Source organism: Mytilus edulis, chromosome 10 (assembly GCF_963676685.1).
Source record: "Mytilus edulis chromosome 10, xbMytEdul2.2, whole genome shotgun sequence".
Classification (NCBI taxonomy): domain Eukaryota; kingdom Metazoa; phylum Mollusca; class Bivalvia; order Mytilida; family Mytilidae; genus Mytilus; species Mytilus edulis.
The window spans coordinates 84,324,763-84,396,851 of NC_092353.1; the positions used below are offsets into that span (position 1 = coordinate 84,324,763).

The following is a 72,089-nucleotide window of genomic DNA, read 5'->3' on the forward strand; positions in this document are numbered from 1 at the left end:
TTTCTCAGTAACTAGTCTATTGTTATTTATGTATTATTGTCATTTTGTTTATTTTCTTTTGTTTCATTTTCTGACATCGAACTCGGACTTCTCTTAAACTGAGTTTTACTGTGCGTATTGTTGTGCGTTTGTTTTTTCTATATTGGATAGAAATATGTTTAACCCCTCCGCAATTTTGCTCCTGTCCCAAGTCAGGAGCCTTTGGCCTTTATTAGTCTTGTGTGATTTTTAATTTTAGTTTCTTGTGATTAATTCGGAGTTTAGTGTGACGTCCATCATCACTTAATTAGTATAATTATTTGTTAAGATGATAACACAATATTGACTGCTGTACCCCTATTTTTGACATTTTTACTCTTTGAGTATGTTTGTTTTGTTCATGCATCGTTGACAATGTAATGTAATTTGATGCAACTGTCATACAAGTGTGAGGTTTAGCTAGCTATAAAACCAGGTTCAATCCACCATTTTCTACATTAGAAAATGCCTGTACCAAGTCAGGAATATGACAGTTGTTATCCATTCGTTTGATGTGTTTGGACTTTTGATTTTGCCTTTTGATTTTTGATTTTCCTTTTTGAATTTTCCTCGGAGTTCAGTATTTTTGTGTTTTTACTTTTTAAGGGGCCAGTTGAAGGACGGCTTCGAGTGCGGGAGTTTCTCGCTACATTGAAGACCGATTAGTGGCCTTTGGCTGTTGTCTGTTCTATGGTTGGATTGTTTTTACACATTCCCCATTTCCATTCTCAATTTTTAAATTACATTTTGCCATAATCATACTGGAATATTTCTACATTAAACCTAACAAATTACAATAACAATTGAGAGTTTTTCTCTTGTTTCTTAAGTTGTTAGCCGGACATAAATTTCAATTGCTAAATTTTCTATTAACAATTATTTGACTCTGAGAACCTAAAATTAAACATCATTATAACAATAGTAAAACAGGTGCTTTATTGATATCAAAAAGTGTAACAAAAACAGAAAGTCAAGAGGCGTCGATTGAGCAAGTTTGTTTTGTTTTTACATCCTTCGTAATTTAAGTCAAATGTCACAATTAGTTAATTTACAGATCAGACACCTATTCAGATATTTCAAGATCAAACATCACACATGCATCGATATACAGAATCATCATATTGATCAAACCGTTTGTATTGATGACTGTCAATCTTGAAAATCGTCAATTTAGCATTTCAATAGAATAAACTAGTCATATTAAGTCTGATGTTTTTTATGTTTGTTTTTTGCCGAAATGTGTTCAGAAAAATGCTTTAAGAAACAACAAACTATGGCGGTATGTATCAATACCGAATACATGTAATAAGTAAAATTACAAAAAATACTGATCTCAGAGAAAAATTTAAAACGGAAAGTCCTTAATTAAATGGCATAATCAAAAGGCCAAACACATCAAACGAATGGATAACAACTATCATATATCTGACTTGGTTCAGACATTTTCTTACGAAGAGCCACTTTAAAAGTGTTTAACTAAAAATGAACTTAACAATAAAGGTTTAAATTATGCAAAGACAAACAAAACGAATTAAGAGTATAAAAAACCTCAGTACCTAAAATTTTAACTTCAAGAACAGCATGTATTATTTTTGAAATAGATACTGAATATTAATCAATAATGTCTTGGTAAATCTTCAATTGCATTTTTTTAAACGAAACGTCTTTTGACATTTACTATGTCCAAGCTTTAGAAGTCAAAATACGTTAGGAACATAGGAACATACATTGCATGTGCAGGGGGAAATAATATATTGCTCCTAAAGTGAAGAAAATTTAGAATTTCAAAATTGAAGTTGTCCTATTTTTCAGAGATTCTAGTACTGAGATGACTGCTCATGTCAAAATCGAGATATAAGTAAAATAATTGGGCAGACACAGCCATGACGTTTCTTTAATTTCTAGTTTTGTAGGATATATAAATAGAACCTATTCAGAAAAGTTTGGAATGTTAGTAGAACAAAAGCCATCATCATTATATCTGAGTGTGAATGAAATAATCTGGCTTCTTCGCTTGTTTGTTTTAGAATAGTGTTTGAAGGAACCCTCACTCATACAAAATAAGACAAAAGCGATCTTTGGTACAATTTTCATCTATATTCAAATAAAAAGGTTTTTTTTACATTTGAAGATCAGAAAGGTTTAATTGTCATTCAAGAAGACTCTGGTAGTCTTTTGCAATATATATTTTGAATATCAATCTGCATATTGGACCTTCAGTGAACCAGGTGAACCATACAAATCATATCGGATTGATTTGGGATACACATACATCAATCACACTATTTATTGCTTTCTTCAAATTTAAAAATGTATAAATGAAATGAGAATTGTTTTCCGTGATAGCAATTTTCATCAGACTTAGAAACCTTCTCCTTGTAGGAAACTTAGAAGTAAAAATTCTTTACAATCATATTAGATATAGCAATGGTTATGTTTTCCCAATGAAGTGCAGTATTTAAATTTCGTAGAAAATTTAAAAAATGGTCTTTGCTGTTTGATTCGATATAAGAAGATGTGGCATGAGTGTTTATGAGAAAACTCCAACTTAGTCCTATTTATCTAAAAAAAAACACTAAGAAAAACTTATGAACCGCATCAACAAACGACAACTACTGAACATCAGATTGGAGAACGGTGCAATCAATTGCAGCAGTTTTTAACATTCTAATAGCAACAACCTTCACACTTATCTGAAACATCAAAACACACTATAGAATATCAATTGAAATGGCTTAACTCAATCAAAAGACAGTTGACACAAGTGAACAAACACTGAAGGAATAATTTGATCTATTCTACAATGTTAATACATGATAATAGAATAAAATGTGAATAGATAAAGACCACAGTATAATATCGCTGTTGGATGTTTTAAAAATCTAAAACAACAATAACATAGAAAAAAATTCCGCCATTTACAATAATACGCACAGATAAATGAAAACAATTTTGATGCTGGGTATTAAGTATAAAAACAAAAAAGAAATATTTTTAAGAAATAAACAATTCTGTTGTTCACAGCACGATGACGTAAATTTATAGTCAAAGCAAACACTTATGAAAGCTGGTATATAGACGAGAAATAACCGCGAACAAGTAAATATTAAATGACAAAAAAGCATTATAAATAGTATCGACAGGTCAAATTAACAAGAAAGTCAGTGATTGTCTGTTTTACATTTTTGCAATTATATGTCATACAGCATGATGTTTAGCTCTTAGATGTTTATGTCTTTTTTCCTCTACAATATTAGTAAAATCCGTGATTACTATTCAATTATCCGAGGAAAGCTCTCAAGACAATCAATTGTATGATGTTTAACTCTTAGATGTTTATGTCTTTGTTCCTCTACAATATTAGTAAAATCCGTGATTACTATTCAATTATCCGAGGAAAGCTCTCAAGACAATTAATTGTATGATGTTTAACTCGTATATGTTTATGTCTTTGTTCCTCTACAATATTAGTAGAATCCGTGATTACTATTCAATTATCCGAGGAAAGCTCTCAAGACAATTAATTGTATGATGTTTAACTCGTAGATGTTTATGTCTTTGTTCCTCTACAATATTAGTAAAATCCGTGATTTACTATTCAATTATCCGAGGAAATCTCTCAAGACAATTAATTGTATGATGTTTAACTCGTAGATGTTTATGTCTTTTTTCCTCTACAATATTAGTAAAATCCGTGATTACTATTCAATTATCCGAGGAAAGCTCTCAAGACAATCAATTGTATGATGTTTAACTCTTAGATGTTTATGTCTTTGTTCCTCTACAATATTAGTAAAATCCGTGATTACTATTCAATTATCCGAGGAAAGCTCTCAAGACAATTAATTGTATGATGTTTAACTCGTATATGTTTATGTCTTTGTTCCTCTACAATATTAGTAGAATCCGTGATTACTATTCAATTATCCGAGGAAAGCTCTCAAGACAATTAATTGTATGATGTTTAACTCGTAGATGTTTATGTCTTTGTTCCTCTACAATATTAGTAAAATCCGTGATTTACTATTCAATTATCCGAGGAAATCTCTCAAGACAATTAATTGTATGATGTTTAACTCGTAGATGTTTATGTCTTTGTTCCTCTACAATATTAGTAAAATCCGTGATTACTATTCAATTATCCGAGGAAAGCTCTCAAGACAATTAATTGTATGATGTTTAACTCTTAGATGTTTATGTCTTTGTTCCTCTACAATATTAGTAAAATCCGTGATTACTATTCAATTATCCGAGGAAAGCTCTCAAGACAATCAATTGTATGATGTTTAGCTCTTAGATGTTTATGTCTTTGTTCCTCTACAATATTAGTAAAATCCGTGATTACTATTCAATTATCCGAGGAAATCTCTCAAGACAATTAATTGTATGATGTTTAACTCTTAGATGTTTATGTCTTTGTTCCTCTACAATATTAGTAAAATCCGTGATTACTATTCAATTATCCGAGGAAAGCTCTCAAGACAATTAATTGTATGATGTTTAACTCTTAGATGTTTATGTCTTTGTTCCTCTACAATATTAGTAAAATCCGTGATTACTATTCAATTATCCGAGGAAAGCTCTCAAGACAATCAATTTTATGATGTTTAACTCTTAGATGTTTATGTCTTTGTTCCTCTACAATATTAGTAAAATCCGTGATTACTATTCAATTATCCGAGGAATGATCTCAAGACAATCAATTGTATGAAAAGACTGGGACAATATTCCTTAAGACACCGATTAGTCGAGCATTATTTTGGTATTTGATACTTTGTACTACCACGCGATTATAGAGTACTTGAGTAAAACATGACCAAGTATCGTCTGACCAGGTAAGAATATATTTACACTTTCAATTAGCCTCTCATTATTATAATCAAACTTTGATACTAGCGCACGTTAAGTATTAACATGATGAGAATAAGGAATGTAAATCGTTTAATAGTCATTTCAACAGATGGAAGGAGAGAACAATCAGATGGTTTTGTGATCACAAGAAGGATACATTATTTAACATGGAGATTTCTCCTTCTTCGGGTACAATCTTATCTTGTTTATTTTAAATTCCCTCATTTAAAAAAAAATCAAATGATTACTTGAATAAGTTTTTCTCAAATTGTATAATAACAAAACTTTATCAATACATTTTAAAATTGTTTGTTTTGATCCTACAACGTTGTGAACATAATGAAATTTTATGCGACGTCATACATTGAGAAATTAGCTAGCATTAACGCAGTTTACGTGCACCATTTTAGACAGCTGTTATTTATTCTTTTTATGTGTTTGAGCTGTGGATCTTGCCATTTTATAAGGAACTTTTTGTTTTGAATTTTCCTCGGAGTTCTTATTTTGTGATTTTACTTTTTAACATCAGATTTAGATGCAATAATTTTGAACTCTCCAATAAAAATAACTTTGAATATTACAAGTATCTTGCCTACACCTTTACCCCTTATCGATTCCCTTTTGTGGAGGGGGGATAGACTATAAGTTGGTACCCTCAAATAACCTTTACAGTGTTGAAATCTCAACTGAAAGGTGTTATAATTTTTTTCTTCGGTAGCAAATGTTTATATCAATAAAACTTGGTCGCGGCAGGTTTTGAGTTGTGTATGATATTTTATATAAACGGTGCTACTCAAACAGGAAAAGTTAACCGTCTCTTGGAATTCGTTTTCGTCTTTTTAATTTCATGACCATAAAACTACAAAAGCCATCACAACAGACAAAAGGTCGAACATGGAACGCTGTCAATTTATGCCGAAGTTCAAAACATAAAAAAGCTACTTGTCAAAATACTCTTTTAAAGTTTCAACTTTGGTTGAATGTTAATTAGTAGACTTTGTAATTTATTAGATTTATTACCTTTTTTAAAGGTTAAGTTGTACGGACTCACAACACAATCACTAAAAACACACAAAAAGACTAAATAAAATATCCAAACAAAGGCTGAATAACAATGTCAATTAAAAAAGGACTGAACCGTTACAGCAAACACATTGTCATACTTCATTGTTATAATTATTATTCATCAATTAAATGTGAAAGGAGTTATTTAATATATATATATGTTTTTATAATATAGCCAACTCTACTCAATCGATTCAATTACTTTCAATATATCGCTTTGTTTTCTGTCATTCATTGTATAAAGGTCTTTAGAACAGGGTTTTGTTCAGTACGTATATCATGTTAACAGAGGTAATTATCAACCAGAACATAATTTTCTCGCGTACAACTCTGCGACTAACAAACTGTGTCATTTGCATTATTTTATTGTATTCAATAAATATATATATACTAAGTACTTTGATTAAGAAACACTAGCCTATCATGATTTTCATTTTTCGATTTGTATTCAAATAAACTCAAAGTACTTTTGAATAGCATAAATCAACTACTGTTTTGTTTATGTACGCATGACAGCTTGAAAGGACACCTAGTCGATTTAATAAATCGTAAACAGTTTACCGGGGGATACTCTGGTATTTTTGAAATGAGGCCACACCATACCCTTGAGAATGTTTTTATCTTTTGTGACAATTGCGGAAAAGTCTACAAACGTCATCCCTCATATCGGGATTGAATACTAGTAACAGGCAACAGTAGTTTACTGATGTTCACATATCTTCGGACCATATGTATGTCGACATAATATTGGTAAACCAATTGAGTCAACAAATAGTCAAAATTCCTTTTTTATACAACAAGCAGGGCCCAGGATCGATTAGTTTTTCATTAAATACAAAACTATGGCACTAGCTACCCAAACTTTACTTGTTTCGGAACAGAGTTATCGGCACAATCAATCTGCACGAGTATTGAGTAGCCGAATGTCCACTGACTCATTTAAAACAAACCAATCGATTTCATTATGCCCCTTACCCCTTTCCCTCTCAGTTTTAAAATAGGTATTTACATCAGATGGGCTCTAGAAGAAAATCTATAATCGTATAATTCATACACATGTAATATCAATTAATATATTTAACCTTGATCCTGATGTAATTCCTTATATAGCTATATATCATACATAAATGAATCTTCGTAGAAATATTCCAATCAATCATAGTTACATCGAAAAATTAATACGGCAAAAAAAAAGTGATATAGTAGCGATAAAAACGTTCTGCAAACAAAGGTGATTAGACAATCTTAAATAATCCTGTTTATAGATTTTTATAATCAGTAAATCAGCGTATGTTAGGTTGTTCAATCTCAATTGATAACTTTTGTGTTTATACTCATCCCGTTTTTGATCCCTGCAATACAACATATAGTTTTATCCCTGCAAAACAACACATAGTTTTATCCCTGCAATACAACATATAGTTTTATACCTGCAATACAACACATAGTTTTATCCCTGCAATACAACACATAGTTTTATTCAATATTCATATATATATATATATCACTTACCGAAACAATGAACCTGAATGATATATGCTTTCCACAAAATCACAGGAATATGAATAAAAACAATCCCTAAAGTCTAAAGTTAATATAGATATTCAATTGTATACATGTATCTCTTTATATAAAAAACAATCTACTGCGAGTGGGTCCAAACAATGACGCTTTTGTTTAATGACAAAGACGTTAAATTAGGTTAGCTTTTTGTTAAAGTTGACAAAGAAGACTATAATAATACACTGTATGGAAATGAAATATGTGTCGAATGAGATTTATTCTATTGGCCTAGTTTTGGGGAGCGTATACAATATGTAATTAAAATTTAGCGAAACCCACTGATTTACTCATCAACTTCACACAATTACTGTCATTTTCTTTTATCTATATAAAACAATAAATTGTTCATGTTTGGTTCGCTTTGTTTCAAACATAATTATAAATTCTGTGATAAAAAAAAATCTGGTCCAGTACATGAACCATGTACTGTTTGTTAAAACAAGGACAGTAATTGTGTAAAACTGAGGAGGGATTCCCTGGACATTTCGCTTTATTTCAATAGGTTTATACTATCAAAGGTGAAGGTGGTCGGATGAAAATATGTAAACATCCGTATTATGTATGTGTCTTACCCAGGCCAGTTAGCACTGTTCAGTATTTGTTGTTGGAAGCCAAATTGTTGATTATCAAATGATGGCTAATAATTGGGGATAAGATCAGACCATTGTTTTTTTCCTCTTATATTGATGTTCATTTTTCATTGCTGACAGCTGTTGTCAACCTTCAGTTGCTTACATGTGCGTAACCTGGTCTCAGGTGGTTAGTTGTCTAATTATTATTGCGTAACCAGTTCTATCATCTTTTTTATTTGAATCCAGTAACTTTCATGTGTACAAACTATATTAGGAAATACAAAACCTAAACTACAACGTCAATAAAGATGTCACAAACAAGTCAAAACATTTACTAAATTTTATCATCGGTGTAAGGAAATAATTTGTAAATATAACTCAACCAGCAGACATGTTATATGTTCAGGTATTTCACATCCAATCTTTAATGGTAATATTCTTCACAATAATTATTCACGTCAAAAGCTAACAAACGAAAAGTGTGGCCAGCTCAGATAACATTTTTATTTCAAACTTAGCCAGAAAAATTTTGTCGTTTAATTTCTGCCTAAAATTGTTGAAACATTTATTGGTTATTAATCTTGAAAATCACAAACTTTTTTCGAATTTGATCGTATGGAATTTTCAAACTCTATAATCAAGTTTGTTAACATGGCACAGAAAAAAAGTCGAACTTTGGGAAAAAAATCATTTCCCCCTTCCAGACCTTCTACAGACTGTATTTACATTCTTTTTATGTGTAATAGTCAAAGGCATACTGTCCCAATAAAAATTGTTATAAATTTTATAAAGAAAAACAGCAATATTCAGTATGGGACGAGTACCCTTCGGGCGAATTGAGATAATTTATGATCACAACTATATATTGGTTTCTCTCCCAGACCAAAAAAATGCCCCTGTCACCAATGGCAGACGCTATCAAAATTTATTATTTTGACAGTCTGTCGCTATTTAAGTACCATCTTTGTGTTGATGTAGATTTTCATATGCATAAGCTTGTACTTTAATTGATTTTATGGTCATATCTTCTGGAATAGTCAAATTTATGTAAATTTGAAAAAACTAACAAACACAAATAGTAAGTACAAACTCTGTATCAATGACATAGCACTAAAACCAAATTATTCATTATCTAATCCATTTGTTCTAGTCGAATGTCACAAAAATTCCAAGATATTTTCAAAAATGATGCCACAAGACAGTGTATAGTCACTGGAATGTTCATGCATAGTTGATGCCTAAGTTCATAACATAAAAAGCGAAAACTAGTTGTCAAAATACTATTAAAAACTTTCATGCATCACTGCATTGGTTGAATGTCAATTAGTCGACTGACTGTCAATCTTCAACTCTACGTGATCAATGTTTGTAATTTATTAGATTAATTACTTTTTGAAAGGTCAAGTTTTACGGACTCATAAAGCAATCAGTCAACACACACAAAAAGACTAAATAAGATATCCAAACAAAGTATGAATAACAATGCCAATTAAAAATAGGACTGAACCGATACAGCAAACACATTGTTATAATTATTATTAATAAAATGAATGTGAAAGGATTTATTTGAAATCAGCCATAAGTAAATATATCTATAAGTTTTATAATATAGCCAACTCTACTCAATCGATTACATTACTTTCAATATATCGCTTTGTTTTCTGTCATTCATTGTACAATGATCTATAGATCAGAATTTTGTAAAGTAGTATGTATATCATGTTAACAGAGGTAATTATCAACCAACACATAATTTTCTCGGGTACAACTCTGCGACTAACAACCTGTGTCATTTGCAGTATTTTATTTTGTTTCAATAAATATATATATACTAAGTACCTTGATTAAGGATCACTAGCTTATCATAATTTTCATTTTTCGATTTGTATTCAAATAAACTCAAAGTACTTCATAGCATACACAACCTACTGTTTTTTCATCGTTATTGTCAAAAGTAAAATTTTGGAACGCATGTACTTATCACGTCGTATCGATCTTAAATTGCATAGTTTTCCCTCAGTAAGATGAGTCTCTAGATGTCAGCTCGAAAGGAAACCAAGTCGATTTAATAAAAAGTAAACAGTTTTACGGCGGATATCCTGGGATTTTTGAAATGAGGCCACACCATACCCTTGAGAATGTTTTTATCTTTCGTGACAATTGCGGAAAAGTCTACAAACGTCATCCCTCATATCGGGTTTGAATACTAGAAACAGGCAACAGTAGTTTACTGATGTTCACATATCTTCGGACCACATGTATGTCGGTGTAATATTGGTAAACCAATTGAGTCAATAAATAGTCAAAATTCCTTTTTTTTATACAACAAGCAGGGCCCGGGATTAATTAGTTTTTTTTTTGTTTTTTTTATTAAAAACAAAAGTATGACACTTGCTCCCCAAATTTTTTTTGTTTCAGAACAGAGTTATCGGCACAATCTGCACGAGTAATGCGTAGTCAAATGTCCAATGACTCATTTCAAACAAACCAATCGATTACAATATGATCCTTACCCTTTTCCATCTTAGTTTTAGAATAGGTATTAACATCAGATGGGCTCTAGAAGAAAATCTATAATCGTATACTTCATACATATGTAGTATGAATTAATATATTTAACCTTGATCGTAATGAAACTCCTAATATAGCTATATATCATATCAAACATAAATACATAAACCTTGTTTAAAATATTCCAATCAATCTTAGTTAAATCGAAAAATTAGTACGGACACAAAAAAAGGATATAGTATCGATAAAAACGTTCTGTAAACAAAAGTGATTAGACAAACTTAAATAATCCTGTTTATAGATTTTTATAATCAGTAAATCGGCGTATGTTAGATTGTTCAATCTCAATATATTATCTTTGTGTTTATACCCATTCCGTTATTGATCCCTGCAATACAACACATAGTTTTATCCCTGCAATACAACAGATAGTTTTATTCAATATTTATATATATATCACTTACCGAATTAATGTAACTGAAAGATATATGCTTTCATCAAACTCACAAGAATATTAATAAAAATCAATCCCTAAAGTTTAAAGTTAATATAGATATTCAATTGTTCCATTCTCAATTTTATGTATATCTTTATATAAAAAACCAATCTACTGCGAGTGACAATGACGCTTTTGTTTAATGACAAAGACTTGGGTCTTGTATTGTTTGTTAAAACAAAGACAGTACTTGTATAAAAATGAGGAGGGAATCCGTGGACATTTCGCCTAATTTCAATAGGTTTTATACTATTATATACTATTGATACTATTATAGGTAAAGGTGGTCGGATGAAAATATGTTCACATCCGTATTATGTATGTGTCTTACCCACGACAGGAGCCTACAGTTCAGTAATTGTTGTTTGAAGCCAAATTGCTGATTATCAACTTTTTTGGCTAATAATTGGGAAACAAATTCGACCATTGTTTTTTTCCTTTTATATTGATGTTCATTTTTCATTGCTGACAGCTGTTGTCGACCTCTAGTTGCTTACATGTACGTAAGGTGGTCTCAGGTGGTTAGTTGTCTCATAATTTCTGCGTTACTAGTAATATCATCTTTCTTATTTGAATCCAGTAACTGTCCTGTGTACAAACTATGTTAGGAAATACAAAACCTAAACTACAATATCGATAAAGATATCAAAAACTAGTCAAAATATTTACTAAATTTTATCATCGGTGTAAGGAAATAATTCGTAAATATAACTCTACATGCAGACATCTTATACGTTGAGGTATTTCACATCCAATCTTTAATGGTAATATTCTTTACAAAGCACAAACATTAAATCAACGGTACCAATTTTCTTGCACCAGATGCGCATTTCGACAATACATGTCTCTTCAGTGATGCTCGTGGCCAAAATATTTGAAATCCAAAGCTTATATAAAAGATGAAGAGCTATAATCCAAAAGGTCCAAAAAGTTTAGCCAAATCCGTGAAAGGAATCAGAGCTTTGCATGAGGGAGATACATTCCTTAATTTATAATAAATTCTATCATTTTGTAACAGCAAATTTTAATAACACAAAAATCCGTATTTTCATGCCAGTACCGAAGTACTGGCTACTGGGGTGGTGATACCCTCGGGGACTAATAGTCTACCAGCAGAGGCATCGACCCAGTGGTAGTAATTAAATCAACGGTACCAATTTTCTTGCACCAGATGCGCATTTCGACAATACATGTCTCTTCAGTGATGCTCGTGGCCAAAATATTTGAAATCCAAAGCTTATATAAAAGATGAAGAGCTATAATCCAAAAGGTCCAAAAAGTTTAGCCAAATCCGTGAAAGGAATCAGAGCTTTGCATGAGGGAGATACATTCCTTAATTTATAATAAATTCTATCATTTTGTAACAGCAAATTTTAATAACACAAAAATCCGTATTTTCATGCCAGTACCGAAGTACTGGCTACTGGGGTGGTGATACCCTCGGGGACTAATAGTCCACCAGCAGAGGCATCGACCCAGTGGTAGTAATTAAATCAACGGTACCAATTTTCTTGCACCAGATGCGCATTTCGACAATACATATCTCTTCAGTGATGCTCGTGGCCAAAATATTTGAAATCCAAAGCTTATATAAAAGATGAAGAGCTATAATCCAAAAGGTCCAAAAAGTTTAGCCAAATCCGTGAAAGGAATCAGAGCTTTGCATGAGGGAGATACATTCCTTAATTTATAATAAATTCTGTCTGTCATGTCAGTATTCACCTCAAAAGCTAACAATCGAAAAGTCTGGCCAGCTCAGATAACATTTTTTTTTAAACTTAGCCAGAAAAGTTTTTTGTCGTTCAATTCCTGCCAAAAATTGTTGAAACATTTTAGTTATTGGTTATTAATATTGAAAATCACAAACTTTTATCGAATTTGATCGTTTGGAATTTTCAAAATCTATAAACAAGTTTGTTTAACGGGAGGGATTGTACCTGATATTCATATGATGAAGACATAATCTTTCAATCAGTTTAATTGAGGTCTGGAGCTGGCTTGTCAGTTAACTGCTAGTAGTCTGTTGTTATTTATGTATTATTGTCATTTTATTTATTTTCTTTTGTTACATCTTTTGACATCAGACTCGGACTTCTCTTGAACTGAATTTTAATGTGCGTATTGTTATTCTTTTACTTTTCTACATTGGCTAGAGGTATAGGGGGAGGGTTGAGATCTCATAAACATGTTTAACCCCGCCGCAATTTTGCGCCTGTCCCAAGTCAGGAGCCTCTGGCCTTTGTTAGTCTTGTATGATTTTAAATTTTAGTTTCTTGTGTATAATTCGGAGTTTAGTATGACGTCCATTATCACTGTACTATTATGCATATTTTAGGGGCCAGCTGAAGGACACCTACGGGTGCGGGAATCCTCGCTACATTGAAGACCCATTGGTTGCCTTCGGCTGTTGTTTGCTCTATGGTCGGGTGGTTGTCGCTTTGACATATTCACCATTTCCTTTCTCAATTTTATTGTTAACAAGATACACAAAATGGTTTCCCCCTTCCAAACCTTCTACAGACAGTCTTTACATTCTTTTTATGTGTAATAGTCAAAGGCATACTGTCCCAATAATAATTGCTATAAATTTTATAAAGAAAAACATTAATTTTCAGTATGGGACGAGTACCTTTCGGGCGAATTGACATAATTTATTATCACAACTATATATTGGTTTCTCTCCCTAGACCACAAAATGCCCCTGTCATCAATAGCAAACGTTATCAGAATTGATTGTTTTGACAGTCTGTCACTATTTAAGTACTAACTTTGTGTTAATGTAGATTATCTATATGCATAAGCTAGTACTTGGATTGATGTTCAGGTCAAATCTTCTGTAAAAGAGGGACGAAAGATACCAAAGGGACAGTCAAACTCATAAATCTAAAACAAACTGACAACGCCATGTCTAAAAATGAAAAAGACCAAACAGAAAAACAATAGTACACATGACACAACATGGAAAATTAAAGAATAAACAACACGAACCCCAACAGAAACTAGGGGTGATCTTAGGTGCTTCGGAAGGGTAAGCAGATCCTGCTCCACATGCGGCACCCGTCGTGTTGCTTATGTGAATACAAATCCGGTAAATAGTCTAATTCGGTAGGTCAAATTCATGAAAGGGAAGGGGATTGTGGTTCCGACGTAAGGAACATATCCGATATCATTTGTGAAACGGTTATTCCATAACGGTCAACCAACTCGTGATGGCGTCCGTAAAATTTACGAAGGGATGATTTCAACTTCACCATTTGGAACTCTTGGTTTAATAGCTTCCTTGTGAGCAGTAACCATCTATCAAGAAAATTATGATAGGAAATGCAAGCACAGGAATATCGCATCAATTGGGAGATATATACCCCGTATGCAGGTGCTGCTGGAATGTTGCTACTTAGAAAGGGAAAGTTCACAATTGCAAAGCTGAAATCATCTCTTTTGTCGTAAAGTTTTGTCTTCAACCGACCCTCATTGTCAATTTCTAGTAATAGTCACTTTTATATAAATTTGAAAAAAACAAACAAACACAAACAGTAAGTACAAACTCTGTATCAATGACTTAGCACTAAAACCAAATTAATTCATTATTTAATCCATTTGTTTTAATCGGATTTCACAAAACTTCCAAGATTTTTTCCAAAATGATGCCACAAGACAGTGTATTGTCAGTGGAATGTTCATGCATAGTTTATGCCTGAGTTCATTAGATAAAAAAGAAAAAACTACTTTAAAATACTATTAAAACTTCCATGCCTCACTGCATTGGTTGAATGTCAATTGGTCGACTGACTGTCAATCGGCAGCTCTACAGGATCAATGTTTGTAATTTATTAGATTTATTACTTTTTTAAAAGGTGAAGTTTTACGGACTCATAAAGCAATCAGTCACACACGAAGACTAAATAAAATATTCAAACAAAGGCTGAATGACAATGCCATTTAAAACTAGGACTGAACCGATACAGCAAACACATTCAATTTGTTATAATCATTATTCATAAAATGAATGTGAAAGGAGTTATTTGAAATCAGCTATAAGAAAATATATATGAGTTTTATAATATAGCCAACTCTACTCAATCGATTAAATTACTTTCAATATATCGCTTTGTTTCCTGTCATTCTTTGTACAACGATATATAGAACAGGATTTTGTTCAGTACGTTTATCATGTTAACAAGGTAATTATCAACCAGAACATATATTTCTCGGGTACAACTCTGCGACCTACAACCTGCGTCATTTGCATTATTTTTTTTTGATTCAATAAATATATATATACTAAGTACTTTGATAAAGAAACACTAGCGTATCATAATTTTCATTTTTCGATTAGTATTCAAATAAACTCAAAGTACTTAATAGCATACACAACCTAATGGGTTTTTTTTTATCCTTATTGTCGAAAGTCAAATTTTGGAACGAATGCATGTACTTATCACGTCGTATACATCTTAATTTGCATAGTTTTCACTCTATGAGATGAATCCCCAGTTGTCAGCTTGAAAGGACACATAATCGATTTGATAAAAAGTAAACAGTTTAACGGGGATATCCTGGGAATTTTGAAAAAAGGCCACACCATACTTTTGAGAATGTTTTTATTTTTTGTAACAATTGCGGAAAAGTCTATAAACGTCATCCCTCATATCGGGTTCGAATACTGGAAACAGGCAACAGTAGTTTACTGATGTTCACATATCTTCGGACCACATGTATGTCGGTGTAATATTGGTAAACCAATTGAGTCAATAAATAGTCAAAATTCCTTTTTTTTATCCAACAAGCAGGGCCCGGGATTATTTTTTTTAATTTTTTTTATTAAAAACAAAAGTATGACACTTGCTCCCCACACTTTACTTGTTTCAGAACAGGGTAATCGGCACAATCTGCACGAGTAATTCGTAGTCAAATGTCCAATGACTCATTTCAAACAAACCAATCGATTACAATATGATCCTTACCCTTTTCTATCTCAGTTTTATAATAGGTATTAACATCAGATGGGCTCTAGAAGAAAATCTATAATCGTATACTTCATACACATGTAGTATGAATAAATATATGGAACCTTGGTCGTTATGAAATTTCTTATATAGCTATATATCATATCAAACATAAATATATGAATCTTGTTTTAAATATTCCAATCAATCTTAGTAACATCGAAAAATTAGTACGGACAAAAAAAAGGATATAGTATCGATAAAAACGTTCTGTAAACAAAAGTGATTAGACAATCTTAAATAATCCTGTTTTAACATTTTTATAATCAGTAAATCAGCGTATGTTAAATTGTTCAATTTCAATATATCACCTTTGTGTTTATACCCATCCCGTTATTGATCCCTGCAATACAACACATAGTTTTTATTCAATATTTTTATATATATATATATATATATATATATCACTTACCGAATTAATGTAACTGAAAGCTATATGCTTTTAACAAACTCACAGGAATATTAATAAAAATTAATCCCTAAAATTTAAAGTTAATACAGATATTCAATTGTATACATGTATCTTTTTATATAAAAAAAAAACAATCTACTGCGAGTGGGTCCAAACAATGAAGCCTTTTGTTTAATGACAAAGTCTTTAAATTAGGTGAGCTTATGGTAAAGTTGACAAAGAAGAACATAAAAATAAACTGTATGGAAATGAAATCTGTGTCGGATGAGATTTATACTATTGACCTAGGTTCGGGGAGCGTATACAATATGTAATTAAAATAAAGCGAAACCCACTGATTTCCTCATCATCTTCACACAATTACTGTCATTTTCTTTTAACTATGTAATACAACAAATTGTTCATGTTTGGTTCGCTTTGTTTCAAGCATTATTATAAATTATGTGATAACAAAAATCTTCTTCAGTACATGAACCATGTATTGTTGTTAAAACAAAGACAGTAATTGTGTAAAAATGAGGAGGGAATCCGCTGACATTTCGCTTTATTTTAATTGGTTTTATACTATTATAGGTAAAGGTGGTCGGATGGAAATATGCAAACATCCGTATTATGTATGTGTGTTACCAAAGGCAAGAGACTACAGTTCAATCATTGTTGTTGGAAGCCAAATTGTTGATTATCAAATGTTTTGGCTAATAATTGGGAAAAAGATCCTACCACTGTTTTTTTCCCTTTTATATTGATGTTCGTTTTTCAGCTGTTGTCGACCTTTAGTTGCTTACATGTACGTAACCTTGTCTCATGTGGTTCGTTGTTTCATGATTTCTGCGTTACTAGTAATAGCATCTTTCTTATTTGAATCCAGTAACTGTCCTGTGTACAAACTATGTTAGGAAATACAAAACCTAAACTGCAACATCTATAAAGATATCAAAAACTAGTCAAAATATTTACTAAATTTTATCATCGGTGTAAGGAAATAACTCGTAAATATAACTCAACCTGCAGACATCTTATACGTTTAGGTATTTCACAACCAATCTTTAATGGTAATATTCTTCACAAAGCACAACAATCTGAGTATTCACTTCAAAAGCTAACAAAACCTTTAAACTGTTGTCAGGTCATTTAACATTGCATATTTTGGCTTTAATATTGATTCACTTATAGGGTCTTTGCATCGAAATTAAACACATTTATTCTAAAACCAGTTGTTGGCATGACACGGGTCATGTTCTTCTCATATATTTTATGATGGTGTAATACTCAACCCCTAACAGGCGGGATTGTGATTGATACCCATAAGATGAAAACACAAACAGTTTAATTGAGATCTAGTGCTGGCATGTCAATAACTTCTAGTAGTCTGTTTTTATTTATGTATTATTGTCATTCTGTTTATTTTCTTTTGTTTCATATTCTGACATCGGACTCGGACTTCTTTTAAACTGAGTTTTACTGTGCATATTGTTGTGTGTTTGTTTTTCTACATTGGATACAAATATGTTTAAGCCCGCCGCAATTTTGCGCCTGTCCTAAGTCAGAAGCCTCTGGCCTTTGCTAGTCTTGTATGATTTTTAATTTTAGTTTCTTGTGTATAAGTCGGAGTTTAGTGTGACGTCCATAATCACTTAACTAGTATACATATTTGTTTAGGGGCCAGCTGAAGGACGGCTTCGAGTGCGGAAGTTTTTCGCTACATTGAAGACCGATTAGTGATCTTTGGCTGTTGTCTGCTCTATGGTCGGATTGTTGTCGCTTTGACACATTCCCCATTTCCATTTTCAATTTTATATTACATTTTGCCATAATCATACTGGAATATTTCTACATTAAACCTCACAAATTACAATAACAATGGAGAGATTTTCTCTTGTTTCTTTAGTTGTTAGCAGGACATAAATGTCAATTGGTAAAATTTTCTATTTACAATTAGTTGACTCTGAGAACCTAAACATAAAACATCATTAGAAAAAAGGGGCTTTATTGATATCAAGCAGTGTAACAAAAACAGAAAGTCAAGAGGCACTGATCAAGTTTGTGTTGCTTCCCATACATCCTTCGCAATTTAAATCAAATCTCAGTCAAATGTCACAATTAGTTAATTTACAGATCAGACACCTATTCAGATATTTCAAGATCAAACGTCACACATGCATCGAGATACAGAATAATCATATTGGTCAAACCGTTTGTATTGATGACTGTCAAACTTGGAAATCGTCAATTTAGCATTTCAATAGAATAAAATAGTCAAATTATGTCTGATATTCTTTATGCTTGTTTTTTATCGAAATGTGTTAAGAAAATGTTTTCAGAAGCAACAAACTAATGGCAGTATGTATTAATACCGAATAAAAAGTAAAATTACAAAAATACTGATCTCCGAGAAAAATTTAAAACGGAAAGTCCCTTATCAAATGGCATAATCAAAAGCTCAAACACATCAAACGAATGGATAACAACTATCATATATCTGACTTGGTTCAGACATTTTCTTATGAAGAGCCACTTTAAAACTGTTTAAATCAAAATGGACTTAACAATAAAGGTTTAAATTATGCAAAGACAAACAAAACGAATTTAGTGTATAAAAAACGTCAGTACTTAATATTTTAACTTCAAGAACCAGCATGTATTATTTTTGAAATAGATACTGAATATTAATCAACATTGTCTTGGTAAATCTTCAATTGCATTTTTTTAAACGAAACGTTCTTTGACATTTACTATGTCCAAGCCTTAGAAGTCCGAAAACGTTAGGAACATAGGAACATACATTGCATGTGCAGGGGGAAATAATATATTGCTCCTAAAGTGAAGAAATTTAGAATTTCAAAATTGAAGTTGTCCACTTTATCCGAGATTCTAGTACTGAGATGACTGCTCATGTCAATGTCGAGATATAAGTAAAATAATTGGGCAGACACAGCCATGACGTTTCTTTAATTTCTAGTTTTGTAGGATATATAAATAGAAATTATTCAGAAAAGTTTGGAATGTTAGTAGAACAAAAGCCATCATCATTATATCTGAGTGATGAATGAAATAATCTGGCTTCTTCGCTTTTTTGTTTTAGACAAGTGTTTGAAGGAACCGTCGCGCATATAAGATAAGACAAAAGCGATCTTTTGTACACTTTTCATCTATATTCGAATAAAAAGTTGTTGTTTTTGCACATTTGAAGATCAGAGAGGTTTAATTGTCATTCAAAAAGACTCTGGTAGTCTTTTGCAATATTTATTTTGAATATCAACCTGCACACTGGACCTTCAGTATGCTAGTGTTTTGTAAAAAAGAAACAAGAGTGCATACGCTGAAATTTATCGCAGGTTTCTTTTATTATTGAATTCTTTTGAAACTATAAAAGCAAAGATGTGGTATAACTGCCAATGAGTAAATTCAGCACAAAAGACCAAAATGATACTGAAATTAACAACTATAGGCGTTCAACAACAAGCAAAGCCCAAACCGTAGAGTCAGCTATTCAACGCCACGAAATAACAAATGAAAAACAATTCAAACGACAAAACAAACGGCATAATTTTATGTAAAAAATATGAATGGAAAATAAATATTTAACACATCAACAAACAAAAAATAAATAGTTAACACATCAACAAACGTAAATTTATATTTAACACATCAACAAACGACAACTACTGAATAAAAGTGTCCTGACTAGGAACAGGCCCAGACATTCAGAATGTGGCGGGTTTCAATATGTTAATGAAATCTCAACCCTCTCCTTAACCCGGGACAGTAATGTTAACGTACAATATAAGAACGAACTATAAAAATCAGTTGAAAAGGGCTGAATTCAAAAGATGGATAAATAGAAATTGAAAACAATAACAAAACACAGAGTGGGCGATTCACATCAATCATCCAATGGATTTGGTGTGAAGACGTCATTAACAGTCGGAAAAAAACCTGACCTGGTTAAATCCCAAAATACAAGTATCGACAGGTTATACATGTTGTACATCCTTGAATGTTAATAATATTTAGTTTGTTTTAATTTACTAATAACAAAAACAAACAATATTCAATGATCTTAATACTATGTTGAATTGGTAACTTTTTAGAAGAAGTTTATTAAAAAGTCGAAAATTTACAGGGATCGTCTTTAAATTTCCAGGCACCCTAAACATCTTTTTCGTAAAAATGAGGATGTGCTATCCCATTTGAAATAAGTTTTCTACAGGTATAACCAAACTTCAAAACCAAATCTTACGTTCGTTAAAATCAAAAACGTCACAACAGACACGGGCATAGCGAACTAGTTAAGAAATGTAAACATCGTAAGATTGTGCCGATGGAGTATCACCATCTAAAAAGGAAAAAAATAACAATAGGGAACAAAATATTGTTCTTTTGGTCGTTACTTTTAGTGCTTTCCGTGTAAAAGCCAAATATCTAAATCTAGAAATGGACCACTGGTTAAATTTGATTTATTTAAAGTAAATTCCTTTGTATTAATTTCGGCAGAATATTTAGAATATTTTTGAATAATTAACAAAATAATTTCATGAATTTGTCAATTAAATGCAATTTAGACAGAACAGAGTACTACCGTTACCTGCCATATTGTTTGTTTACACATTACAGGGTGGCTAACCTACCTGACATATTTGTCTTTTATGCAATGAAGAGAATTAAAGCTATCTTACATATTGTTTGTTTACCCAATAAAGAAACACCAAACTGCTCGACATAGTGTTTGTTTACACATAACCGTATGCCCAAGCTTTCTGACATACTATGGTTTGTTAACAAAAGACAGAGTGTCAAAGCTGCATGACATATTGTTTGTTTACACAGTACATACCTTAAAGATCACCTGTTACCTAACATAATGTTTATTTACACAAAATAAAGTTTAACATGTCTGTCATATGGTTTGTAAACCCACAACAGAATGACAAGCTACCTGAAATATTGTTTATTGCACACGCAAGTGTGATACAACTTCCTGACGAACTATGTGTTCACACACGTGACCAATCTTTTTTAAATATTGTTTGTTAACACAATACAGAGCGCCAAAGTGCCTTACATATTGCACAGTACAAAGTACCTCAGCTAGCTGACATATGGATTGTATAAACGCTATAGAGAGCCCACGCTACCTGTATTGTTTGTTTACACATTACAAATAGACTCCGAGTGTGGATTTTCTCGCTGTTTTGCAGAATCATTGATGTACTTCTGCTATTTAATGTACTTTTGTCGGATTGTTGTCTCTTTGACATATTCCCCATTTCCTTTATCAATTTTAAGATATAATGTTATAAAAAACACAGGTGAAAAATGGAAGAGCAAAAGTTTGATGTGTTTTAAATAATCGGTTGGTTTTCTGCATTTGACAACTTTTAAAGTATGTTTAAGTAAGTTTTATTGATCCTCCAACGTTATAGGTAGAATAAACCCAAGAACGTCTTAAACCACCAGAATTCAGAACAAAGCTTAACTGTATAAATACAGACTTTTAAGACATTTCGATAGTTGTTTAATAAATGATTATCTCGTCCGACTTTTGGTATACTAATTTTTTAGCTCACCTGGCCCGAAGGGCCAAGTGAGCTTTTCCCATCACTTGGCGTCCGTCGTCCGTCGTCGTCGTCCGTCGTCCGTCGTCGTCCGTCGTCGTCCGTCGTCGTTAACTTTTACAAAAATCTTCTCCTCTGAAACTACTGGGCCAAATTAAACCAAACTTGGCCACAATCATCATTGGGGTATCTAGTTTAAAAAATGTGTGGCGTGACCCGGCCAACCAACCAAGATGGCCGCCATGGCTAAAAATAGAACATAGGGGTAAAATGCAGTTTTTGGCTTATAACTCAAAAACCAAAGCATTTAGAGCAAATCTGACATGAAGTAAAATTGTTTATTAGGTCAAGATCTATCTGCCCTCAAATTTTCAGATGAATCCGACAACCCGTTTTTGGGTTGCTGCCCCTGAACTGGTAATTTTAGGTAATTTTTGCTGTTTTTGGCTATTATCTTGAATATTATTATAGATAGAGATAAACTGTAAACAGCAATTATGTTCAGCAAAGTAAGATTTACAAATAAGTCAACATGACCAAAATGGTCAGTTGACCCCTTAAGGAGTTATTGACCTTTATAGTCAATTTTTAATCATTTTTCCTAAATCTTAGTAATCTTTTACAAAAATCTTCTCCTCTGAAACTACATGGCCAAATTAATCCAAACTTGGCCACAATCATCTTTGGGATATCTAGTTTTAAAAATGTGTGGCGTGACCCGGTCAACCAACCAAGATGGCCGCCATGGCTAAAAATAGAACATAGGGGTAAAATGCAGTTTTTGGCTTATAACTCAAAAACCAAAGCATTTAGAGCAAATCTGACATGTGGTAAAAGTGTTTATCAGGTCAAGATCTATCTGTCCTGAAATTTTCAGATGAATCGGACAACCTGTTGTTTGGTTGCTGCCCCTGAATTGGTAATTTTAAGGAAATTTTGCTGTTTTTGGTTATTATCTTGAATATTATTATAGATAGAGATAAACTGTAAACAGCAATAATGTTCAGCAAAGTAAGATTTACAAATAAGTCAGCATGACCAAAATGGTCAGTTGATCCGTTTAGGAGTTATTGCCCTTTATAGTCAATTTTTAACCATTTTTTCGTAAACCTTAGTAATCTTTTACAAAAATCTTCTTCTCTGAAACTACTGGACCAAATTAAACTAAACTTGGCCACAGTCATCATTGGGGTAACTTGTTTAAAAAATGTGTGACGTGACCTGGCCAATCAACCAAAATGGCTGCCACGGCTAATAATAGAACATAGGGGTAAACTGCAGTTTTTGGCTTATAACTCAAAAACCAAAGCATTAAGAGAAAATCTGACAGGGTTTAATTGTTTATCAGGTAAAGATCTATCTGCCCTGATGTTTTCACATGGATCGGATAACCCGTTGTTAGGTTACTGTCCTGAATTGGTAATTTTAAGGAAATTTTGCCGTTTTTTGTTATTATCTTGAATATTATTATAGATAGAGATAAACTGTATACAGCAATAACGTTCAGCAAAATAAGATCTACAAATAAGTTTTACATGACCAAAATAGTCAATTGACCCCTTAAGGAGTTATTTTTCATAAATTTTTGTTAATTTTTAGAAAATATTTTCCACTGTAATTACTGGGCCAAGTTCATTATAGATAGAGATAATTGTAGCAACAAGAATGTTCAGTAAAGTAAGATCTACAAACACATCACTATCACCAAAACACAATTATGTCATGAATTTATCCGTGTCCATTGTTTAATATGCACAAGACCAAGGTGAGCGACACAGGCTCTTGAGAGCCTCTAGTTACGTATAAGATGCCCCAAAAGAATGTGCATAAGCAGAAATTTAATAGTTGCATGTCATTGAACTTTGATTTAAAACAGTTCAACTTTCTTTTTACTCTTTTAAAGAAAAATCGGAACAATTAATCTTTTTTGTCTTCTACTATTATTTAAAAGATGTCCAGCATCGATTAGGACAAAAATTCTAGCACCTAACCTAATCTTTTTAGAACAATTTTATTAACCATGCTTACCGTGAAACAGAACATAGTAAATACGTACTATGTATTCAATAAATATTGTCTTAAATTTAAAGGTTACTGAATAGCCTTCAATAATGAGTAAAATAAATACTGAATAGCAAGAAGTTTACTTACGTATCCCATTTTGTGTGTCAATAATAATAAAAATAATTTGACTTATCAAACTATACGTCATCTATACGAGATTTTGTAAGGTCATGCATTATCATCATACCGTAATCAAAAATCATTGTAGGCTGATACAGTGTTACTGAATGCAGATAATTCATAGATTATAACTAACATTAACTTTTATCTCTCAAAGTTTAAAATATAGTGACACAGACCAAACAAAAAAAATGTCACGTCATCTGTTCATACACTGATGAAAACGGATTTAAATAAAAATCAAATGTATGAATAGCTAAGGTCTCTTCTTAACAAACAAGCTTCATAAAGATCATAAAACTTTTTACCAATATTGTTTCTTCTTTTAACATGCCTATTCATACGTACTCGAGTAACACTCGGTAGTACCAAGTATCAAATACCAATTATACTCGACTATTTGGTTTCCTGTTAAAATGTTATTGCTTTCCTTACTTATCAAGTGCACCTCCAGAGAAATTAAATATTTATGAAAATTACGTTTCTTATGTTTGTGCTTAATTGTCTTTTAAAACCTCATCAAGAGGCAGATCTAAAGAACCAAGTTAAAGTTTTTCGTGCAGAGATTAAGAGTAACAACCATGACCTTCACAACTTACAGTATCAATTGAGAGGCTTAGGGAGGAAAAACATTTGTATCTTGTAAATGGTTTTACAATGATACAGTAAATATGAAATGTATAGTATTAAACTGTACTCTTAGGATGTACCTGTTTTTAAACAAATATTGTTTCTACTATGATGATTAAAAAACAAATATTTACAATCAAGGTGGAGAGCTAAGTTTATTTTACCCAACCAAAAGTTTTTAAAGGATAACTGTTTTAAAAAACTTTATTTTCTTTCTATTGAATTTTTTCAATGGCTTGTCCACCTTATTATGGTATTCTAATGGGCTTCTTTTGTTCAATCTTTTGTTCAATCTTTTGTCAGCTAAACTACTGTGTGTCTTTATATCATGCTTTTTCTTCTTAACATTGGGAACATTCACTCTAACATTTGCAAGAGTTAAAGAGTTAGCCAGCCTTCCATTTGAAAGAGTATGTGATTATTTTATTTTATATTAATATGTTTTAAAAGGGGGAGGGAGAGGTTGTGCATTGTGCATATTTTGTATTTGTTTATATATAGATAGTACTGTTTGTCTTTAGCCTAACAAATCAACTGATTAGGTCAAGTTTTGTTTTGTTAATTTATTTAGAATATAAATGTTCTTTAGATTGTTTCATTTTACATCTTTTTAAAATAGTTATAGATATTACTCCAATATGGATGATATGTGATACAATGCATAGGCCTTATCTCTGTTAGCAACCCAACAACCGAAAAAACCCAGAATACACCTAGAGTCCAACATTCAACTATGCATTTATATTGTTAGATAAAAATAAGAAGATGAAAGGTAAAGGAAAGAGGAGACAGATGGATGAAGATGAAACAGAAGTTTTATCTGAAATGAACGGATTTACAGACAGAGTCAATGAAAAACAATATGAACCAGAAACATTTACTGATAGAACTCATATATCTGATGTGATAAAAGAAAATGAAGTGTTAAAATCAAAGGTAGGATTTACTCTCTGAGCCTTTATGTATGATATTGTAAAGTGAAAAATAAACTGAACTTGTGTCAAAAGTGAAGGTAGTGTTGCCTGATACATCGATATCCCAATGTTGACCATCATTAATATGATTTTTAGGAAATTCGTGACTCGTGTGAAGAAATAAACATTTTGCCGCCAATTCCTCCCCCCCCCCAAACTAATAACAAAGGAAAATAATCCATTTATTAAAATTACATGTAAACTGAGCCCATGATCAACTGGAACCACAACAAGACAAAACTGTATGACTCAAAACCATGTCACAAAAAATATAATTTAAAAAAAAAAAAAAATGGAAATACTTACCTACCTACCCTATTTTTTTTTTTAAGTATGTAACCATAAACAGACATATAATTTTTTTGGCCTAATATTTGCCATTGGATAAACAGCAGTTATCAATCATACAATCAACTAAAGTCCCTAATAATCACCAATACATCTTGACGTCTTTTGATAGAAATCAGTTGGTATCTGATAGAATGACTCTTAATAAATAATACTTAAAATGATCATTTAATAAGCGTCCTATGTGACACATGGCGCTTACCGGAGTTGTAAGTTGTAACTTAAAATGCTTATTTAAAAAGCTGATTCATTGAAATATACGAATTTTTTATAGAATTAGAGAGTACAGAGTTACTTCTATGACTTCTCACTCAGTTCAAGGGAAATTACTCTTGATGTCCTCACTCTGTTCAAGGCAAAAAACACTTGCTGCCCACATTCCATTTAAAAAAATAAATCTTGCTTCCTTCATTTAGTTGAAGGAACATTACTATTACTAAGTAACAGAATGAATAGCTTCAGGTAATATATGTTTAAGTTTTATTTTATTAGGTTGATGAACTACAGCTAGAGGTAGATACACATAGGATTGAATTACAGAAATATCAGGCTCATTTTGAAGATAAGAATCGTAAAACAAGAGAAAAATATGAAGAACAGGTACTTGTACATACATTTGGTAGTTTTATTAGAATGAGTTATTATAAGTATCTATGGGATTTAGGAATTTGGTTGAGAAAATGCAGAGGGTGTGTTAATAATTACAATGAATTGTTAGGCTATCTATTTATTTTCACTATATTGAGGAACTTAAAAGGAGGCTAGTCACATGTATGCTTTAATTGTAAAATTGTTTAATAAAAATATAAAAAAAAGTAAAAACACAAAAATACTCAACTCTGAGGAAAATTCAAAAAAGAAAGTCCCAAATCAAACATCAAAATCAAAAGTTCAAACAAATCAAACAAATGGATAACATCTGTCATATTCCTAACTTAGTACAGGCATTTTCTTATGTAGAAAATGGTAAATTGAACCTGGTTTTATAGCTAGCTAAACCTCTCACTTGTATCACAGTCGCTTCAAATTCTATTATATTGTCAACGATGCTACACTGTTGAAAGATTGACTTTTAAACAATGTATGCTGAGATTTGGAATGGGTGAATAAATTTGAGTTCCTTAAGGGCATACGATACAGTTACAGGGGAGGTAATGACGTTGCTAACGTAAATTGTTATTTTCGCGACGTCAAACTGTGACATATCGGGAAAAGATGCCTTTTTCGTCTGATTTTTATCATTCAAACTGATTTAATTTGAAAACGAGTTCATGGACCCCTATTTTTCAAAACAGCAATTTGTTTCATTTTGCAGGGTGATTATGTGACCCAAATTTTATAAAACTGTTAATATAGGATTTTATTTTAATTTTGATAAACATGCAGCCAAAAATGACGTATATTCCTCAATTCATGAACATTTGATAAATATGAGTTATTTCTGAATAAAATATGCATAATTTTTCAGGGTGCTTATAAAATACAGAAATTACCGATTATTTAACAAAAAACAGTTTTTGTTTATCTTTTATAACAAAAAAGTTATGTCTTTCTTTCGAAAAAGAAGTTATGTCCACAAATCTGAATTTTGAGCAAATATACAAAATTTCGACCTCATTTTACTCAAAAAGTAGCACATGAAGGTAAATTTTTTATAACATATTTGATTTAATCAGGTAAAAAATAGACGATATGCAAATTTTCACGAACTTATAAATACATGATCAAAACTGTATCGTATGCCCTTAAGGGATTTGTTATTGTAATTTTTTGTGAAAAAGATAAATTGCATGCTGAGATAACTTGAATAGACAAAAGTTAAATCAGCATCTCATTGAAATAAAGTTATTGTGAAGGTAAATATTTATTTTGTTCTCCTTGATATAACCTTTCTGTTAGGTTAAATATTTTGTGATAAAACAAATGTAGTAGCCTTTTTGCCTTGAGTTTGAGTTTTGCCTTGATCAATATAAAGACTGTAAATCATTAGGAAGAGCAAAGACTGATTCATAATAATTTGTAAGGGTAGGGTGACAAGTTTTCCTGTTGGGAAATAGCAAGTTAAAAATCAGGTTCAGTTTGTCTGTCTGGTATACTCAGTCTCATATCGCAGTAACATGATTGATTGAATGTTGGTTGCTTTTCGCCTCATTAGCACAAAAATCATGGCGAGAGCAAATAATATATTTTTAGTTTGAATAAAATTGAAAATGGAAATAGGAAATGTGCCAAAATGACAACAACCAAACCAAAGAAAGGACATAAAGCATATTTTTAAAATCAGACAAAAGGTCCTTCAATAAACTAAAATTCTTGACTAAAGCAAATTGATTATTTACAAATAAAAATCAACAGTAAGAAAACTCGATAGAAATATCACCCTAACATAATCCTGTCCAGTAAATGCATGTTTTTGTCACATGACGTTAAACTGTCATCCAATCACCAATCAAAATTGAGCTATGTGTTTTATATATAGTTATCAATAAAAATGTCTTGAAATTTACCTTTTCATAGATTGGTGTACTAAGATCTTCACACTAGAGGGAGCTACAGAAATTTTTGGCTGACAACGCTTTACAACATTCTGCTTCTAGAATGGCAGAGTTACAATCAAAAACAGATGCTCAATAGGTAAGAGTTCATTAGATAAGAAGATGTGGTATGAATGCCTATGAGACAGCTCTCCATCCAAGTCACAATGATTTAAAAGTAATCAACTATAGGTCAAAGTAATCTTAACCTTCTTTTCTGTTTTATAATTTTATAAAAAAAAATATTCATCTTTGTGAGGTAATGGCTTGCACATTTGATGAATAAAACAGTAAATTATTAAAATAGATGATTATAAAATTCTTTTTTTCAGGTGATGATAAAACATTTAAAAGACAAGATTTTGATTGAGTTAAGTCTGCCAATTGATATTTTATCGTATGTTTTTCTTTGTTGTGATGTTATGCTATTGTTTCAGAAAAAGGGAGAAGGTTTGGATCCATTAAAACGTTTAATCCCGCTGCAAATGTTTGCACCTGTCCTAAGTCAGGAATCTGATGTACAGTAGTTGTCGTTTGTTTATGTAATATATACGTGTTTCTCGTTTCTCGTTTTGTTTATATAGATTAGACCGTTGGTTTTCCCGTTTGAATGGTTTTACACTAGTAATTTTGGGGCCCTTAATAGCTTGTTGTTCGGTGTGAGCCAAGGCTCCGTGTTGAAGGCCGTACTTTAACCTATAATGGTTTACTTTTTAAATTGTTATTTTTATGGAGAGATGTCTCATTGGCACTCACACCACATCTTCCTATATCAAGTTAAATAAATCACATTTAAATTCCGAACAGCTCTCTATACTGCAGATACAGAATGTCAGTTTAGAAAACCAAAAACAAAAAATTATTAAAAATGCCAAACACACAGCTTCTGTGGAAATGGACCAGGAAGCAATTAAATGGAAAGGAATTGTTGATTCTAAAAATAGTGAAATTCAAAGATTTAGAACAGAATTAGATTCCATATTAGATGTGTTAAAATTACTCCACAATTAAGGAGTTGTTATACCTGTCAGTGCAGCAGTGTCATAGCAGTAGTTTTATTAATTTAAAATTTGTATTAATATTCCGTCCTTTATATTTTTGAGATATTTTAGTCTGTGGTACCTTAGGGAAAAAGAAACTTTCTATAATTGGAATTCTTTATTGTTTAACTATCATAGTGGGTCAATTTCTTATGATCTGTTGTTTGAAAAGACAAACAAATTATTTTAGAATGTTCTGAATTTGCATAGATTTCTAAAATGTTTTTGTCAATTATTAGAGCAATGTCTTCAACTTTTTGTTCAGAATTATGAAAATGTTGCTGTTGTAATACCATCAATTATAAAATGTCTACACAATTTAACGATGTGGTGCATTCTGTTTGTCACATGTGTTGTTTTGTGTTCCATGAAAAATTTGTTTTATAACTGTTAACATACCTCATTTAATGTTATTGTGTAAAACAAAAATTTTGATATTGTTATCTTTCGATGTAAAATTGATCAGTTAATGCTGACTGATTCATGCTACATTTTACTGAAATCTTTATATTTTTTCCCTGGTCAGTTTTATTTTGAACATCAACTTTTTACTTAAACATATAAATTTATTTTCTAATCAGTGTAACACGCTGATCTGGAATTGTATTTGCAAGAACATAATACTGGGAGATTTCTTTGACTTGACAAGAACAAATTTAACAGTGTATATTGAATATGGGTCAGGTCTTCTTTCATACTTTTCCCTTTTTTTTACAAAATCTTATGAAGCCAAGAATCTTTTCTAATATAAGGTGTATTCAAGAGTATTGAGAGACTTTACAGTAAAAGGGCAACACAAATTAGGGATGGATCTTCTTTCAAACAGCATCCACCAAACTTTATAAGTTTTTTTGATTAGTTTCCCTCTTTATTTCCTCTAGAACCTCAGTCTAGATTTTTTCCTTATTTTAAAAAGTTATCTACTTTGTTTACCATTTGTAAGTACCAGATTTTTGAAAATACTTTTTTGTAAAGAATACTTTCGTATGATGTTGTATTTTCAAAAACGTATGTTTATGCAACTAAATTAAAAGGAGATCATTTCTTAACAAATGTCTCCTTTTCAGTACTAGAATTATTTAATTAAAGATCTTCTTGAAATGAATGCAATGTGCTCTACTTCGATAAGATTTTGTATGATGTTGTAAGACTTACAAAAGTTGTGTCAAATACTTAGTTTTGTTTTAGTTTTATTAAATAATTTATTTTATTTATCATTATCATAATTTTACATATTGTTTAAAATTATATACATAAAATGGACAAAAATTTTATAATAAATTTACAATTATATATTTGTTTTTTTATAGATTCAGGAGAAATTTGGTTTGACCTTTTGATATTTATCTTATTTACTTCAAATGTCTGTAAGGAATCTGTTTCATTACTAAATATGCCAAAACCATTTTTTTTTTCATTTCCCTGAAAAAGGTTTTAGGTCATATAGAAATGTTATAGATACTGTTTACAATACAAGCATATATTTAGTTAAGTTCTCAGCAAATGATGAGGAATTTTCTAAATATTCAAATGAAATTTATCTCATCAAACGGAACATTCATAGTGATAGATATATTCCTTTTTGTCACCTGTGTAACACGTTGCAGGGGACATGGAAATACTGGGCGTCCTTCTGTCGGTCCAGTCTTGTTAGCGCTCTCGCATGTACAATTATTGCCAGAGTTTTATGAAACTTTTATCATAGGTTTATATCAACAATGTTTTAGCGAATTTGAAAATTAATGCCGATCAATAATTTTAAGAAGAGTTATGCCCTTGGAAATATTATTCATATGTAAAATTGCCTTATGTGCTCTTTAATATGTACAGTTCTTACCTATACAGATGCCCTATGTTATGAAGTTTCCATTTGTCATATGTCCTTTGTCCTTGACCTCATTTTCATAGTTCAGTCACTGGTTTGAAAAAAACAACATTTAATGGTTTTTGTCATTTGAATTTATCACTTATGAGTAATAGGATGATATAATTTGCAGGGTTTACATGTCCGGCAGATAGGATTCATTTGACCTCGACCTTATTTCATTGATCAGTGATCAAAGTCAAAAGTTACGTGATAAAGTCTGTTTCTCAGATACTATAAGCACAAGGTCAACTATATTTTGTATATGAAATGATTGTTAGGTGTACATTTCAGAATGGAAGGTTTCATTTTACCTTGAACTTATTTTCATGGTTCATTTGTCAATGTTTTGTGTTTTGGTCTGTTTTATCAGATACAATAAATGATAGGTTAGCTGTGTCTGGTGTATTGATTTATTATAGGGTATACATGTCTCTCTGGCAGGGTTCATCTTGGCCTTGTTTTCTTAAACATGGATGATCGATAAAATGAATTCTATTTGCCATTGGTAGTAAAACCTTCATCTGGATGACTTTCTACATAATATCGATCATGATAAGTAAAGCAGTGTGTACTGTTGTTCCTCTTATTATATTTGGGGATATAGGACATCATTACAATACTGACAACAATACCTTTCTCGCCGGCCAAAATAATAAAGATGAAAGTCTACAAGGTAAATTACTCCTCTTGTTTGAAAGATATTAAAAATGATTTCATATGTTCACAAAGGAATGCAGATGTGAGCTTTCTCATCACTTGGCGTCCGTCGTCATCGTCTGTTAACTTTTACAAAAATCTTCTCCTCTGAAACTACTAGACCAAATTTAACCAAACTTGGCCACAATCAACAATAGAGTATCTAGTTTAAATAAATGAAGAATGTGTCCCCATGGACACAGATGATGCCCCTGCTTGCATACAACATTATAAAAGGACATAACTCAAGAACAATAATAGTGACGCTACCCAAATTTGTCCTTAATCTGAGTTTTGTGGTAATAAGTATTGTGTATAGGGTTCGTGCTGTTTATTCTTTGGTTTTCTATGTTGTGTTATGTCTTCTTTTCTTTTGTTTGTCTGTTTGTCTTTTTCATTTTTAGCCATGAAGTTGTCAGTTTGTTTTAGATTTGTTTTTATGAGTTTGACTGTCCCTTTGGTATCTTTCGTCTTAAGATTAAAGTGACGCCACCAAAATTCAACCTTATCTTTGTTTTGTGGTAAAAAGCATTGTGTACAAGTTTCATAACATTTGGTTGAGGCAACTTAAGTTAGAGAACGGAAACTAAAAATTTTGCATTTCTTTCCATTAATAAAGGGCATAACTCGAGAATGGCTAAAGTGACCCCCCCCCCCCCAAAAAAAAAAATAATTCAAACTTGATCTTTATTTTTTGGTAATAAGCATTGTGTATAAGTTTTATTACATTTGGTTTAGGCAAACTTAAGTTAGAGAACGGGAAATAAGAATTATGCAATTTTTCCATTTATAAAGGGGCATCACTCTAGAACGGTTAGAGTGACGCTACCAAAATTCCCTCGATCTGTGTTTTGTGGTAATAAGCATTGTGTATAAGTTTCATAACATTTGGTTGAGACAAACTCAAGTTAGGGAACGGAAACCAATTTTGGAATCTTAACCTGATGAAAATGTTTATCCCATGTCAGATTTGATTTAAAGGCTTTAGTTTCAGATATATAAGTCATAAACTGCATTTTACCCCTATGTTCTATTTTTAGCCATGTCGGGCCAGGTGAGCTAAACATGTGTCTAATGACCCCCCCTGCCAACAAACATGGTCAACAAGGCTAAAAATAGAACATAAGGGTAAACTGCAGTTTTTGGCTTATATCTCTGAAACTAAAGCAAAAGTATAAGTGTTGCATTATTTCATGCATCAATTGTAAACAGAAATATCAGGTGAGCGACACAGGCTCCTTGGAGCCTCTAGTTTAAGAAGAAAACGATACTATTTCAAGATTACATGCAGGATGTTGATGCCTGAAAAAAGACTGAATAAACCAGAGACAATCAATGTCGTTTGATTGATCGTGTGCAATAACTGCTGTGAAAGTATTTTAATTCGTGGGTATCAATGTTCGTGGTTTGAGCAATATTTACATGTTCGTGGGTTTTTAAATTCGTGAATTTTAGTTTTCTTAAATAAAAATTGAAAAATTAAAGCCTTTAGAAACGAAGGTTACAAATAGTCTGGATTGAAGGAAATTGCAAAGTAAACATTGACTCGTGTAAATCGTAGTGACAACACTAATTAACCCAAGATAAAGTGATCAACAGATTAAGGACCATCAAAGGTGTTAATTAGGCCATAAACATGTCACCTAAAGAAATCAGTATCATAAACAAATGCTATAATTGTATCTTGAATTGTCAAAAATTCTAAATCAAGCCCAGCATGAAATAATTATTTCCCATATGTACGAGAAATATGAGAATATAAAATGAACACTTTATCATACTAGCATATATGCTAATCAATACCGGAAATCTGACTTTCATCGATTGTTTTTTTATGAGAATTAAAAGTCAAAAGTTGTACAGTTTAGGTTATTTAATATTAAATTGGTATAATCCTGCATGCAGTTATAGTGCTGTGACTGCTATTAAAGTATTCTCAGATTCGAGGTTATTCAATATATTTTCTAGATCAGTCATATCAGTAGTCAAACCTTCATGGGGATCTTTCCATGTCTTGATTTGGACAATGGTTATTTTATTTCGTTGGACAATTAAATTCGTGGATAAAGTCATCCACGAAAACTACGAAAATTGATACCCCACCAATAAAAGTACTTTCACTATGTTGAATTAATGAGATGAAACATTGAACTGTTATCAAAAATTATGAGCTAACCTGAGAAAAATTGTTAAAGGCATGATTTTCATCTCAAAACTTGAGAATATTTGTGGGATTGAAAAAAAAATTTACTTATACAAGTAATTTTTTAGAAAATTTAGGGGAGATTATTCAAACATTATAATTAACTTAAAGAAGTATATTTTATTTACTTCAAATAAATAAAGATTACTTGTACAAGTAGTACTCGTGACTGATTAATTTTTAAACTACTGCTATGCATAATAATTAATATTATTGTTCCATCTTTCCAATAAATGTACAATATTTGTATGGTTTTCTCTTCTAGTAATAGCTAATGGTGTAAGTCCTCTCCATTTCCGGTAACAGTCTGCTTTATGTTTCAATAAAAAAATCAACAATTTCTGCATGGCCTTTATAACATGCTATAAATATGGAAGATTCTCTATTTTCTGTACACTTATTAATGTCTGCCTTATTATTCATTAACATCTGAAATACTTCAGTATGCCCTTTCCAACAAGCAATGTACAGAGGTGATTCTCTATCAGTATCTCTACGCTTATTAATGTCTGCCTTATTGTTTATAAACATCTGAACTACTTCAGTATGTCCTTCCTGACAAGCAATGTACAGAGGTGATACTTCTTCATCATCACACTTATTAATGTCAGCCTTATTGTTTATTAACATCTGAATTACTTCAGTATGTCCGTCCTGACAAGCAATGTACAGAGGTGATACCTCTTCATCATCACACTAATTAATGTCTGCCTTATTGTTTATCAACATCTGAACTACTTCAGTATGTCCTTCATGACAAGCAATGTACAGAGGTGATACTTCTTCATCATCACACTTATTAATGTCAGCCTTATTTTTTATTAACATCTGAACTACTTCAGTATGTCCGTCCTGACAAGCAATGTACAGAGGTGATACCTCTTCATCATCACACTTATAAATGTCTGCCTTATTGTTTATCAACATCTGAACTACTTCAGTATGTCCTTCATGACAAGCAATGTACAGAGGTGATACTCCATCAGTATCTCTATACTTATTAATGTCTACCTTATTGTTTATAAACATCTGAACTACTTCAGTATGTCCTTCCTGACTAGCAATGTACAGAGGTGATACCTCTTCATCATCACACTTATTTATGTCTGCCTTATTGTTTATAAACATCTGAACTACTTCAGTATGTCCTTCAAGACAAGCAATGTACAGAGGTGATACTTCTTCATCATCACACTTATTAAAGTCAGCCTTATTGTTTATTAACATCTGAACTACTTCAGTATGTCCGTCCTGACAAGCAATGTACAGAGGTGATACCTCTTCATCATCACACTTATTAATGTCTGCATTATTGTTTATCAACATCTGAACTACTTCAGTATGTCCTTCATGACAAGCAATGTACAGAGGTGATACTCCATCAGTATCTCTACACTTATTAATGTCTGCCTTATTGATTATAAACATCTGAACTACTTCAGTATGTCCTTCCTGACTAACAATGTACAGAGGTGATACTTCTTCATCATCACACTTATTAATGTCAGCCTTATTGTTTATTAACATCTGAACTACTTCAGTATGTCCTTAAGGCAAGAAATGAACAGAGGTGATTCTCCAGAATCTCTACACTTATTAATGTCTGCCTTATTGTTTATTAACGTCTGAACTACTTCAGTATGTCCTTTCTGACAAACAATAATCAGAGGTGATGATCCAGTTTTTCTACACTTATTAATGTCAGCCTTATTGTTTATTAACATCTGAACTTCAGTATGTCCTTTATAATAAGCAATGTACAGAGTTGATTCTTCTGTATCTCTACACTTATTAATGTCAGCCTTATTGTTTATTAACATCTGAACTACTTCAGTATGTCCTTTCTGACAAGCAATGTAAAGAGGTGATGATCCAGTATCTCTACACTTATTAATGTCTGACTTATTGTTTATTAAAATCTGACCTACTTCAGTATGTCCTTCCTGACAAGCAATGTACAGAGGTCATACTTCTTCATCATCACACTTATTAATGTCTGCCTTATTGTTTATTAACATCTGAACTACTTCAGTATGTCCTTAATAACAAGAAATGTACAGAGGTGATTCTCCATTATATCTACACTTAATAATGTCTGCCTTATTGTTTATTAACATCTGAACTACTTCAGTATGTCCTTTCTGACAAGCAATGATCAGTGGTGATGATCTAGTTTTTCTACACTTTTTAATTTCAGCCTTATTGTTTATTAACATCTGAACTACTTCAGTATGTCCTTTATAACAAGCAATGTACAGAGGTGATGATCCAGTATCTCTACACGTATTAATGTCTGCCTTATTGTTTATTAACATCTGAACTACTTCAGTATGTCCTTTCTGACAAGCAATGTACAGAGGTGATGCTCCAGTATACCTACACTTATTAATGTCTGCCTTATTGTTTATTAACATCTGAACTACTTCAGTATGTCCTTTCTGACAAGCAATGTACAGAGATGATGATCCAGTTTTTCTACACTTATTAATGTCTGCCTTATTGTTTATTAACATCTGAACTACTTCAGTATGTCCATTATGACAAGCAATGTACAGAGGTGATACTTATTCATCATCACACTTATTAATGTCAGCCTTATTGTTTATTAACATCTGAACTACTACTTCTGTATGTCCTTTCTGACAAGCAATGTACAGAGGTGATGATCCAGTATCTCTACACGTATTAATGTCTGCTTTATTGTTTATTAACATCTGAACTATTTCAGTATGTCCTTTCTGACAAGCAATGTACAGAGGTGATGATCCTGTATATCTACACTTATTAATGTCTGCCTTATTGTTTATCTACATCTGAACTACTTCAGTATGTCCTTTCTGACAAGCAATGAACAGAGGTGATGATCCAGTTTTTCTACACTTATTAATGTCTGCCTTATCATTTATTAACATCTTAACTACTTAAGTACATACATCATGACAAGCAATGTACCGATGTGATACTTATTCATCATCACACTTATTAATGTCAGCCTTATTGTTTATTAACATCTGAACTACTTCAGTATGTTCTTTCTGACAAACAATGATCAGAGGTGATACCTCTTCATCATCACACTTATTAATGTCTGCCTTATTGTTAATTAACATATGAACTACTTTAGCATGTCCATCATGACAAGCAATGATCAGAGGTGATACTTATTCATCATCACACTTATTAATGTCAGCCTTATTGTTTATTAACATCTGAACTACTTCAGTATGTTCTTTCTGACAAGCAATGTACAGAGGTGATACCTCTTCATCATCACACTTATTAATGTCAGCCTTATTGTTTATTAACATCTGAACTACTTCAGTATGTCCATCATGACAAGCAATGTACAGAGGTGATACTTATTCATCATCACACTTATTAAAGTCAGCCTTATTGTTTATTAACATCTAAACTACTTCAGTATGATCTTTCTGACAAGCAATGATCAGAGGTGATGATCCAGTATCTCTACACTTATTAATGTCTGCCTTATTGTTGATTAACATCTGAACTACTTCAGTATGTCCTTTCTGACAAGCAATGTACAGAGGTGATGATCCAGTATCTCTATACTTATTAATGTCAGCCTTATTGTTTATTAACATCTGAACTACTTCAGTATGTCCTTTATAACAAGACATGTACAGAGGTGATTCTCCAGTATCTCTACACTTATTAATGTCTGCCTTATTGTTTATTAACATCTGAACTACTTCAATATGTCCTTTCTGACAAGCAATGTACAGAGGTGATGATCCAGTTTTTCTACACTTATTAATGTCTGACTTATTGTTTATTAACATCTGAACTACTTCAGTATATCCACCATGACAAGCTATGTACAGAGGTGACACTTCATCATAATCACACTTATTAATGTCAGCCTTATTGTTTATTAACATCTGAACTACTTCAGTATGTTCTTTCTGACAAGCAATGATCAGAGGTGATGATCCAGTTGTTCTACACTTATTAATGTCAGCCTTATTGTTTATTAACATCTGAACTACTTCAGTATGTCCTTCCTGACAAGCAATGAACAGAGGTGATACTTCTTCATCGTCACACTTATTTATGCCAGCCTTATTGTTTATTAACATCTGAACTACTTCAGTATGTCCTTTATAACAAGCAATGTACAGAGGTGATTCTCCAGTATCTCTACACTTATTAATGTCTGCTTTATTGTTTATTAACATCTGAACTACTTCAGTATGTCCTTTCCAACAAGCAATAAACAGAGGTGATTCTTCAGTATCTCTACACTTATGAATGTCTGCTTGATTGTTTGTTAACATCTGAACTACTGCAGTATGCCCTTTCCAACAAGCAATGTACAGAGTCGATTCTCCAGTATCTCTACACTTATTAATGTCTGCCTTATTGTTTATTAACATCTGAACTACTTCAGTATGTCCTTTCTGACAAGCAATGTACAGAGGTGATGATCCACTTTTTCTACACTTATTAATGTCTGACTTATTGTTTATTAACATCTTAACTACTTCAGTATATCCACCATGACAAGCAATGTACAGAGGTGATACTTCATCATCATCACACTTATTAATGTCAGCCTTATTGTTTATTAACATCTGAACTACTTCAGTATGTTCTTTCTGACAAGCAATGATCAGAGGTGATGATCCAGTATCTCTACACTTATTAATGTCTGCGTTATTGTTGATTAACATCTGAACTACTTCAGTATGTCCTTTCTGACAAGCAATGTACAGAGGTGATGATCCAGTATCTCTATACTTATTAATGTCAGCCTTATTGTTTATTAACATCTGAACTACTTCAGTATGTCCATTATAACAAGACATGTACAGAGGTGATTCTCCAGTATCTCTACACTTATTAATGTCTGCCTTATTGTTTATTAACATCTGAACTACTTCAATATGTCCTTTCTGACAAGCAATGTACAGAGGTGATGATCCAGTTTTTCTACACTTATTAATGTCTGACTTATTGTTTATTAACATCTGAACTACTTCAGTATATCCACCATGACAAGCTATGTACAGAGGTGACACTTCATCATAATCACACTTATTAATGTCAGCCTTATTGTTTATTAACATCTGAACTACTTCAGTATGTACTTTCTGACAAGCAATGATCAGAGGTGATGATCCAGTTGTTCTACACTTATTAATGTCAGCCTTATTGTTTATTAACATCTGAACTACTTCAGTATGTCCTTCCTGACAATCAATGTACAGAGGTGATACTTCTTCATCGTCACACTTATTTATGCCAGCCTTATTGTTTATTAACATCTGAACTACTTCAGTATGTCCTTTATAACAAGCAATGTACAGAGGTGATTCTCCAGTATCTCTACACTTATTAATGTCTGCTTTACTGTTTATTAACATCTGAACTACTTCTTTATGTCCTTTCCAACAAGCAATAAACAGAGGTGATTCTTCAGTATCTCTACACTTATTAATGTCTGCTTGATTGTTTGTTAACATCTGAACTACTGCAGTATGCCCTTTCCAACAAGCAATGTACAGAGTCGATTCTCCAGTATCTCTACACTTATTCATGTCTGCCTTATTGTTTATTAACATCTGAACTACTTCAGTATGTCCTTTCTGACAAGCAATGTACAGAGGTGATGATCCACTTTTTCTACACTTATTAATGTCTGACTTATTGTTTATTAACATCTTAACTACTTCAGTATATCCACCATGACAAGCAATGTACAGAGGTGATACTTCATCATCATCACACTTATTAATGTCAGCCTTATTGTTTATTAACATCTGAACTACTTCAGTATGTTCTTTCTGACAAGCAATGATCACAGGTGATGATCCAGTTTTTCTACGTTTATTAATGTCAGCCTTATTGTTTATTAACATCTGAACTACTTCAGTATGTCCCTTCTGACAAGCAATGTACAGAGGTGATGATCCAGTATTTCTACACTTATTAATGTCAGCCTTATTGTTTATTAACATCTGAACTACTTCAGTATGTCCTTTATAACAAGCAATGTACAGAGGTGATTCTCCAGTATCTCTACACCTATTAATGTCTGCGTTATTGTTTATTAACATCTGAACAACTTCAGTATGTCCTTCCTGACAAGCAATGTACAGAGGTGATACTTCTTCATCATCACACTTATTTATGCCAGCCTTATTGTTTATCAACATCTGAACTACTTCAGTATATATTTTATAACAAGCAATGTACAGAGGTGATGATCCAGTATCTCTACACTTATTTATGTCAGCCTTATTGTTTATTAACATCTAAACTACTTCAGTATGATCTTTCTGACAAGCAATGATCAGAGGTGATGATCCAGTTTTCTACACTTATCAATGTCTGCCTTATTGTTTATTAACATCTAAACTACTTCAGTATGTCCTTTCTTACAAGCAATGTACAGAGGTGATGATCCAGTATCTCTATACTAATTAATGTCAGCATTATTGTTTATTAACATCTGAACTACTTCAGTATGTCCTTTATAACGAGCAATGTACAGAGGTGATTCTCCAGTATCTCTACACTTATTAATGTCTGCCTTATTGTTTATTAAAATCTGAACTACTTCAGTATGTCCTTTCTGACAAGCAATGTACAGAGGTGATGATCCAGTATCTCTACACTTATTAATGTCTGCCTTATTGTTTATTAACATCTGAACTACTTCAGTATGTCCTTTCTGACAAGCAATGTACAGAGGTGATGATCCAGTATCTCTATACTTATTAATGTCAGCCTTATTGTTTATTAACATCTGAACTACTTCAGTATGTCCTTTGTAATAAGAACTGTACAGAGGTGATTCTCCAGTATCTCTACACTTATTAATGTCTGCCTTATTGTTTATTAACATCTGAACTACTTCAATATGTCCTTTCTGACAAGCAATGTACAGAGGTGATGATCCAGTTTTTCTACACTTATTAATGTCTGACTTATTGTTTATTAACATCTGAACTACTTCAGTATATCCACCATGACAAGCTATGTACAGAGGTGACACTTCATCATAATCACACTTATTAATGTCAGCCTTATTGTTTATTAACATCTGAACTACTTCAGTATGTTCTTTCTGACAAGCAATGATCAGAGGTGATGATCCAGTTGTTCTACACTTATTAATGTCAGCCTTATTGTTTATTAACATCTGAACTACTTCAGTATGTCCTTCCTGACAAGCAATGTACAGAGGTGATACTTCTTCATCGTCACACTTATTTATGCCAGCCTTATTGTTTATTAACATCTGAACTACTTCAGTATGTCCTTTATAACAAGCAATGTACAGAGGTGATTCTCCAGTATCTCTACACTTATTAATGTCTGCTTTATTGTTTATTAAAATCTGAACTACTTCGGTATGTCCTTTCCAACAAGCAATAAACAGAGGTGATTCTTCAGTATCTCTACACTTATTAATGTCTGCTTGATTGTTTGTTAACATCTGAACTACTGCAGTATGCCCTTTCCAACAAGCAATGTACAGAGTCGATTCTCCTGTATCTCTACACTTATTAATGTCTGCCTTATTGTTTATTAACATCTGAACTACTTCAGTATGTCCTTTCTGACAAGCAATGTACAGAGGTGATGATCCACTTTTTCTACACTTATTAATGTCTGACTTATTGTTTATCAACATCTGAACTACTTCAGTATATCCACCATGACAAGCAATGTACAGAGGTGATACTTCATCATCATCACACTTATTAATGTCAGCCTTATTGTTTATTAACATCTGAACTACTTCAGTATGTTCTTTCTGACAAGCAATGATCACAGGTGATGATCCAGTTTTTCTACATTTATTAATGTCAGCCTTATTGTTTATTAACATCTGAACTACTTCAGTATGTCCTTTCTGACAAGTAATGTACAGAGGTGATGATCCAGTATCTCTACACTTATTAATGTCAGCCTTATTGTTTATTAACATCTGAACTACTTCAGTATGTCCCTTCTGACAAGCAATGTACAGAGGTGATGATCCAGTATTTCTACACTTATTAATGTCAGCCTTATTGTTTATTAACATCTGAACTACTTCAGTATGTCCTTTATAACAAGCAATGTACAGAGGTGATTCTCCAATATCTCTACACTTATTAATGTCTGCCTTATTGTTTATTAACATCTGAACAACTTCAGTATGTCCTTCCTGACAAGCAATGTACAGAGGTGATACTTCTTCATCATCACACTTATTTATGCCAGCCTTATTGTTTATCAACATCTGAACTACTACAGTATATCCTTTATAACAAGCAATGTACAGAGGTGATTCTCCAGTATCTCTACACTTATTTATGTCTGCCTTATTGTTTATTAACATCTGAACTACTTCAGTATGTCCTTTCCAACAAGCAATGTACAGAGGTGATTCTCCAGTATCTCTGCACTTATCAATGTCTGCCTTATTGTTTATTAACATCTAAACTACTACAGTATATCCTTTATAACAAGCAATGTACAGAGGTGATTCTCCAGTATCTCTACACTTATTTATGTCTGCCTGATTGTTTGTTAACATCTGAACTACTTCAGTATGTCCTTTCCAACAAGCCATGTACAGAGGCGATTCTCCAGTATCTCTGCACTTATCAATGTCTGCCTTATTGTTTATTAACATCTAAACTACTTCAGTATGTTCTTTCTTACAAGCAATGTACAGAGGTGATGATCCAGTATCTCTATACTAATTAATGTCAGCATTATTGTTTATTAACATCTGAACTACTTCAGTATGTCCTTTATAACGAGCAATGTACAGAGGTGATTCTCCAGTATCTCTACACTTATTAATGTCTGCCTTATTGTTTATTAAAATCTCAACTACTTCAGTATGTCCTTTCTGACAAGCAATGTACAGAGGTGATGATCCAGTATCTCTACACTTATTAATGTCTGCCTTATTGTTTATTAACATCTGAACTACTTCAGTATGTCCTTTCTGACAAGCAATGTACAGAGGTGATGATCCAGTATCTCTATACTTATTAATGTCAGCCTTATTGTTTATTAACATCTGAACTACTTCAGTATGTCCTTTGTAACAAGAACTGTACAGAGGTGATTCTCCAGTATCTCTACACTTATTAATGTCTGCCTTATTGTTTATTAACATCTGAACTACTTCAATATGTCCTTTCTGACAAGCAATGTACAGAGGTGATGATCCAGTTTTTCTACACTTATTAATGTCTGACTTATTGTTTATTAACATCTGAACTACTTCAGTATATCCACCATGACAAGCTATGTACAGAGGTGACACTTCATCATAATCACACTTATTAATGTCAGCCTTATTGTTTATTAACATCTGAACTACTTCAGTATGTTCTTTCTGACAAGCAATGAGCAGAGGTGATGATCCAGTTGTTCTACACTTATTAATGTCAGCCTTATTGTTTATTAACATCTGAACTACTTCAGTATGTCCTTCCTGACAAGCAATGTACAGAGGTGATACTTCTTCATCGTCACACTTATTTATGCCAGCCCTATTGTTTATTAACATCTGAACTACTTCAGTATGTCCTTTATAACAAGCAATGTACAGAGGTGATTCTCCAGTATCTCTACACTTATTAATGTCTGCTTTATTGTTTATTAACATCTGAACTACTTCGGTATGTCCTTTCCAACAAGCAATAAACAGGGGTGATTCTTCAGTATCTCTACACTTATTAATGTCTGCTTGATTGTTTGTTAACATCTGAACTACTGCAGTATGCCCTTTCCAACAAGCAATGTACAGAGTCGATTCTCCAGTATCTCTACACTTATTAATGTCTGCCTTATTGTTTATTAATATCTGAACTACTTCAGTATGTCCTTTCTGACAAGCAATGTACAGAGGTGATGATCCACTTTTTCTACACTTATTAATGTCTGACTTATTGTTTATCAACATCTGAACTACTTCAGTATATCCACCATGACAAGCAATGTACAGAGGTGATACTTCATCATCATCACACTTATTAATGTCAGCCTTATTGCTTATTAACATCTGAACTACTTCAGTATGTTCTTTCTGACAAGCAATGATCACAGGTGATGATCCAGTTTTTCTACATTTATTAATGTCAGCCTTATTGTTTATTAACATCTGAACTACTTCAGTATGTCCTTTCTGACAAGCAATGTACAGAGGTGATGATCCAGTATCTCTACACTTATTAATGTCAGCCTTATTGTTTATTAACATCTGAACTACTTCAGTATGTCCCTTCTGACAAGCAATGTACAGAGGTGATGATCCAGTATTTCTACACTTATTAATGTCAGCCTTATTGTTTATTAACATCTGAACTACTTCAGTATGTCCTTTATAACAAGCAATGTACAGAGGTGATTCTCCAGTATCTCTACACCTATTAATGTCTGCCTTATTGTTTATTAACATCTGAACAACTTCAGTATGTCCTTCCTGACAAGAAATGTACAGAGGTGATACTTCTTCATCATCACACTTATTTATGCCAGCCTTATTGTTTATCAACATCTGAACTACTACAGTATATCCTTTATAACAAGCAATGTACAGAGGTGATTCTCCAGTATCTCTACACTTATTTATGTCTGCCTTATTGTTTATTAACATCTGAACTACTTCAGTATGTCCTTTCCAACAAGCAATGTACAGAGGTGATTCTCCAGTATCTCTACACTTATTAATGTCTGCCTGATTGTTTGTTAACATCTGAACTACTTCAGTATGTCCTTTCCAACAAGCCATGTACAGAGGCGATTCTCCAGTATCTCTGCACTTATTAATGTCTGCCTTATTGTTTATCAACATCTGAACTATTTCAGTATGTCCTTTATAACAAGCAATGTACAGAGGTGATTCTCCAGTATCTCTGCACTTCTTAATGTCTGCCTTATTGTTTATTAACATCTGAACTACTTCAGTATGTCCTTTCCAACAAGCCATGTACAGAGGTGATTCTCCAATATCTCTACACTTATTAATGTCTGCCTTATTGTTTATTAACATCTGAACTACTTCAGTATGCCCTTTCCAACAAGCAATGTACAGAGGCGATTCTCCAGTATATCTACACTTATTAATGTCTGCCTTATTGTTAATTAACATCTGAACTACTTCAGTATGTCCTTTCTGACAAGTAATGTACAGAGGCGATGCTCCAGTATCTCTACACTTATTAATGTTTGCCTTATTGTTTATTAACATCTGAACTACTTCAGTATGTCCTTCATGACAAGCAATGTACAGAGGTGATACTTCTTCATCATTACACTTATAAACGTCTGCCTGATTTTTTATTAACATCTGAACTACTTCAGTGTGTCCTTCCTGACAAGCAATGTACAGAGGTGATATTTCTTTATCATCACACTTATTTATGTCAGCCTTATTGTTTATTAACATCTGAACTACTTCAGTATGTCCGTTCCAACAAGCAAAGTACAGAGGTGATACTTCGTCATCATCACACTTATTAATGTCTGCCTTATTGTTTATTAACATCTCAACTACTTCAGTATGTCCTTTCTGACAAGCAATGTACAGAGGTGATGATCCAGTATCTCTACACTTATTAATGTCTGCCTTATTGTTTATTAACATCTGAACTACTTCAGTATGTCCTTTCTGACAAGCAATGTACAGAGGTGATGATCCAGTATCTCTATACTTATTAATGTCAGCCTTATTGTTTATTAACATCTGAACTACTTCAGTATGTCCTTTGTAATAAGAACTGTACAGAGGTGATTCTCCAGTATCTCTACACTTATTAATGTCTGCCTTATTGTTTATTAACATCTGAACTACTTCAGTATGTCCTTCCTGACAAGCAATGCACATAGGTGATTCTCCATCACTATCACGACTATGGTTTACATTATTGGTATAATGATGGAGACACCATTTAACTAAATCAATATTTCCTATAAAACAACACTGTATTAATGGAGTACTGTTGTCAGTGTCATATGAACTGGCCAATTGTTTTTGTTGTGATATTGCTAAGCTTTTTATATGAAGTAGTAATTGTTTTCCGAAGATGCAATCGTCCATATTGATGTTACAGAAAACATCCACTACCTTTCCTCTTGACCAGTCATCAACCATTCTGTTTAGATACATTTGCTGATATTTTTTTGGTACAATAATTGTAAATTCATCATTTTTGCTTTTTCTTTCAAATAAAAATCTTTCACTAATAAATTGACTTGTAGTATTATTAATTAAACAATAAATCATTTTATTGCCAAAGTAAAAAGCAAGAAAGTCAAATAGCTTGTCATGAATGGTTCTGTAGACTTCACCATCCTTTCTGATGTATGTACGTGTAAGTGAATCTAGCTCATCACGTAAAACCAATCGTGACGTCCCTTCAACCACTTTACAAGCTTCATATGTGTTCTTTATAATTGTTTTGATGTTTTCATTCACATGTTCAGTAAGCCATTCTTCTTTCAACTGATTGTTAAACATTACACATAGAGCAAGTGCACAGTATTTGACATGTGCTCCCTCTGTCTGTAATTTATCTATCTCTTCTTTGTAAACTGTAAATGGATTCGTAAAGAAATTTACAATGTTCAGTTTTGGGTTTTTGCTGTACAATTGACACAAAAGAGGAAAACAGTCAAACATGTCAAACAATTCACTGATATCAGAAGCGTTTGTTTTCAGGTAAAATTCAGCAATGGATTGTTTTTCTGTTTTCAATAAACACAAATCGGCAGACTGAAGATTGCATTCACAAGTTTGAAAGAATGATAACGCTTTCATTTGCCTATCCCTATAAACCTGTAGTCTACAAGACATTATTAACTTCACTTGTTTCTTTTCTACTAATGTCTTGATTTTTTCCATAACATTTTTCCAGGTTTCTAACTTCATTGGATTTAAACTATATGTTCCACAAAAATCATCCACTACAAACAATGTCTTCTTACTTGGATCGTACCACTTGATGATTTCCTTTGGATTTGATACTGATAAAATCTCATAGCCTTCATTTTGCATCTGTAAAGCTACGTGACGCACCAATGATGTTTTCCCTGTACCAGAACTTGCTGTGACAACAACACAACCATTTTCTTTAATGCACTTTAATACACATTTTGCTCCGTTTGTTTCTATAAATGTTTTGTCATCTTCTTTCCAGTTTTCTAATTCCTCATTAATTTGTCCTGGAAAAGAAAATTTGACAACTCTTTTAATACTTCTTTTTTAAGATGAAAGTTCAGAAATATTTGACATATATGATAAAGAAAATTTGCTTGACATATGGTATAAACAACAGGCTTGACCTATCCATGCTATGTATAGGTAAAAGACTTGACATACGGTATGAACAATTTGCTTGTCAAATGGTATAGACAAAAGGCTAGACATATGGTATGGACAAAAGGCTTGACCTATGAATACTATGTATTTAGGCAAAAGGCTTCACATACGTATTTATAATTTGCTTGAAAATAAGTATAGACAAAAGGCTTGGATACGGTGTCGAAAAAGGGCTTGACCTACAGTATAGACAAAAGGCTCAACCTATGGTATAGACAAAGGCTTGACCTATAATAAATAAAGGCAACAGTAGTTTACCGCTGTTCAAAACTGATAAATCCATGGAAAAAAACAAAATCGGGGTAACAACCTAAACCCGATGGAAACGCATTTCACAATGATATGCACTGGAAATAGGTTTGGAATATGATAATTTGCCAGACATAGTGTATGGACAAAAGGCTTGACTTATAAATGCTATGTATTTATGACTTATAATATGGACAATTCACTTAACATATGGTTTAGATTTGATTTTTGAATTTTGGTGTTTTAACCGCTTTTTGTTATATTTCATGGCGGTTTGTATTGGTGGAGGAAGCCCGAGTGCCTGGAGACCACCACCGACCTTCGATATATGGTTTAAACATTTCACTTGACATATGGTTCACATAACTGACATAACATCTATAGGGTATGGATACTTGACTTGACATATTATATAGACATTTCACTTGACATACTGTACATATAATTGACATAACATCTATAGGGTATAGATAACTGACATAACATCAATAGGGTATGGATAATTGACTTGACATATGATATAGACATCACTTGACATAGGGTACTATATAAATAACATATAGCTGAGAGGGTGATAGAGCAGATTGGTACCCCGAGAAAACATTGTCAACCGCGGCGAAGCCAAGGTTGACAATGCCTTTTCGAGGGGTTCCAATCTGCTCTATCACCCTCTCAGCTATGTGTTATTTAATTTATTATACTGAATGTTCTGTTATTACTGTCGATTTTTTAAATTCAAAGTAATAAACTGTGACATCTTGTACATAACCATCCGTATTTAGTAAAGCGCACACTTGATCAAACGTCTCCGTGAAGGGTAATAGAGTATTTGCCATAGGATAGTGTCGTATTGAATAAAGCGCACACTTGATCAAGCGTCTCTGGGAAGGGTGATAGAGTATTTGTCATAGGATAGAGTCGTATTTAATAAAGCGCACACTTGATCAAGCGTCTCCATGAAGGGTAATAGAGTAAATTGACACCCTCGTATTAGCCAATCAAAATCTGGCATTTTGACATGAAGTATAATAAATATAATTGACATAACATCTATACGGTATAGATAACTGACATAACATCTATAGGGTGTGGATAATTGACTTGACATATAATATAGACATTTCACTTGACAAACGGTACATATAATTGACATAACATCTATAGGGTATAACTGACATAACATCTATAGGGTTTGGATAATTGACTTGACATATAATATAGACATTTCACTTGACATACGGTACATATAATTGACATAACATCTATAGGGTAAAGATAACTGACACAACATCTATAGGGTACGGATAATTGACTTGACATATGATATAGACCTTTTAATCGACATAGGGTACATATAATTGACATAACATATATAGGGTACAGATAACTGACATAACATCTATAGGGTATGGATAATTGACTTGACATATGATATAGACACTTCACTTGACATAGGGTACAGATAATTGACATAACATCTATAAGGTACAGATAATTGACACAACATCTATAGGGTATGGAAAATTGACATAACATCTATAGGGTATGGATAATTGACTTGACATATGATATGGTATCATATGGATATATGGTATGGACGATTGACTTCACATGAAGTATGGACAACTATCTTTACATATGGTATGGACAAGTAATTTGATGTCTGGTATAGACAATTAAATTGATATATGGTATAGACAATTTGTATGACTCATGGTGTAGACAATTGACTTGATATATGAAATGGAAAATTGACTTGACATATATGGTATGGACAACTAGTTTGACATAGTCATTGACTTTGAATATGGTATAGACATACTAAACTGATAGTTGACTTGATATATGGTAAAGCCAAGTGGTTTAACAATAGGTTTAGACAGTTGACTTGACATATGTGTAGCTAAATGGCATCAGATTATATAAAGCCAGTTTTACTGGACATACGAGGGTCGTAATGGGTGTACCTTCACGATGAATAACTGTAAAAAATCGTGCCGAATGACGTTAACGGTAATTTTCGGTGGATAACGATAATATGTACACTTTCTTTAAGACGATTTAAAAGTCCAATGATTTTGACGAATCACATTAATTTTATTCCAAAAAACTATAATTATTTGAGACCTCTGACGAATCACGGTAAGGATATTTTGAGGAATCACGATAAAATTTAACCAATTAGACGCTATCAGTAGATGAAAATGACCGTTTGACTCCTGACGGTAAAGGACATTACTATCCTCACATATGTGTAGCCAAATAACTTCAGATAAGATATAGACAATTGACTTGACATATGGTATAGCCAAGTGTAAGACATAAGGTATAGACAATTAGCTTGACATATGGTACCGAAAAGTAGTTTGAGATAACAGTTTACTTGGCATACGGTTAAGATAATTGTCTTGACATATCAAGCAAACAATTGCTATATGTTAGAAAAAGTGGTCGACATCAGGTAAGGACAAGTGACTTGACATATGGTTAATACAACTGGCTGGACATTTGGTATAAATAATTGATTTGACATATGCTATGGACTATTGACTTGACATAAGATACGGACTATTAACTTGACACGTTGTATGGACAATTGACTTGATATATGGCATTGATAAGCCATAATTGACATAAGGTATAGACTAATTACTTTACATACGATAAAGACAATGATTTGACATATGGTTTGGACAATTGACTTGACATATGTAATATGGACAATACAATTGACATATGATATGGGCATTTGATTTGAAATATGGTATGGACTATAGATTAACATAGGATCAGGACAACGGAACTGCAATCAAGTCTTGACATTGACATTGTTGAAACATTTTCATGCCATAATAAATTGACAATTGACTTGACATATGGTATTGACTATGGAAGCAACATTATTTATAAACATTTGACTTGACACATGATATTGCCAAGTAGCTTGACATGAGTTATAAACAATTGGTTTACCATATTGTATGGATAATTGGTTTGACATAATAATTGATGGCATATGGGGTAGATAATTGACTTGACATCTCAATGAGATAATTGACTTGATATATTGTATAGCAAAGTGACTAGAAATCAGATATTGACAACTGGCTTGGGATAAGATATGGACAATTGATTTGACATATGGTTAAGACAGTTTACTTGACAGATGTGATGGACAATTGGTTTGATATACGGAATGGAAAATTTACTTGACATATGGTATAGATGATTGGTTTGACATAATAAATGATTTGGCATAAGGATATATAGATAAATGGCTTGACATTTCTAACAGATAATTGACTTCACATAGGATATAGCCAAGTATCGTGACATTAGATACAGACAACTGACTTGATATATAGTGTGGACAAATTGGTTTTGCATATAATAATTGACTTGGTATATTGTAAAGACAATTGACATGAAATAAAGTATGGCAAAGAGGCTTGACATATGGTATTACCAAGTGCATTGATATGTATAGATAATTGACTTGGTATATGGCATAACATATGGTATAGCATATTAATCTATTGCAATAAAAAAATCATAGTATCTAATAAAATTTGTAGATTAAGCTAACAAAGTCCTCATATTTGGATACAAGTAACATTCGTTTATAGTGGATAATTGTTTTAACGTTGAATAAGCTTCAAATAAAAATTGCTTGCTAGTCCCTCTCTGTGATTACCATTAAATATTTCTGGTTCATTTCCCAATCAATCTATCATCAAGTGAAGATAAATACTTCGATTTTCATTCAAACTCTTTTTCAAAAATGATAAACGGTTCTTTATATTGGTATGTAATCATTTTAAACGTTTCAAATTTATGAAATTATATTCGTACATCAATGTTTTTGATATACCAATAACAAAAACTGAAATATATTCAATTGATACATTTTGTAATTATTCAAAATTATATCATAAACCTTAACTTAATTATAAAAAAATTAACAGGTTTAGGGGAGACAATACTCGCATAACTTTTTCGAATTGGCACATAACACAACGGAATGTCACTCTTGCATACAAATGGCACATCAATATAATTTATTAACTGTGCAATCGTGCTACACCTTCAACTATGATTCTAGATTATAAATATAATCAAAAGTTGTTAATCTATAGATAGTGAAGCTAATGAAAGCTAACCCACTGTAAAAATATTTCTTTGCGATTTTTTAAAACTTTCTCAAAAAAATGCTCGAGCCACTTGAATTTCATAGCTCAAAATTAACGTTTATACACAATTTTTGAATAAAGTAGTTGAAGATTATTCGCTTCTTAAAATATAAGACGCAATTAAAATCGTATGCTTGCACCATCTTACCGAAATATGTATTTAATTAAGTCCTGAACATTTAGACATTTCTTCGTCTATTTTAATCAAAACCGGTTTTAAACAACTTACAAGTACGTGTTAAGATCCGACTAAATACATATTTCCCGCTATGGTCAGGTAAATTTGCTACTATTATAATATATACCTCTTAGGTTCCATGGTATTGGGTCTTTTAAAATCTCTGTGACTTTTGAGTGTTCAATTTGTAAATCCCTATGGGAATTCTTCAGATCTATCAGATTTTTTGTAGTGCTTGAGTTTTCTGTTTGCAAAGCTGTAAGATTTTCCCTCATGGTAGAGTGTTCAATTTCTATTGTTCGTCTCAATTCCTTCATTTCTTCCTGTGATTGTTTGATTTCCAGCATAATTTCCTGGTTTGACTGATCTAAGATTTTAACCTTTAGATCTAGGCACTCCTGATTCATTGGTAAACCACCCAATCTATTTACAGCCTGAAGATAAATATTCCAGAAAGTTACCATAAACAGAGTTGCAATCTTCGTATATTCATAAGAAGTAATTATTTTTGGGTTAGGTATAGATTTTAAATTTATGATAATGGAAAAAAAAACTCAGGAAATATATGTCACAGGATGAATACGAAATATGCCAACATTTTAGTCAATGAATTCAAGAGGGGCGAAAGATACCAGAGGAACAGTCAAACTTATAAATCGACAATAAACTGACAACGCCAAGGCTTTAAATGAAAAAGAAAAACAGAGACATCATAGTACACAAGAAACAACATAGAAAACTAAAGACTGAGCAACACGAATCCCACCAAAAACGGGAGGTGTTCTCAGGTGCCCTGGGAAATTGTGACTTATATATACTAGTAATAAGATGATGTACTTATTGATATCTAAGTCTGTTTTGCACGATGTATGTCATCTACGAGGGTTTTTTTATAAGTTGTCAGTAAGTGTAGGTGCTTTTTTTCTTTACTCTTATCACATTATTGATTGTGAATCTGATGAGTCAAGCCCTTTTCAGATGATTTTCAAAAAAATCATGGCTGTTCGGTTTTGTAGTGATGTTTTAGTTCATTTTCGAATAATGAGTTTATATGTCCCTTTGGTATTTTTTGCCTCTCTATTACCTATCTGTCACAGGTTAGATACGGGTTGGGTGCTCACAAACATTTTTAACAATACCACAATATTTTTATGTCTATCCCAAATCAAGAGCCGCCAATTCATTGGTTTTCAGTAATTGCTGTCTACAACTTTTTTTTCGTTTAATGTTTGTTTGATAAATACGGTTGTTTATTTTGTTTTAAATATTGTGTTCATCAAGTTTTTTACAGTTTACTTAATGGTATATGTTTTGCTCATTGCTGAAACTATGCGCCGACCTGTACAATATAATTATTTTTTAAAGAATGTACTTACATCTACTACATTTGTCCATGCTGTATTGAAATCACCTGTTGGCATGGTGTTACTATCATGATGAGCTAGTATATTTCTGTACCATTTAATCCTGGCAAGATCAGACCCTGGAGTTGTCTCCCCTGGTAGTGGTAGCTTATCAAATCCATTGATTGGAGGGGTGACAGATGTCAAGTTTCTGATCAAACATATCATCAACGTTACATCAAAAGTTTTGGAATTCGGTACACCTGTAACAACGGCAGACATTGAACGTCAACAGCTATTCATTTCTCTTTATAAACAAAATTCGCTCTAGTAAATAACGGCAACGGTTGTCTACCGCTGTTCAAAAGTAATCAATCGATTGTGAGAAAACAGATCCGGGTTTATTATCAAAACCGAGGGTAACACATTACATACTAGTATAAGAACATAACAACGGAACAACAGAAACGCTGAAATGCAACAAACAGACGCAAACAAACATAGCAATGAACTGTTTGGCGTGACTGGTAGATAAATTCATATATCACCATGTACGTAATACAAATTGTATAAAATTCACCATCTACTGCATCTAGATGAGTAACCTTCTGACCGGTATTATAACGTTGGTGTTGTCTCTCTCTACTGTTCTTCTTATGTTTAGCATTAAGATATTTGAAATATTTTTACATTATTTGATTTTTGTTTTAAAGTTTTATAACACTATATTTTGTTTGTTTTTGAAAAACTTTCATTGAAAGATGGATGTATTAATCAATTCAATGACAAAATAAATGCATATTGAGGACAAGAACAAATTAACAGACAGCAAAATAAGTAAGTCTGCAATTTATACAGAGAGTATAAAAATAATTGTTCTTTAACCAACTAAAGCCCAAGCTATTTTCTGTTTCTTTTAGCTTTACTTTAACATGTTTAATTCATGACTTTTATAGAATAAAGATAATTTGTATTAGAGCTTGGCCTAATGCTTTATATGTGTCTGTTGATGAGGAGTGTATGTTGTCCTTCTTTTATTCCTACATTGTTGGATCCATATCACCGCAAAATCTGCATAAAATCAGATTGTCAATTCATATCAATCAAATATAAAACAGAGCTACTGTATTTCTGTAGACATATATAGATACATACCGGTATATAAAATACGTACCATTTGTTGGAAATAAAAGATTCCACTGAGCTTGGTTTAAGATTCTCTTTTTAAACAATCCATTCAGAGTGTTGTAGTTTTTTTTCAACGTTGATGGTAGAAAAGTAGGTGGAAATTCCTTGTCAAAGAAAGTACGGACTGCTCTTGGTGTTACTCCTCTCAATAACAAAGCTAATCTGATATAATTCTCTTCTTCGTCCGAAAGAGGTGACATTTTTCTAGAAATCTCTCCGATTTTCAATAGTAAACTATTCCATTTTTACTTTATGGTCAATGTATACTGGAAAAAATACAAGTCCATTTCACATCACTCATGTATAGAATATAAGAACAAATTATTGGATATGAAATATAAGTTCAGAAGGTCAGTTCTTTTTTTTTAGCAATATATAATTCCAGGTATGCTACAATAAAAACACATCTGAGCCTATATTCCCATTTACCCTTAACAGAGCTCTACTATTTGCAATTTGGCAAGAAACATATGATGATGTTAATAACATTGTGATACATAAATAAAATAATCATCATGCTAAAGAAATGAAAGGAGCAGAACCAAATGTAAACTCAATCTAAATCACATCATAGTGGACTCAAAACTATGTAAAAAGTAAAATCACAAAAATACTGAACTTAGAGGAAGATCAATTGGGAAAGTCCATAATCACATGGCAAAATCAAATAACAAAACGCATCAAAAACGAATGGACAAGAACTGTCATATTCCTGACTTGGTACAGGCATTTTCAAATGTAGAAAATGGTGGATTAAACCTGGTTCTATAGCGCTAACCCTCTCACTTTTGTAATGACAGTCTCATCAATTTCCGATATTTTTACATTGATGCGTTAAATAAACAGACACAATAAATATAATAGTCAAAATATGGGTACATCAGTCATCATCGTTTAACAATTTTAAAAGGAACAATTTAACAGAACACAAAAACATCTACTATCTACGAACACATTTATTGAGTGTCTGACGTCAGAAAATTTTATACGTCACATAAATTTGTCGTTCAATGTGCGTACAAACAATTTTAAAATTTTCATGGGAATGTTAGCATACAGGGTTAAAAAATCAAAAGTATGTAAGAATAAATTTAAGAAATAGACCGAGATTTAAACTAGTCCAAAAGTTATATATAGAATTTATAAGAATCCAAAAATAGTTAATACCACTACGCGATTGAATGATTTTGACGTTTGTGGTTCAACGTATATTGTAATTCATAATAGAAATATATCATAATGACATATAATAGAACAATATCATACTGACGGGATCTTTTAAAGTACAGAGTCACGTTATAAGAACAAAAGAAATACAAAAAGTCGCAAATACAAAACAAACCACAAAAAAATGAAAGCCAATACAAACACATTGACGAGATGTATAAGTACCGAGCCACGTGAAACGGATATCACATGAAACCATTTAACAGTAAAAGTAATATTAATAATAGAACAAAGACAAATGAAAGAACTATAAAACACGTTGTTAAGATGATAAACAACATCAGTACGAAGAATCTATACATCAAGACCATCGTGTATTATTTGAGAAGTTGATACGGAATATTTATCAACAAGGTCTTGGTACCTTCCGATGAACTTTTTTAGAAAAAGAACGAGACGTTCTTTGACATACCCCTGTTTCATCAACTTTCTACTCAGACACTGATGACGTATTACAAAGTCTGAGTAGGAGCTGCAAGCTCTTGAATATCGAATAAGTTGGGAAATATATATCCCATATGCAGGTGAAGTTGGTATATTGCTACTAAGGTGGGGGAAATTTATGATTTCAAAATTAAAATCGTCTCGTTTGTCATAGATTAAAAATTCAGCTCAATGTAAGAAAACTTTTATAAAAAGTATGTCTAACTGTTATCATCGTAATACAATTTTCAAAGTTCAAAGCCTGTATACGCAATGTCAGCAAACATCAGCCGAGCACAACTAAGCGTAAACTACAATTGCAACTCATCATTGTAGACTCACATATTAAAAAGTACATCAATTACGCAAAGGCGTTAAGAAAAAAGTCCACATTACTAATTGTTGTGGAATTATGGATTGACGGAATGACAAAAAAATATCCTAATTATTTAGGTACGTGCTTTTAAGATGTATTAATAGTAAGCTCACTCCTTCTTAACAACCATAATTCATTTATCATACTTATACACAAAAAGTACTTCTTTATACAATTTTAGCTTTCACATTTGACTGTATAAGTATATATATATTCTTTAAATATATGTAATCTCATCCGAAATTTTATGCATTTTTAATGCATTTTTATTTTCGTTATTATGTATATTATTTTTTTAACTTCTCTGTAATCTTTGTACTTGCATGGTTTTATGAGAATAAACTATCTATCTATCTTAAGAAAGTACATCTTTTGTGACATACTTTAACAATAATGCTGTACATACTCAGGCAACAAGGTGTCATCAAACGATTCCAAACATGTCAACTTATTTGTGGAACTTATCTTGTTGACCATTTGTGCTATTTAAAGTTTTCTCCATTTCTATAATAATCTCATTATAATAGGCAAACATTTCAAAAATAAGTACATTTGTCATTTAAGGGCAATAAATTCTATAAAAAGTCGTCTTCCAGCTTGGAAGTAAATGAACAACTAATCTCATCTTTCCAAACATATCGGCCATCTTCAGATTTTCTTAATTTATAGGAGTTTCAAGTTAATGGACAAAAACTACATGTTAACCCTTATTTCTATTTTTTACCGTGTCGACTATTTTGGTTGTCAGGCAGACACAATTTCAAACTAAATTACATAATGATTGTGATTAGTTTGGTTACATTTAGATTAGATTGATGGATGGATTGTTGGGTGATTGTTTAACGTCCAGCGGCAAATTGATATGCATATTCAGGACGAGAACATGTTAATTTTATATGAATATTTATCCTGCTTTGTACTAGACCGATACTCTGAGTCGTTTATTTAACGTGCTAGCTCACAAGATACTAGTCCGCAGGAAGACATGTCACCTTACCCGGACACATTGTTCTGACTCCGAGCCAACCAGACTTTGCTGTAACTCATTAATGCCGCGTGCTTGGCGAAGAAGCAGCAAAAAAATAATTAAGTCTTTGGTTTGATCCTGATGGTGTTCGAACCCATGACCTCCCGCACTAGAGACGAACGCGCTACCACGAGAACACCGAGACGGTTCATTTGGATTTCAAGATTCAGAGAAAAGGAGTGTTGTTAAGTATGTAAAAGTTAACAAAGCCGGGTGGTTGCGAAGTGAATAGAAAAACTCCATTGCCATGAGAAAGCGGTGTAAATGCACAATATAAAAAAAAACTATAAAAGAGGGGCGAAAGATACCAGTGGAACAGTCAAACTCATAAATCGAATATAAACTAACAACGCCATGGCTGAAAATGAAAGACATACAGACACGCAAGAGAACACAAGAAACAATATAGAAAACTCAAGACTGAGCAATTCGAAACAACCCCACCAAAAACTGGAGGTGATTTCAGGTGCTCCAGTTAGGTAAGCAGATCTTGCTCCACATGTGGCACCCGTCGTGTTGCTCATGTTATTACAAACCCGGTAAATGAAGTCTAATTCGGTAGGTTACATTCATGAAAAGGGAAGGGAATTGTAGTTACGACTTAAGAAACATATCCGATATCAACTGTGAAACGGTTATGCCATACCAGTCAACCAACTCGTGATAGCGTCCGTAAAATTTACGAAGGGATGATTTCAACTTCATCATTTGGAACTCTTGGATTAATAGCTTCCTTGTAAGCAGCAATCCTCTATCAAGGAAATCATGATAGGAAATACAAGTCTGGGAATATTATATCAATAGGGAGATATATACTCCGTATGCAGGCACTGCAGGAATGATGCTACATAAAAATGGAAAGTTCACAATTCAGAAAATGAAATCATCTCACTTGTCGTAAAGTTTTGTTTTCAACCGACCCTATTTTCAATTTCTAGATGTAAGTCAAGATATTAGGCAGACTTAACTTTATCTGTTGTATCCTTTATCTCTACTTCGAAAGGATAAATGCGTTGAACATAGCCACCAGTCTGTTGAAAAACACGTCCTCCAAACGTAACAAATATGTTGTCAAGAATCAGTTTTAAAGGAATTAATTAATCAGATCGAAATAAAGAAAAAAATTTGAAAAAAAAGACAGGATTTGCCAGGGTATATATCTATCACTAAACCCTTACAACAAAAAAGACAGTTAGTACAGATATGAGAGTACGCAGCAAATGACACATGTGACCGCTAGTTCAAAACCAATAAAAACTAACAAAAAATGTATCTAAGACTACTGATTCTTTTTTTAATGTTTACAATATTTTTTAGCGCATAATGATCGATATTAATTATTTGGCAAATATAGAAATTAGAAAAAATGTTGCTATTTAAGGGCAATAAATCATAAAATGAGTCTGACAATTTGGCTTAATTGGTAGATCTTTGTAAGATGCACTCTTTGAAATTAAAGTTTCTTCCGAGAGAGAAAGATCATATTGTGTAGAATTGTGTGTGTCCGTTGTATTGTGTGTGTCCGTTGTTATTCTGTTGAGAACATGTTGCAATGTACTATTATATTATATATTTATGTGTTTCTCTGTCCTCAGTGTTCTATCGTTTATTTGTTCTGTATTCCTGTCACGAAATGTTAAGCTAGCCATAACACCAGGATCAACCCACCATTTATTCATAAAATGTCGATTATCAAGTCAGGAATATGGAAGTTGTTGTCAAAGAGGGACGATAGATACCAGAGGGACAGTCAAATATTCCAATTATATGTATGCTGACGTTTGTTTTTGTTGCACTTCAGTGTTTCTGTTGTTCATTGTTCCCCTTATAGTTGATGCGTTTCCCTCAGATTCAGTTTGTAACCCAGAATTTTTTTTCTATCAATCGATTTATGACTTTCGAACAGCATATTATCTATACTTCTGTTGCTTTTATTTGTGAGAGGAAACTTAAGTCGAAACCTTTTTGAAGTATGACAGTTTCTTTTACAAAATTATTATATTTTGACCTTCCCAGTTGAAGTTAGGGTATGAGGTGGATTTTGAAAATGTATATCCTGGAATCCTATTAAAAGAGCTTAAAATAAATAACATTTGCCTTCATAATTATGCTCTCTTTGTCTTTTAGTGACAGATTGTCCAACTCGGGAAACAAACTGTAACAATGCACTCTATCTTATAGTGACAGACTGTCCCACTCGACGGATAGACTGCACCATCCCTCACTGTCTGGTAGTGACTGATTGTATCGGCGGGGAAAAAAACTGTCCGAGCGCACATTGTCTTTTAGTGACGCATACGCAGTTACTTTTGCATAGGTACTATTTCTGTACTAAAAATCTGTAGTACTGGACATCTACTTTTAATATTCAGTACTATTTTGTTACTTTAAAATCATTGTAATGTTTAGGTACCTGTATTTTACAGTACTTTATTTGTACTTTAAATTTAGGTACTACAGATTTTTGGTTTTTCTATTTCAAATCTCTAAAATTTGTGACTTTCAAACATGGAATAATGTATTATTTCTTTATCAAAATATTTAGTGCAAATCAAGTACTATAAAAAAACAAGTACCCTACCTAAATATTACAATAATTTCAAATCAAACAGCGCAAATAAACATTAAACTTTAATTATGTAATACTTCAATTTTATCCTTTTCAACTTATAATTCTTAGGAAGACCTTACGCTCCTCATTGTTGAAATTAAAAACACTGAAATTAAACTTAGGTAAAAATAAACGTTAATGTCGGGTGAAAATAATAAATCTGAATAAGATGTCAAGGAATACACTGCACTAAACGTTACAGTATAGTTTTGTTTAATTGTGAGCACGGCATTAAAGTTGCACTTCAAGTGTTTTAAATTCTTTAGTTTTAAAATACACTTGTAAGCGTGCATATCTGACTTCAACCCCATTGAACTAAAAAAAACTAGTTTTAAATTGACAAAGAAGAAGTTTAAATCTATTCATGAAACTTGATAAACTTACTATTTAAAGAAGTTGTGCAATTATGAGTGTTTAATCATGTACTACACCAAAACTTAATGCTCTTATTTGGACTGGATAACGTCATTTCTGTAGCAATATTTTAAGCTAGTTGCATCGCTAAAATCTGCTGAAAAAATTTGTGTTTAGGTTGCAGACAGAGATTGACGAACGATCAATGGATATCGATTGTATTCTTACTTTTTAAGTAAATAAACTGTGTTCTCTGCTGCATTGGTGCTAAAAGAATATTGTTTTAATCTGTAAATCTTTTCTGACACCAATGTATTCTATATAAAGTATATATCATATGTAATGAATAAAAATGTACGTCAGCCTACCTGTAACTAAGATATGTCATGTGGCCTACGAAAAGGTAGATAACTACAAATATATGATTGACATACATGTTCAACCTTGCAAAAAAAAAACAGTAGCAGAGGCGACACAAAAACTTTAATTGAAATCCCTTTGCTGTTAAAATGTTAAGGTATATTTCCTTTACAAAATGTTTCATTAAACAGGATAACATGATTATTTATCAACACAATTAAATCCAATTGACACCCGCACCCCCCCCCCCCCCCTTTTTCATATGTCAAATGGTCGCCCCTTAAGTCCTGGTCAAGAAATAAATTGAAAAAAGATCAAATCACATAATCTTTAAAAAAAAAACACCTTTAAATGGATATGATATTTCATGATCCAATTTGATGCTTATAAAACGGAGCTCAAACTGTTTGAAAAAATGAAGATGTAGTATACTGGTGCTTAAAATGAAAACAACGTTTAGTCGCAAAAATTATTATTTCCATATATTGAAATTGAAATTAAAGTATTGAATATTTTAGTTTTCAATTTCTCCGTCAGCTTGTGACCTACAAGAACTATTGAACATGTTGAACATGTATTTAGATTGATAAGATAGAGAATGAAAATGGAGAATGTGTCAAAGTGACAACAATACGACTAAAGAGTAAAACTGAATAATGTATCCACCAATTCGGTGCGAAGCTATAGATAGAACGGCGGACCATTTGATCTCATTGGTACCACTTCTAAATTTGATAAAAACCACCAAATATATAGGCCAAATTAACTCAATATTTTATGGACATTATCTCTTTTTTACATTTTGTATGTTTCTTCTAACTAAGTTTCGTTTTGATTTTAAAGATTTCAGATATATTTGAATTTAATCATTTGAATTTTTACAATGCTTGTGTTATAACCTAAACAACATTTCGGTTTTTTTATAGTATTTAGGCCCTTTGACATACATCTATATTTATGTAGGTCTGTTTTCCAAATGTATATACATGTACGAGACTTACCGGCAAAGTATAGTTTTAATCTAACCGACGGAATAAATTATATAAAAAAGATGTTCAGAATAGAACAACATGATGACGGTTATTTCAAATTGGTGTTATGAAACAAAATTAGAAGGTGTTGACGGCCAAAGCTGATTAATAAAGTATTCTTGTTGTGTCAGGTCTATGGCATGTCTATAAGTTTTTTTTATTTTTTATATTATTTTATTTTTTTATTTTTTTATTTTTTTTATTTTTTTATTTTTTTATTGTCATATGCATGTCGTTTACGATGATACCAGATAATTCACGATTTGATCATCATCTTTTTTTGAACACATTTCCTCCTGAAACTACACAGTATTACGACTTATCACCACAATGTAAACTTGTTTGATATGATTAGTTCGATTGCTGTCACTTGTTGAGCAAGAATTTCCAACCCTTCTGGGTGATTTTAATTTGGGGGGGGGGGGGGGGCATTTTTTTCTCTGTCAAGAGAATTGTTCATCATTCTTTTCTAAAGATTACTTGTCTTTGCTATTTCTATTTAGTAGTAGTAGGATTTCGCCATATGTTTTTGTCTCCATATGTTATTGTTCAACTTGTCACTTATATAGACCGCTTGGTATCTCCTTCATTTTCATTCTTTTTTTAAAACGTGAAAATCAAATTGATCGTTGTTAAAAACTACATACTTATACGTCAATTAGGTTCGTTCGAAAACTTTGGATGGATTTGATAAAAGGGCTTCTATTTTCTTTTTCTTGTTTTCCTATTGTAGCTCAACAAAGTTTGTGTGACTACAAGAAAGGCGTAAGATACCACAAGGAGATCACACTCAGAAGCCGAAAACAAACTGACGACATCATTACAAAAATCAAACGAAAAATGGCGAAAAGACAAACAGTACACAAACCATAACTGAGGTTCAACCGTAGACATACATCTATTGATGACAATTAAACAAAAATCATTAATTTTGAATAACTTATTACGTTTTCGTTCGTAATTTTTATGTCAGGGTTACGTAAATGACATTTTCATTTTCTGTAAAAATTGAATAGGACTTTTAGACATCTTTAACAGTGGTTATAAAGGTTTTATTCATTTTATATCTTTCAGAATTCTCTCAACATGTATAGATATAATTGATAGCTTTTCATAAATGACAGGTTATTTTAAATTTATTTGAATAGAAGTCAATTGTTTGTGAACAACAAGATATAATTAGTTATCAAAGGTACCAGGATTATAATTTAGTACGCCAGACGCACGTTTCGTCTACATAAGACTCATCAGTGACGCTCATATCAAAATATTTATAAAGCCAAACAAGTTCAAAGTTGAAGAGCATTGAGGATCCAAAATTCCAAAAAGTTGTGCCAAATACGGCTACGGTAATCTATGCCTGGGATAAAAACATCCTTAGTTTTTCGTAAAATTCAATGTTTTGTAAACAGGAAATTTATAAAAATGACCACATTATTGATATTCATGTCAACACCCAATTGTTGACTACTGGGCTGGTGATACCCTCGGGGACGAAACGTCCACCAGCAGTGGCATCGACCCAGTGGTGTAAATAGTTATCAAAGGTACCAGGATTATAATTTAGTACGCCAGACGCACGTTTCGTCTACATAAGACTCATCAGTGACGCTCATATCAAAATATTTATAAAGCCAAACAAGTTCAAAGTTGAAGAGCATTGAGGATCCAAAATTCCAAAAAGTTGTGCCAAATACGGCTACGGTAATCTATGCCTGGGATAAAAACATCCTTAGTTTTTCGTAAAATTCAATGTTTTGTAAACAGGAAATTTATAAAAATGACCACATTATTGATATTCATGTCAACACCAAATTGTTGACTACTGGGCTGGTGATACCCTCGGGGACGAAACGTCCACCAGCAGTGGCATCGACCCAGTGGTGTAAATAGTTATCAAAGGTACCAGGATTATAATTTAGTACGCCAGACGCACGTTTCGTCTACATAAGACTCATCAGTGACGCTCATATCAAAATATTTATAAAGCCAAACAAGTTCAAAGTTGAAGAGCATTGAGGATCCAAAATTCCAAAAAGTTGTGCCAAATACGGCTACGGTAATCTATGCCTGGGATAAAAACATCCTTAGTTTTTCGTAAAATTCAATGTTTTGTAAACAGGAAATTTATAAAAATGACCACATTATTGATATTCATGTCAACACCAAATTGTTGACTACTGGGCTGGTGATACCCTCGGGGACGAAACGTCCACCAGCAGTGGCATCGACCCAGTGGTGTAAATAGTTATCAAAGGTACCAGGATTATAATTTAGTACGCCAGACGCACGTTTCGTCTACATAAGACTCATCAGTGACGCTCATATCAAAATATTTATAAAGCCAAACAAGTTCAAAGTTGAAGAGCATTGAGGATCCAAAATTCCAAAAAGTTGTGCCAAATACGGCTACGGTAATCTATGCCTGGGATAAAAACATCCTTAGTTTTTCGTAAAATTCAATGTTTTGTAAACAGGAAATTTATAAAAATGACCACATTATTGATATTCATGTCAACACCAAATTGTTGACTACTGGGCTGGTGATACCCTCGGGGACGAAACGTCCACCAGCAGTGGCATCGACCCAGTGGTGTAAATAGTTATCAAAGGTACCAGGATTATAATTTAGTACGCCAGACGCACGTTTCGTCTACATAAGACTCATCAGTGACGCTCATATCAAAATATTTATAAAGCCAAACAAGTTCAAAGTTGAAGAGCATTGAGGATCCAAAATTCCAAAAAGTTGTGCCAAATACGGCTACGGTAATCTATGCCTGGGATAAAAACATCCTTAGTTTTTCGTAAAATTCAATGTTTTGTAAACAGGAAATTTATAAAAATGACCACATTATTGATATTCATGTCAACACCAAATTGTTGACTACTGGGCTGGTGATACCCTCGGGGACGAAACGTCCACCAGCAGTGGCATCGACCCAGTGGTGTAAATAGTTATCAAAGGTACCAGGATTATAATTTAGTACGCCAGACGCACGTTTCGTCTACATAAGACTCATCAGTGACGCTCATATCAAAATATTTATAAAGCCAAACAAGTTCAAAGTTGAAGAGCATTGAGGATCCAAAATTCCAAAAAGTTGTGCCAAATACGGCTACGGTAATCTATGCCTGGGATAAAAACATCCTTAGTTTTTCGTAAAATTCAATGTTTTGTAAACAGGAAATTTATAAAAATGACCACATTATTGATATTCATGTCAACACCAAATTGTTGACTACTGGGCTGGTGATACCCTCGGGGACGAAACGTCCACCAGCAGTGGCATCGACCCAGTGGTGTAAATAGTTATCAAAGGTACCAGGATTATAATTTAGTACGCCAGACGCACGTTTCGTCTACATAAGACTCATCAGTGACGCTCATATCAAAATATTTATAAAGCCAAACAAGTTCAAAGTTGAAGAGCATTGAGGATCCAAAATTCCAAAAAGTTGTGCCAAATACGGCTACGGTAATCTATGCCTGGGATAAAAACATCCTTAGTTTTTCGTAAAATTCAATGTTTTGTAAACAGGAAATTTATAAAAATGACCACATTATTGATATTCATGTCAACACCAAATTGTTGACTACTGGGCTGGTGATACCCTCGGGGACGAAACGTCCACCAGCAGTGGCATCGACCCAGTGGTGTAAATAGTTATCAAAGGTACCAGGATTATAATTTAGTACGCCAGACGCACGTTTCGTCTACATAAGACTCATCAGTGACGCTCATATCAAAATATTTATAAAGCCAAACAAGTTCAAAGTTGAAGAGCATTGAGGATCCAAAATTCCAAAAAGTTGTGCCAAATACGGCTACGGTAATCTATGCCTGGGATAAAAACATCCTTAGTTTTTCGTAAAATTCAATGTTTTGTAAACAGGAAATTTATAAAAATGACCACATTATTGATATTCATGTCAACACCAAATTGTTGACTACTGGGCTGGTGATACCCTCGGGGACGAAACGTCCACCAGCAGTGGCATCGACCCAGTGGTGTAAATAGTTATCAAAGGTACCAGGATTATAATTTAGTACGCCAGACGCACGTTTCGTCTACATAAGACTCATCAGTGACGCTCATATCAAAATATTTATAAAGCCAAACAAGTTCAAAGTTGAAGAGCATTGAGGATCCAAAATTCCAAAAAGTTGTGCCAAATACGGCTACGGTAATCTATGCCTGGGATAAAAACATCCTTAGTTTTTCGTAAAATTCAATGTTTTGTAAACAGGAAATTTATAAAAATGACCACATTATTGATATTCATGTCAACACCAAATTGTTGACTACTGGGCTGGTGATACCCTCGGGGACGAAACGTCCACCAGCAGTGGCATCGACCCAGTGGTGTAAATAGTTATCAAAGGTACCAGGATTATAATTTAGTACGCCAGACGCACGTTTCGTCTACATAAGACTCATCAGTGACGCTCATATCAAAATATTTATAAAGCCAAACAAGTTCAAAGTTGAAGAGCATTGAGGATCCAAAATTCCAAAAAGTTGTGCCAAATACGGCTACGGTAATCTATGCCTGGGATAAAAACATCCTTAGTTTTTCGTAAAATTCAATGTTTTGTAAACAGGAAATTTATAAAAATGACCACATTATTGATATTCATGTCAACACCAAATTGTTGACTACTGGGCTGGTGATACCCTCGGGGACGAAACGTCCACCAGCAGTGGCATATAAAACTGAGAACCTTTGGTTACAATATTGACTTAACTTTGAAAAGTTTAAAGTGAAACATCAATACATTATTTATTATGTACATAGATCACACTTACGCAGAACTCAAGTATGAAATGAATACGATGTATTGTATGGACAGGAAAATCTCGCTTATCTTCCTTATCCCACATATTTTTTGGCAGTGACTATTTTGCCGGCTCTGATTTTCAAAATGAAAATGATTAGACTCTGGAACTATTTATCAGATATAGAATATGAATTTTGTAATATGTACTTTATATGAGAAAGTTTATTCTGAGCAAAATTCCGATTCATCTTCCTCCAAATTTTATACAGGTTTTTCTTCGAAAAAAAAGCAAATAAAAGCAACAGTAATATACCGCTATCTAAAAGTCATAAATCGATTAAGCGAAAATAAGTTCTGGTCACAAACCAAAATCGAGACAAACACATCCACCATAAGAGTATAAACAATAGAATAACAAAAACACTGAGCTTCTACAAAATCAAACGCCAACAATCACAGAGACGGAACATTTGATAACAAATGCCGTATTCCTGACTTGGTATAGGACATTTTAAGAAACATATTCTTTTTTTCCATTCTCAAATGTATAGCATAGCCATCAGTTGCTTTTTTTTCTCCGAGTTACACAGTTTGAATTGAAAAATCATAAGATCTAGAGCTGGACTATCCTGGTTTTGATTTTTGGTTGATGTCGCACGAGGCAAAAATCTGTTTTATCATATACTGTGAATTCATTTATTTTCGTTGTTACCAATTTTCGTAGATTCAGGAAAAGTTACATGTTCGTAGACATTTGATTTCGTGGTTTTGCCGAAGTCTGCATTCATGCCATTAGAAAACTTGTCATTCGTTGAACATTTAATTTCGTCGATCAACTGTTCCCACGAAATCCACGAAAATTGGTATACAACGAATAATAATGAATCCACAGTAAATAGTGGTAAGAATTTTTTATTATTTTATCAAAATCTGTGAGTTTCCTTTTTTGTGTAATTTCTCTCTACAGAACATATGTATTCGTTGACAGGACCTAACGCCATGCATGATAGTATATTTAAGGGCATACGATACAGTTTTGATCCCGTATTTAAAGTTTAATTAAATTTTACATATAGGCTATTTTTTGCCTGATTAAATTAAATATGTAATAAAAAATATAACTTCGTGTGCTTCTTTTTGAGTCAAATGAGGTCGAAATTTTGAATATTTGCTCAAAATTCAGATTTGTGGCCGTATTTTCCCTTTCGAAAGAAAGACATAACTTTTTTGTTTTAAAATACAAACACAAACTGTTGTGTTTTGTTGAATATTTTGTAATTTCTGTATTTTATAAGTATCCTAAAGATTTATTCATTTTTTATTAAGAAATAACTCATATTTATTAAATGGTCATGAATTGAGAAAAAAACGTCATTTTTTGCTGTATATTTATCAAAATTAAAAAAAAAATGCCCTATTTACAGTTTTATAAAATTTGGTCCACATAATCTCCCTGCAAAATGAAACAAAATGTCGTTTTGAAAAATAGGGGTCCATGCACTCGTTTTCAAATTAAATCAGTTATCAGTTTGAATGATAAAAATCAGTCGATAAATGCATCTTTTCCCGATATGTCACAGTTTGACATCGCTAGAATAACATTTTACGTTAGCTACGTCATTACCTCCCCTGTTACTGTATCGTATGCCCTTAAAACGAGTTTGGCTAAATTCTTTATAAATCGAATGTCGAGTGTATTTGATTTGTTTATGTTTTTTTACCAAAGCTGTCTTATCAGGCAATATATTTGCATTTCATTGTATTTATTTAATATCAAAATTAAGTGTTTATATGCACATTCAATAACAATTAGGTAATTGCCATAATTTGTTACAATTGTTTAATGAATCTAATTATAGAAATAAACATAGAACATTGGAGTTTAACAAATGCAAGGTAAATGTTAAATAAAATGTTAAATAAATTTAGTAAATACAATTTGTATATGTTGTTTTACATTTAAGAAAGTGTCGTTTCAAATGATATGAATGGTGATAAAATAAGGTATTCAAAGACGTTTTTATGCGACTAAATCTAAATTTGTTTTAAAGCGGGAGTTCGGAAATAATCTAAATGCACACTTTTTCAATTAATCTCCAAGGAAGGGGGGGTAGTTTATAGGGATCACCTTACCCTTCCGTTAGTAGGGTAGACATAAATACAGGGTCATTTGAAAAAAGTCTTTCAACCTTTAATCTGTGTTTTAAGAGAAGCATGTATTAGGTTGTTGCGCTTTTGTGTTACACAAAATATGAGGATTTTAAAAATATTGTAAATTACAAAAGAAGGGACAAAGCCATTTTTATTGCCATAGATAAATAAATTTCTTGCATTACATGTAGAATTTTTACTTGTTCCTTCTTAACTTGATTTTTTTTTATTAATCGAATTCTGTTCCTGCTTTTGCAATTTTTAAGGTGTTGCGGACGTAGAGATACTCTCTTACCTTACTTCTCTTCTCCCAATGTCGCCTTTCAAATATAAAAATAATCAGATGTGGCAATGAGACCAAAAGAAAAAAATGTTTGATTGGCCTCAATTATAATGCAACAAAACAGCACCATAAATTCCGAGACACGGCATAGTCTTTTTGGGAGAAGTCTGTTTGCGCGAAAAATGCGTCCCTTTGGGTCATAACCTTTTTCTTCCAAAATGTATTACACAACTGATGAATTGATATTTAGATGATATATCAATTGAATATATTTTCAAACATACGTGTAGTGTTAAAAGTATAATTCATATACACGATTGAATTGGATTTTTAACGAATGCAAGGTAAATATTAAATAAACTAAGTAAATACATTGTGTATATGTTTTGTACATTAAAGAAAGTGTTGTTTTAAATGGTATAAATGGTGATAAAAATTTAGGTATTGAAAGACGTGTCTTATGCGACTAAATCTAGATTCGCTTTTAAAAGCGCGAGTTTGGAAATAATCTAGAAACACACGTGTCCAATTACTCTCCAAGGAGGGGGGTTAGTTTATTGGAATCACCTTACCCACCCTTTAGTAGGGTATATATAAATACAGGGTCATACATTTGATAAAAATCTTTCAACCTTCAATGTGTGTTTTAAGAGATTTATTGGGTTGTTGCGCCTTTGTTTTACACAAAATATGAGGATTTCAAAAATATTGTAAACTGCAAAAGAATGGACACAACCGTTTTTATTGCCATAGAAAAATACGTTTCGTGCTTTAAATGTTGAATTTTTACTTCTTCCTTCTGTACTTTATTTTCTAATAATCGAATTCTGTTCATGCAATTTTTATTTTGTTTCGAGCGTAGAGTTACTCACTTTTCTTACTTCTCTTCTCCCAACGTCGCCTTTCAAATATAAAAATAATCAGATGTGTCATGATTCCAATGGGACCAAAAGAAAACAAATGTTTGATTTGCCTCAATGATAATACAACAAAACAGCGCCATAAATTCCGAGACACGGCATAGTCTTTTTGAGAGAAATCTGTTTGCGCGAAAAATGCGTGTTTTTGCGTCATAACCCTTTTCTCTCAATAGTCCGTGTGTGCCACCTGTTTTAAAATTACACAGCATCAGTTGTGCCAAAAATTACACATAACGATCCCAACAATTTAAAGAAAAATGACTTCCCTTCGTATTTATCCGGGCTTTTTGCGTGTTTGTGTTAATTCTGAAAAGGGTGCTGAAATCACGAGTACTTTCGATCAGTTTCGTCTCCTTTTATCTTCTATACTTGGGTTACGATAAGTGTAAGAAAAGTGAGTGGTATTCAAAAGGGACGAAAGCGCTAAAAATTGTTATTGTACAATATTTCAAAACTTCGTAGCACAGGATCCTGAGTTGGATTCAAAATGTTCCATGATGGTTTGGATCAGGGCTAAATATTTAATGAATTTAATAAAATAAAGAAAAAACTTATTTCTTTTTAAGGATAGTTTATAAAATGTTAAGACGACGAAAAAGACCAAACAGAAAAGAATTACGGTTTCCAATTGTAATACTGAATGTGAGTAAGACTGTTCAACGTAATATAATATTGCCTGGTAATAACAAATACGCTTCCATATAACCAGACAAAATTCCATCATTTTACCGCATATAGCTACATATAGAAGAATGAAGGGAAACGTCTTTGACGAAGATAAATTACAGGAAAAACGCTATGTTATGATGGATGCATTTGGGGAAGGTAAAATGTCAAGATTTGCGAGGGACCAGTGATATTTACCCTCAGTCTATAGTCAGTTTCTTAATTGTAAAACGTGTAAAAAGTCGTACATGAATGATAAGTATATTGAGGAGTATAAGAAAAGTAACTATAAAACTCCAATATGTTCAAATAGATTGATGAATAGTAAAGTACACTTTTGTGAATTACTGGGTTAACGGTGCTGTGCAACGTGCATTGAATCTGAAAATAGAAAATATTGAAGGAGAATTGAAAACCGACTTCAAAGCGCATTAACTGACTCGAAATCAAGTTCATCGGATTTGTGCTCCTATTTTGGTTAATCTGTGTGATATCATAGTTCGCTAATATAATTTACAGAGTCAAATATTCATTGGATTTTTATTCATCATTTGGTTAATATGTGATTGATTTATAGCTATCTGACCGAATCAAAATCCATGCACTACATAGGATTTGTACGCATGCTCTAATGGATTAATCCTCGTTTTCTGTATTGTGTTACAGATATTTTCCACAAAATATTGTTTTACTTGCCTCTGCGTATTAACATCTTGCAAAAAAAACCAGACTTGTATGTGTATTTATACATCCTGCAATATATAGATAAATGAAATGGATAAGATGGGTGTATGTGCCTGTCCCAAGTCAGGAACCTGCAATGTAGTAGATGTCGTTTGTTGATGT

The 72,089-nt window shown here is 32.5% G+C and overlaps 6 protein-coding genes across 6 annotated transcripts; 1 reads left to right on the top strand and 5 right to left on the bottom strand.

The window, feature by feature from the left end:
* The first annotated feature begins 25,618 nt into the window (after positions 1–25,618).
* LOC139492559 (centrosomal protein of 162 kDa-like) lies at positions 25,619–28,821 on the top strand. The gene is made up of 3 exons (XM_071280712.1): positions 25,619–25,799; positions 26,678–26,785; positions 28,703–28,821. Exons 1-3 carry the CDS (start codon positions 25,629–25,631, stop codon positions 28,727–28,729), a joined length of 306 nt encoding a protein of 101 aa, XP_071136813.1. The 5' UTR covers positions 25,619–25,628; the 3' UTR covers positions 28,730–28,821.
* A 6,016-nt stretch (positions 28,822–34,837) lies between these two features.
* LOC139493065 (scaffold protein ILK-like) lies at positions 34,838–35,155 on the bottom strand. Its single transcript, XM_071281207.1, has one exon. The coding sequence runs from the start codon at positions 35,153–35,155 to the stop codon at positions 34,838–34,840; it is 318 nt and encodes a 105-aa protein (XP_071137308.1).
* Positions 35,156–35,221: 66 nt separating this feature from the next.
* Positions 35,222–36,052, bottom strand: LOC139493066 (ankyrin repeat domain-containing protein 50-like). Its single transcript, XM_071281208.1, has one exon. The coding sequence runs from the start codon at positions 36,050–36,052 to the stop codon at positions 35,222–35,224; it is 831 nt and encodes a 276-aa protein (XP_071137309.1).
* A 5-nt stretch (positions 36,053–36,057) lies between these two features.
* Positions 36,058–37,038, bottom strand: LOC139493067 (ankyrin repeat domain-containing protein 29-like). The gene is made up of 2 exons (XM_071281209.1): positions 36,652–37,038; positions 36,058–36,468 (listed from the first exon to the last, which is right to left on the bottom strand). The coding sequence occupies exons 1-2, from the start codon at positions 37,036–37,038 to the stop codon at positions 36,058–36,060; spliced, it is 798 nt and encodes a 265-aa protein (XP_071137310.1).
* A 51-nt stretch (positions 37,039–37,089) lies between these two features.
* Positions 37,090–42,980, bottom strand: LOC139493068 (serine/threonine-protein phosphatase 6 regulatory ankyrin repeat subunit B-like). The gene is made up of 3 exons (XM_071281211.1): positions 41,208–42,980; positions 37,942–40,785; positions 37,090–37,263 (listed from the first exon to the last, which is right to left on the bottom strand). The coding sequence occupies exons 1-3, from the start codon at positions 42,978–42,980 to the stop codon at positions 37,090–37,092; spliced, it is 4,791 nt and encodes a 1,596-aa protein (XP_071137312.1).
* On the bottom strand, positions 42,981–52,963 carry LOC139493069 (serine/threonine-protein phosphatase 6 regulatory ankyrin repeat subunit B-like). Its single transcript, XM_071281212.1, has 5 exons — positions 52,627–52,963; positions 46,158–47,725; positions 45,199–46,073; positions 43,485–44,625; positions 42,981–43,160 (listed from the first exon to the last, which is right to left on the bottom strand). The coding sequence occupies exons 1-5, from the start codon at positions 52,961–52,963 to the stop codon at positions 42,981–42,983; spliced, it is 4,101 nt and encodes a 1,366-aa protein (XP_071137313.1).
* Positions 52,964–72,089: the final 19,126 nt, after the last annotated feature.

What these genes read in the sequence shown, in the direction of transcription:
- LOC139492559 (XM_071280712.1), top strand. Translation starts at nt 25,629, where the DNA reads ATGAAAGGTAAAGGAAAGAGGAGACAGATGGATGAAGATGAAACAGAA. An exon ending in ATGAAGTGTTAAAATCAAAG is followed by an intron (nt 25,800 to 26,677) that starts GTAGGATTTACT and finishes TTATTTTATTAG; the next exon opens with GTTGATGAACTACAGCTAGA. An exon ending in GAGAAAAATATGAAGAACAG is followed by an intron (nt 26,786 to 28,702) that starts GTACTTGTACAT and finishes ACCTTTTCATAG; the next exon opens with ATTGGTGTACTAAGATCTTC.
- LOC139493065 (XM_071281207.1), bottom strand. Translation starts at nt 35,155, where the DNA reads ATGTTAATAAACAATAAGGCTGACATTAATAAGTGTGATGATGAAGAA.
- LOC139493066 (XM_071281208.1), bottom strand. Translation starts at nt 36,052, where the DNA reads ATGTTAATAAACAATAAGGCTGACATTAATAAGTGTGATGATGAAGAA.
- LOC139493067 (XM_071281209.1), bottom strand. Translation starts at nt 37,038, where the DNA reads ATGTTAATAAACAATAAGGCAGACATTAATAAGTGTAGAAAAACTGGA. An exon ending in GTCAGAAAGGACATACTGAA is followed by an intron (nt 36,469 to 36,651) that starts GTAGTTCAGATG and finishes ATTGCTTGTCAG; the next exon opens with GAAGGACATACTGAAGTAGG.
- LOC139493068 (XM_071281211.1), bottom strand. Translation starts at nt 42,980, where the DNA reads ATGTTAATAAACAATAAGGCAGACATTGATAAGTGCAGAGATACTGGA. An exon ending in GTCAGAAAGGACATACTGAA is followed by an intron (nt 40,786 to 41,207) that starts GTAGTTCAGATG and finishes ATAAACAATAAG; the next exon opens with GCTGACATAAATAAGTGTAG. An exon ending in GTCAGAAAGATCATACTGAA is followed by an intron (nt 37,264 to 37,941) that starts GTAGTTTAGATG and finishes ATTGCTTGTCAG; the next exon opens with AAAGGACATACTGAAATAGT.
- LOC139493069 (XM_071281212.1), bottom strand. Translation starts at nt 52,963, where the DNA reads ATGGTAACTTTCTGGAATATTTATCTTCAGGCTGTAAATAGATTGGGT. An exon ending in GATACTGGAGAATCACCTCT is followed by an intron (nt 44,626 to 45,198) that starts GTACATTGCTTG and finishes TAATAAATGTAG; the next exon opens with AAAAACTGGATCATCACCTG. An exon ending in GTCAGAAAGGACATACTGAA is followed by an intron (nt 43,161 to 43,484) that starts GTAGTTCAGATG and finishes ATAAACAATAAG; the next exon opens with GCAGACATTGATAAGTGCAG.